The following is a 67,500-nucleotide window of genomic DNA, read 5'->3' as shown; positions in this document are numbered from 1 at the left end:
ACAAGAGATTTCCCAGCTAACAGAGAGCGATAATTGATATTTGAAAGGTCTGCTAATGCTGGCGAACTTAGTCTTGCTTTAAGTCTGTGCTATGTTAAGTTTTTCAAAAGAGAAGAAGGTGTAGTGACACGCAGTGGACGTAAGTAAAGAATGTGACTTAGGATAAATACCAAGATGAAGAACATAATGTTTTAAAAGGCAGCATGTTTTACATGTAATGAAAAAGGTGAATTACTTTATACTTTATGGCAACATTATTGATATATAGATATAGAGAGAGAGAGATATATATATATATATATATATATATATATATATATATATATATATATATATATATATATATAGTTTATATATAGTCTATGATATACTACACTACGGTGTTGTTAAAAATTCTAATAAGTTAAGTAAAATGAATGAAATTATTATCACACTAATTGACGTTCTAGCTACAGATAAGTCGGCATGCTTTTCTGTAACAAAGAGGTTAGTTAAAACAATGTATAGTCTTAAGTTCTGCATGCAGGTATAACTGATATGTATTAATGATGATAATAATAATAGGTTGGCACCCCCAACCCCAATCCTGACTTCTGCTACCCTCTGCCTATTTTAATTGCAATAAGTTATATGGATTTCAGTCTATACGGTAGTCTTTAAAATAAAGAACTTGAAATGTGCAATTCTTTGAATATATGATACAGTGCCTAAAGTGCAAATGGTGACTCATTCATTAGAACAGACAACACTACCTGTCTGAGGCGCAATGATGAACATATTATCATCAAACGAAATGACTGTCTCCAGCGCTGGCAGGGCTTATTGATGTACTTAAGTCGTTTATTTTGCTTCAGTGGGGCTGAGACTACTAGGTTCTTGACACTAGACAGGCTAATTGTTCCATTGAAACCTCTCAGCCTCGGACAAGCCGTGGAATAGGATTCTGACATGAGCGATCAGCACCTTCGGATAAACAACGACGCACCGGCGGATAAAGCGCACTGATCCCCAAGAGCGACCACCTGGTTTCCAGCGCAGACCGAAAGCGTAAGCACTCCACTTTACTGAGTGGACAATCCTCATTTTTGCAAGGGTTACATTCCAAAAGGTCTTCAGATACCTTTGCTTAATCATTGTTGTTTTGACATTTACTTCGCGTAAAGGCGCATTAGTATTAAAGTATTAGCCCGCTGGGATCTTGGAAATCTCTCTGTCATAATTCTCGTGCTTTGTTATGCAATCACCGTGTAACGTAGTCTCGCCACTGAACTGTTTATGAGTATGCGTTAATTAAGAACACAGAATCGGAAATAAACGGGGTATTTTGAGGATCTAACCACTCCGCTCATTTCTCATGTGTGCGCGCTGATCCCTTCTTCTCATCCTTTCATCCAGACTCGGCATTTGTACCACCCATTCCTTCAATCCAAAACGTCCCTCGCTCAGATTATTCTCTCCTGTAATCCAACGCACAACCAAAGTCTCATTTGAACCTGCGTTACGCAACCGGGCAGCACTGGTCAGACGTAGTTGTGCGCAAAATGCATGTGTTTTCTATGTAGCAAATCCCTCTCAAAGGCATAGATAATAGAGAGAATTATACACGTGTGTGTGCGTGCGTTTGTTTGTTTATCATAAGGCAATAATTGCTTTTAATCATACCTATAAACGTCTCACTCAGAATACCTTTATTAGTCAAAGAAAAATTTTCCTAGTTTTATAGATATTTTGTCCTTTTTATGCTGTCCTTTCTAGTACACTGCCAGCACCACAAACACAAAACAAAAATGATTTAGACTGTATCACACCCAAATGAGGCAGTGAGAGACATTATGTTTTATAATAAAACTATTTGATTGTTAGTTGCCCTCATGACCTCTAAAGATAGAGTCAGTGTTGAAGGAACTACACCAACCCTTGAAAATCTAAGTGTGTTTGCTGGTGATCTGAAAGGCAAGAGGTTGAAGAAGCAAATAGATTTGATTGATATCTCAAACATTGCTTATTTTAAGATCTAATGATACAGCATAGATGACAGAACTTCAAATAAAATCAAATAAAATGATAGATAAATATAAAAATATTTAATTCTAAAGATGTTGATTATGAAACAATATATGTCACACACACACACACATATATATATATATATAGTTATTAGTGATATATATATATATATATATATATATATATATATATATATATATATATTATATATATATACAATAATACACACACAAACACACGTAAACACAGGATTTTGAATAAATGAATATGAAATAAGTGTAATGGTGTAATGTCTTGTTCAGGGAACTGAGATTATGTTAAGTAACCAAACTCATTTAAACAGGAACTATGTAAATATTATAGAAAGGAAATCTCTTGCTTGTCATTAATACTTTAAAAACATACTATGTGTCATACAATGTACTGCAATGCTATTTGGATTTGAAACTATAAACCACTCTTGTATTAATGTTCACATAAAATGCATGTCGTTAGATCACACATTAATAAAGGTGGCTTAGCCTATTTTCAGATTTTAGTTTCCAAAGTATCGTGTGGAAATGTGCGCTAAAAGCAATGTAATATAATTCTTGCTGGAAAATGTCAGCACGGGATAGTTTTTCCAGTAAGCTTGCATGCAGTGGATTGAAATATTTTGGCAAATTGAACCGAGGCTGTAAGTTTCAAGTCACTTACCATTTATTTGAGACTGGGTAAGCTTTATCTGGACCAGGTCACATTTTTTACAAATGTAGACGTAAGTGTGCCAGAAGTATGTCTTATTTGACCTGGTGGGTTCGGTGGTTGGGAGTGAGCCAGGAGAAGAGGTAATTTAAAATAGATGGGTTGGAGGAAACTGGAGATAGGCTAAGAGAGGCTAATGCTTATGAAACTCACTTTGCCAAAATCAGCGCAAGCATTAGGTCACACAGCATTATGTGATAAGAGAGTCACCAGCAGGTTATGTGTGCTGACAATCATAACAATGTTGGTGGATATTGTTTATGGCAAGAAACATGGATACACTCAGATTTACAGTTATGATAAAATCGTAAAATGTACAGCACTATCTTCTTTTTGTCAGGTGGTACCACATCTTAAAGTCTCTAAATGGAGTATCTGGGTAGAGCTTCAAATCAGTTTGTCTAATGAGATAAAGTGGGAAACAGAGCTTATCATACATGTATAATCCATATCTGGTTTTAATGATAAAACAGATCTTCCCAGGATATTTGATCGCCTGTCGTGGTAGATTAAAATTATCTCTGAGCAAAATCCCTCATTATACTTGTTATCACTAATTCAATTACTCCTTCTCTCCCAAACCTTCAAATCCAAAGGTTAAATGAGAATTTACTGAATACGTGCTGTGTTTCTATGAAAGGAATTAGTTGTGAGCTAAAAACTGTTTGTTATCTGTTTGTACTCACCAGAATTTGTATTAGTAAGTGGGAAAAGGTGAAAGATTATAAATATCTTCAGTAGGAATTCATCTGCAACATCTTTGCCACCACTATGGATTATGGTTTAATCAATGAGATACATAAGGTATATATATTTTGCGTGCTGTACTGCCCCAGTGACAGCTTCTTTGTACCTTTATTTCTGAGCTGAGGTTCTATCTCTGCAGATCACTGATGCTGGGTGGTTTTACGTGAAAGAACATAAAGAGTGTCAAAAGATGGTTATAAGCGCTAATGCAAAAGCCAGGGACGATTCTTGATTATCTGAGGAGAGGCAGTCTCTCATGGTACATGTCAGCTGATGAAAAGTGATGCAACATCTGCCTAAAGATGGAGAGAATGTTAGAGACGCAGTGAAAGAGTGTGAATGAGAGGTGTGGAGGAAGAAATCTATGTGAAGATGTGAGAAGAAAGAGAAAGAAGGGGGTAAGAAAGCATGGCTTGGGGAGGCTTTTTTTAGGTCAGGATTTCTCCCTACAGGCTCTTAATGTGCCAGATACCACTCTCAGACACTGCTGAGAGAAAATCTTTCGAATTTAGGACTCACATCTCTTTGATAACCTTAGAAATAGCAACAGAGAAATTCACTGCAGAGACCAGTGAGGTGATTGCAGCAGCAGCCTAAAAAAAGAATTTGAACACTTCAAAATATATGCATGGTTATTGCAATTTTTCTCACCAGCCAGTTTGGCTACTTTTGATTCTTTGTTTAGCTGTCACCGGTCACACATCACGACTTGAGATTTGAATATATTTATTATAAAAGATGTCATGGAATTATTGAATTGATTTTAAATTTTTGCTCGCAGATATAATAGGAAATGAGTGTAGTGTCCTAAAGTAAATTCCAGTTGATCACAAAATTGTCCAAGTTATTTTACTGATAAAGCACTTGTTCTCTTCTGTCATGCTGCTCATCAAAGTGGAGCCAGTCACAAACAAATAATCGCTGGTCGACTCAAGTGAAAGTCAGCAAACTCAGCATATTAAAGCTTCTTCCTCATTGACGGTAAAAAGACCTCAAAGGAGTTAACCTTAATACAAATCAAGGTTCCACAATAAAAATAAAGATATCAGCGCACTTTCTGGATCTGCATATAGATACAGTCTTGGATAGCCAACATTTATTTGTGATAGTTTTGGAGCAAGAAATGTTGAAAAGTAAGCTAGAATTCATGAATTATGCAATTGTTTTGTTTATGCTAAATTCTTTTAGTTTTTTATATATTTTATACATTAGATATTTATTTTATTTAGACAGATAGCTTAAGTGAGAGGTGGGAGAGAGTAGAACAGGACCAGTGGAAAAGACTCACAAGCTTAGGTTTCCTAAAGCACACTATACACTGGAGAGCTACCATGTGGCTGACAGCCTGACATGTTTTTCTTGATGTTGAGCATATTGATGGTATACGATGTGATGAAGCATAATACATAATCATAACCTTTCCAAATTGGTTAGTTTATATGTTATGTATGCCATGTGTTGGATTATAACCTACATTTGATTGTAAGCAGTGAAGTTCAAGCTTATGGTTTACATGAATGAATACGAAGGAGTGGTATCTACAAACAAATGGTGTTAGACATTTTCTTAGAACTCTACTCTACTTTTTAGCCATTTTCGCATGATTTAACTGGTGCCAGTCTGATCTTTTACTGCCTTGGTGAATTTACAAACTCAACTAACTTCAGATGTAGATGATCACATTACCCATTTACTTGATCCATTACTTTTAGAATTCTTTGTTCAGTATACCTTTGATTCAACAAACAAAATATTCTTTTTTTTTAATACTGTCTAAATATTTTAGGCTACTTTATATGGCTCTTTGAATAGCATGTCTGATAGTCTCATTTCGTGTCAAGCAATGATCTTCATACACAGATTTAGTAAGATTTCCACTCTGCCAGATGCTTCTGTTCACACCACCAGATGTTTTTGCTTTTACATCCTTTTATTTATCTTAATGAAACATGATGTTCACAGACCTTACCACAGTGAACCCAGATGTTGAAAGACAGACAAAAGTATGTTTCTAAAGCTCTGATGGGACCTGGAGAGATTATGTAAGAAATATCAAACAAGAGGAAGTTTAACTATAGGAGGTATGGACGAGATGACATTTCAGGCGATGTTATGGGATCAGCACTTCGTAGCCACTGTCCCTTGAGGACATTTTCGCTTGACACTAGCAAGCGTGAGACACTGGAGCAATGATCACTACCATGATGTGGGAACACAGGATGTAAATTGCTCATGGTTAGATGTGCGTGTATGTGAAGCATACCCCCTACTGCCTGCTAATGTCACGCTGGCTGTTTCAGCTGACAACGCGCTCAACATGAACACGGTGGCTCTGCTCATAAAGCTGCGGAACCGTCCAACAGTGACGGCGGTTCAGTGCTTTTACTCACAGACGTGGAAACCTCTGAGAGCTCTGGAAGGGTTTTGGGCTGAAGAGACGACTTGACTTGGTCGTGGAAAAGCTTTCTGTGTTGATCTGAAGTGACAGAGCCTGTGTTAGCGGCTGACATCTCTTCCCCCGCTGGATTCTGAACAATGAGTCAAGAGTATTTTTAGATCTCTGTTTGTAGATTTAATGTTTACTTTCTTGGAAGTAAAATAAATAATGTTTCTTGAATATATTCATTTAGAATATGGAATTGTCACTCGTATTTGGATAAATACACTTAGCAGGATAAACATCTGTCTAAAGCCAAGGCTGCGATTGTCTGAGATAAATATGGAAAATCCTAAAAGATTCCTATTTTGCCAAGATAAAAATCGTAGTCTTCGGAATTATTAGTTTGACATGGTTACCAATTTCAATAACTGTTGCGATCAAATTCTGACGCTGTGATCTAAATGGTAGTGCTGCTTTACACTTATTCTTCTAATATGCTGGTATTGTAACAGTATATATATTTTTTCATCATAATTCAATGATTGAAATTTGCGTGCAATTATCACTTTATAATGTGTGGATTGATGTAAAACTATGGACACTATTTTTCGCACATGGCATTATCATGCTTTATAAGGTTTGGATTTATCCCAAAGAACTTAAAAAAACGCACAGTGTGAGCCTCCAGTTTGCAAAAGGATCTCAACCTTCTGCAATTCCAGCCATTAGTTGACTTCAAACACACCTGAGCAAGCTAATAAGAAATGCATTCAGTAATCAAGCAGATGAGGCGCGATCATGCTGGAGTGTAAACTCTTGAGTTCTAGTGGGATGAGATCCTCTGGCCTAAAAGGTGCCTTTCTTATGAATAAAAGCCTCCTGAAAATAAAACAACTTGACAAGCCAACAAAAGTACATCTTGTAAAGTAAAAATTATTATAACCTGAACTCTTTCATATTTACATGGCAGTTTCACACTTTGACATTGTTGAAATTGTGTTGATATTTTATAAAAATGTGAGGAATTTTATTATATTAATTGTCATCCAATAATTATATTTCAATGTATGAGGGGATCCAGAGGGCTTAGCACAACAGAAATAAAAATCACAGAGTGAAAATTTAGAAAATAAACAAAGTGGAAAAAAATATTGTTTCACCTTTCTGCTTTTGGCCAGGCCTCTCTGTCACAAGTTGTGTTGCAGGAAGGAGTTTACAAAGATGAGAGATGATAATAAATAAGTCTTTAATAATTACACAGCAGGTATACACACACAGCTGATCAAGACCCATAGATATACGGTAGATTTACACACAACAAAGAAAGCACTGAAGCAAAAATACTAACTATAGTAAGAGTAACTTATTAGGATAATGAATGAAACAAACTCTGAAACATATTGATGCACCATCATAAGAGACAGTGAAACTAGATCACACACATGGTATGGAAATGAACAAAATGAAATGAAAACAAACAGGAAAGTCCAGGATGCTATCAGGCTTTTCTAAATATTAAAGCTTAGTCATGTCCATTTCTGTATGTCTTATAGGCAGGAGACTCTCAGCCTCAAAATGCTAGTACCACAGGTTTTTTGCTTCCTTAATTTCTGCATGTTGTCATTGTCTCTATTAACCTGGTACAAAGAAAATGGTAAGTATTCTGCTAATAACTGTTTTCTCCAGCTTGATACTTTACATGACTACATTCAACATTGCTTTTTATCTTTTTTTTTATATTTGTTGTATTAGCCACATGGCACATGTTAAAAATCTCTTAGGAGTTTTATTGTCTTCTTCATAACGATATATTTTATAACAGCAAATTCTTTTCTTTATCAGCAATATTAGAACATGTAATTTGTCTTTCCTTTTTGTTTCTTCCTCTCTTTCACATCCCACTCATTCTTCCCAGAGGTTGTGTTGATACAATTGTTAATTATAAGACGTGAGGTTTAATCTATACTAATCTCGTAATTAGATCCTTCTCTGCGCATCAGCATACTTGGGATTTGCTCTCGTATTATTGCTGGTTTTAAGCGTTAAGGTGTCATCTGTTACCTTAGAGGCTTGTTATGAACAGATGCTTGTGCTGATGTGCCTGTATGTGTTTACATCTGGCAGAGTGCATTTTTAGCCGATAACCCACGCGGTGTGTGTAAGTGTATATGAAAGTTGTTGAGATGCGTAGTAGAGAGGTGAAATGAAATAGTGTATGATTCATTGATGGTGGCAAGCAGCTTATAGTTCCTACTTGGTCATTGATAGATGGAGGAAAGAATATGTAAGTAAGGGCACAATGTTACATCACAGTATTATATCATTATAAATAGCTTTTTTACTGTTTTTACAATATTTTGCTTTAATAAATTCAGCTTTGATTTATAAAAAGACATTTAACCAGATTTGTAAATGAAAATATTGATTTGAGATGGAATTAGTTTTGCTGAAATTATTATTATGGAGAAGAAAGAGATGCTATGAGTTATTACAGGAAGTTATGACATACAATGCATGCAATTTCTGTAAACAATGCTAAATACAAATAATTTTCTTTAGTCATATTCATTTAAAAGCGCTGTACATAATTGTTCATCCTCTCAAAATCAGTTTTAAAGATAGGAGTGTATTGGATTCAAACCATTTGATTGCTTTGTCTCAGAAGTTTCCTATGGACTCATGGATTTATGCAATATCTAAGAAGTTGTCAGGAATCTCTTCGGTCTGTCAAGGTTAGTACATTTATCATCAGGTCCAGGGTCTGGTCAACAAAACGTTTTCTTTAGAGAAATTTTTTGACAGCGCTTGGTCAGCAATTGGTCTATAGAGCTTATACTGCACATTTAGTACGTTCTTCTTCCTGCAAGTACAGTGTTATTTCTTATATGCAGTAATAACAAACTGAATTGCTAGTCGTCAGTCAATTCGCAAGAAGTATATAAAACAGTGAGATTAAGTAAAAATATAGGACATGCTCTGACTGAAATTATAGCTATGGGCTGGTAATAATGACATCAGGTTTGAAGTATGTTCGATATGGAACTTTAAGATTGAATCCTGCTGGCAGAACTTGAGGTCAATCAAATACTGAGTGTCCATTGGAAGGTGGATTTGATCATTGAATCCTGGGACAGGCAGGAAACAGGGTAACAGCTATTCTTTAGCTCTCCTGGAAAACTATTCCAAAAATGTCAGTGGGATTAGCATTAAAGTAGTGATTGAAACGAGAGTGCGATGATGCTGTTTAGCTTTGTGATTGATGTTGTAGGGATTGATTTACCAAGCTAGGTCACTGAGCCAGTCATTTCATTTTCGATACGCTGCCTCTTCTGTTCATGCGCGAAAACTGTGATGGATGGGGGAGCAGTGCTTTGGAAAGAGTAATTACTATGGGAAGGGTACTGGGAAGCTGTCACCTTTACCTTTTTCATAGCAGATTAATCAGAAAATGAGCAAAGTACTGTAAACTTCTGATATCTCAGAGCTGCCAGTTGCCATCCTGCAATTACTAATTGATGAGCCTGACGGTGTGGAAGTTAGGCTATCAGTAATCTTCTGGTGAGCTAAGATAGGTAAATACAGATCATATACTGATCAGCTGTGAGCACTTCTTGAATTGATAAGCTAATTCAGGGTGAGATACAAGATGACAGTCCAGAGTGATTGGATAGTGTCGCATAACTTGAGAACATTTTGATTCTGATCGCTTAATGGTGACTCTGTTGTGGTTTTCTTTTGTGTATACGAGGACTAGGGAAAGTGATTCAGCTATGTAATATGTGACATTATAGAATATAGATCAAATGATATGAACATAATACATACATGTCAAATTTGGAGCTGTATATACAAATAAATAGTTCAAATAATATTGTACATAATTATGTCGCATCTCTTAATTAATTTTCAATTAACTGCTTCATATATTTCTTGTATCACTCTGCAGTGTTTTTCTCATTAAAAATTGTGAAAAGTCAAATATTTATTATCCATTATTTTATTTGTACAGCAATGCATCATGCATTATTATTGCTTCATTGAAAATGATCTATAGAAGATGGCTGAGAAAACAAAGTTTGAGTAGGGCTAAATTAAAATAAGTACGAGGCTGCTTTATCTCCTCAGTCAGGTACATTCTCTTTCTACTCTCATTCCGTTATCATCTCCATCACTTTTATTTTTGTACACCCCATGTTTCTTTTATCTCTGATTCTCTCTCACATTTCTTTCCTTTTTCAACTATCATCTCACCACCCTCAGCTCCTGGGACTTTTGTCTGGTCAACCTGTCTCTTCAGGTACATTTGAGGATTAATTTTCTCTGCACACCCACTCACTTCTCTTCACTTTCTCTTAGTAATCCTGTGTGTTGAAATCTCTACAAGGATAAATTGTTTATCATGATCGTATTCTGCCTTTCAGGACTGCAATTTGTTGTTAGCTGACAATCAAGATCATGATAGATCAATTGTCTTCGTCGGCCATGAATGGTATAGACTGCCACAAGAATAATACATTTGTTGCAGTGAGGGCTGGGATGACTGTCTTCTAACGTATCGAATTTAACACTGGTAGTGTGTTCAGTACCACTGAATACTTAATGTATCGCACTCATGATTAATAGCAGCATATTCCGCTTTAAATATAAAAATGTCCGAATGATTATAATTCAAATTTCGCTTTCCTACTACGCATAGATAATGTGAACATGAAATGCACTGTACTGTGTAACGGGAGGCTGTTGATATAACTATTGGTTTTCAATTTAAGGGCGCGACACACATATTTCTTATGTACGCGCTCTCAAGTGAGCTGCCAGCCGCTTGTTTTGTTAGTAGTTGGCTGTCTAGTTCTTGAGCTTGTTGTTCCTGGGTCCAACAGACTTGTGGATTCTGTTGCTGCTGACCACCACGCACAAATGCTCGTGTGTTTACTCTATTTACTAAGATCAGTCTGGCGTAGAGGCTATGAGAACCCGAGCCAAGCCCGACTGCTTGGATATGTTTCTGCTGATCCAAATGACTGTGAATATCATTTACCTTACTGCAGACATTGTCAAGATTCACTGAGTTATTTTGAGACTGGCTAGCAAGTACGATGGTTATGTAATATGTGAAAATAAGGAGTAAACAGTGAGACACAAATTCTTGTAACAGCACAGATTGAAATGGTAAGATTTCAAATAACAACAACATAGTTTATAATTAGCCACAAAAGAAAACAGAGACAGAGTGCCAGTTATGGAGTCCAGTCGGAGTAGAAGTTTCAAACTGAGTTGACTTTACTGGTAGATGCTTAAATTACACTATCTAGCCATTTTACTACATATCTGATTTCATTTAATTGAATTACTTTTTAAAATGTTCTCAAACCTGATTTCAATCTCTCAACCTATTTCATATTTTCTGACCTAAGTAATGTTACAGTTATTACATTTCATCCAAGTTACTTTTATTTGTTTTACATGCAGCAGCTCATTATGATGATGCCTTTTATTTTGTTGAATGTAGATATTCATAAAATAAATATACAATTATTACAGGCTCATATATTATTGTTGTTGTTTGTGTTATATAATATATATAAATATGTAATTGCTGTTGTAGTCATTTTGAATTGAAACCAAAGTTTTTTCTCCTTCTTTTAATCCATGCCTTTGATCACATGCCTACTTAACATTCTCAAAAGTCTACGATGCATTATCTTTGTTTTGGTGGGCAGATTAGTAGCCTTCTTTGTCATTATTTCACTATACACACGAAGCCAGTGAGAGGTTCATAAATCCACAGAGGACTAGCTGAGCACTGGGTGCCAAATAAATAAATCACTTTTTACTTTTTTTTCCCTTGCACATTTTATTTAGCCTTTCTGTTTACCCTCTTGTTCTTTGCAGTCTGTCCATTTATAGTGACTTTTTTCTTGTCCTAGTTGCTCTTTTCCACATGCAGTCTTTCTTCTGAGTATTTGTGTAGGCTTGATCTAGTATGCACTGCAGTAGTCCTTTCATCTATGAGTGGATAATATACACAGGTTTGATCCGCTACACACACACTTTTTGTTTTGTAGAATTGTGGGGAATTGTGAATTGTGGGGACATCCCATAGGCGAATGGTACAAATACTGTTATATTGTACAAACTGTATGTGATTTTAAAAAAACTACTGTATAATATATAAGATTTTGAAGCTGGACATGAGGTGATGGCTCCCATAAGTCACTCCTTCTCCCTGCTATACTCACATACATTATAATAAATTTCAGGTCCTCATATGTCATAAAATGTACACATATACACACACACACACACATATGCATACAGACACATCCATTTACAGTACATAGTCATTTATAGTAAGAATGTAATCCATGATGTTTGGATATTTAGGACATTTATCTTCTCACTCTACTCTTATGTTACAGCTTTTCTCACAACAAACATTTACATCTATTCAACATGCACGCCATGGCACTCCACACAAGACACCACTGGCCACCATAATCAGCTGCCAAGCATGCACCTAGCTAATTGGTGAGAAATATAATAGCTCTGCTTCTTCAGCACATCTGACTGTGCGACTGATGGGCTGAGTCCTTTATCTTGGATCTAGAGGGAGTATATTATGAGCTACACAGTGGGTTACATTTGGTCTCCCATCGCTTATAAATCCCTATTATGGATGTACTTTCTGCCCCATTGGTTTTACCTTCAGAAGACAGCAGGATCAGAGCTGTATGAACTCGTGTCTCCTGTGCCTGTAAAACATTTCAGAGAACAATGAAATATGCATATTTAGTGCAGTTTTCAGGTTGAAGAAAATCAAACATTTGACTCCTTTGTTGTTTCAAATAGCTGATGTTTCCTGCCCTGAGAATGGATTTGAGCACTGCTTCACTCTAAAGAAACGCCAGAGCAAAAAAACTCTCAAAAATGATAGGCAGCTGTGTGAAAGATAATTTAATCTTAGAACTGCCTGGATGACATGATTGCATTAATGTCATTATGGGAATATATCACACTGAGGTGCCATGATTTGAAGAGGCATGAGTGAGAGTCTTGGCTCACATGACACCCGTAGGTTTGATAGGATATGTACAAATAAAATAAAAACACTTTTTTAACTTGTCATTCTTTCCACTATCCGACCAGGTTTAGTGAAGCTAAAATCTACTATAATCATGCAGCTTCATTTTCAAAGATACAATACTGCTTTGATATATTTTTATGATTTTTATGCAATGCTGCAGTTATAATTACAGTAAAAACAGTAATATTAAGAAATATTATTACAATATTCTATTTTAATATATATGTAAATGGAGATGTATACATTTTTAATTTATATAACATTAATATATTTTCTGAAGGTGAACTGGAAATCAATTAAGTTCTAATAAGCTTAAAAACAATGAGTTCAATGATCTTAAAACATTCCATCTATAACAAGACATCTATAAGAATGTTGGTAACCAAACAATCTTGTTTAATTATCTTTTTAATATGGACAACATTTCTTGGAATAAATGTTATATATGAAATCATATGTGGTGAGTAACATAAATCATATATGTAGAGTAAAATGATTTACAGTTTTCATTTTGGGTGAACTGTCCTTTTAAAACTTAGAATGAAACAGGTGCTGTGGCTGTCTGGCAGGTCCTGGATCTGAATGTGAGCCAGCTGGTAAGAGGCAGGTTCAATGAGAGGCTGTTCCTGGGTCAGACCAGACTGTGCTGGTGTAGAACAGATGTGACTCTCCACAGCCTCTGACTGTGATCAGGCTTTTTAAAGAGGAAAATGTAGGAAATACAGGTGGTGAAGAAAGGAGAACGATAGAAAGGATCACAAGGGGCAAACATGATGGGGAAAAATAATGAAAAATGATGAGGGAGAGAGAGCCACAGCCTCTCTTTTGCCACATATACCCTTTTCATGTATTTCTCAAGGTCAGCCGTGATGACTGCGCTTTAAAAAGAGCCACTTAACTATTTAACTAATGAAACTGATACTAAAAATGTACATCAGTAGATCTTCTTTTCATCTCATCCTCCCTTTTGTTTTCTCCACACTGCATCTCCTTTATAGTACACACATTTGATTACCTATTAACCCACAACTCACTGATTACCAATAATATGTTACATTTATTAAAGAATAGAAGTTCAATAGAGAGAGCTAGAGATGGAAGAGAAAGAGTATATTATAATTTAGGAAAGGTTAATGTCTACCCTCTCCCTTTTTCAAGGGAACAAGTAATTGTACAACTGACTCAAAAGTCATTTCATGTATAGTTGTGGGGCTATCTCTTCATTATTTCTACCTCAGTTAAGCAGGAAAAGGGTATGGAGTTGATTTATGTGCTATTTGCATTTGGAAGCTGCTGTTGTGATCCCATGTCATGCAGTCAAAGGAGCTTCCATGCAAGTAAAAACAGATAACTGTTCAAAATTTTGACTTCTCGACAAAACAAACAGTGGTGGATGATAGGGGAATCCTCTATGGTAAATAAAAACCCTTTCTCACAACATCCTGCTGAGAGAAGAACACTCCCAGGTGTAGGAGATTCACTGTCAAAGTCTACAATCAAGAAAACTTCACAAGAGCAAATACAGAGGGTCTCACCACAAGGTGCAAACAAGATCTGATTAGACTTTAGTTAAAAATAAATCCAAAAGCCAGAACTCTGGAAAGCATTCTTTGGATGGTTGAAATGATCATCAACCTGTACCAGAATGATGGGAAGAAAATTGGATGAGAAGGCTTGGAACAGCTAATGAGCCAAAGCATACAATATCATCTGTGAAACATGTTTCATGTTACTTGAGCATGGTTTCCAGTGGCAAGTGGCACTAAGTTAATGGTGTTTATTGGGTGACGACGAGACACAAGACGGAAGAAGCCAGATGAATTCTGAAGTGTATAGGGATGCTGTCTGCCCAGATTCAGTCAAAAACATGGTCAACTGATTGGTTGGTCAGCACTCAATAGCAGAAATGGATAATGATCCAAAACAGCGAAAGGAACTTTAGAGCTTTTGAGGGTTAAAACAAAACTAAAAGCAAAGTTATTGCATAAAAATTTGGATTTTATTTATCATTTATTTGAGTCCTGAATATGGGGACTATGTATTAAGATTATTGTAATTCTTAAGTATTTTATGTTATATTTTTGTTTAGTGAATTTTATTTGAATTCCTATTCTGGTGGCATACAGAGTCAAAATTATAAAATTGTGTCCAAATATACATGGACTAGCTGTAAGTGTTTATTTTGCTTAGAATTTTGACTTTTTCTTTTGAGTCTTTGACACACACAAGTGTAAAACAGCATAGAGTTACAAGGAGTCGTGTGTAAATTCAGCATTCATGGTGGCTGTTTATAGGGACAAATACATGAGGAGGTTGATGGCAAAAATAACAGAAATCTAAAAGAACAAAGTGGTTGTTGTTTTGAAAACCTTATATGAGGACATTGCCTTGTCCTTCTGGCCGCTAATGTTAATGGTTCCTGATTTGAGACAGCATCTTAACAGACTTTATTCCATAAAATCTTTTACTGTGCTGGTTTTTTGTCTCTTTAATTTTTAAACTCAATTTGGGTCTACTGCTTATTGACGAACATGTCATGTCATTTTGATCAATACAGATTTTCATCAGTTTGAAGCTCTTTTCTGAAATATTGTTAATCTTCCCACTCAAAAATCTGAAGGAATATTAGCTGTAGGTATGCTACAGTTCACTGTGTGCCACTGAAAATCTAAAGAGACTGGAGTGATCCTGGCTTGAAGAAATGGTTGCACTATTTGCTGTCAGGTGTTCTTTAGACATTATAGGTGATGTTTTTTGTCAAAAGGAGTTTGCAAAAAGTATTCAGTAAAAGGGTATGATTGATTGTGGCCAATGTGTATTAGAGAAAAACATTCATTTTATAATGAGAATTTAATAAAGATTTGAAAAACGTGATGATAAAAGTTTTATATTTACTTTTGGTAGCTATCCTTAAACTAAATGCCAGTTTTTGAAGCTGAGTCCTTAATGTCAGAGAAGGTGAGGACTCTAATTCTGTAAATCGTGGCACTGTTCCTAATCCCCTCAACCAGATCATGTCGTAGTGGCCCTGACCACAAACCTGTCGTGATTTCAGCTTGTTCACTCGGCTAAACTCTCTGAGGACTAAATACTCTAGGACCCTTGCAGGATTTATGTAATAACAGGGAAACTAATGGGCTTTTCACACTTTAAATTGCTAACCCAGTGCCATTGTAAAGCCTGGATTAACACATTTAATCCAGGGATGTCCGATTAAAAATACTATACATTTGTAAACCCTTTATTTTTTATATTTAAGAGAAAAACATTTGAAGCAGGGCTTAATGAAGTACTGCAATTGCACCCTTTTACTATTAGTCGGAAATGCATACAAAACTGTTCTATACATTTAATAATAATAAAAATGTATATATTTTAATAGATTGCAACATTCTTTTAAAAAGTAAAGAAAAACGTTTTTTAAGTTAAACCAAACATTATTTTGCCTGGTTATAGTGAAGGATCTTGAGTATGATTAAGTAAATGAAAGTACACTTCATCTAAACTAAAATCAAAAATATGCAGATTTATTATTTAGTTATTATTATAATATATTTTTCTACTTTGTGTACAGTCCTACTTTTTGGCTTTTTCATACATTTTTTTCCATTATACCATGAATTCCACTTCTATAACCGAATCCCGAATTGTTGTCCACATCATAGAGCATAATGAGGTAAAATGAACAGTGTTTGTTAGTTTATTTTTCGGACACGTCAGATGAAACATTTAACATCACCACTGGGTAAGTGTGGTGTGAAAACCCTTAAGTAGGATGTAGTTTTGTAAATCTAAAGAAATCACCATTATTTTCATATCTCATTACAGCATTTTGTGATTTCTAATAAAAATAGAATGCATTTATCAGCAAACCAAAAGATGTCACAAAGCAAAGTATATGTTTTATAAACTTGATGGTTAGTTTAAACACTGTAAAAATACACCAAAAAAGCCTGTTTCAAATTGGAAGGAAAGCTATATAGTATTATCTTTTGGACAACCCTGCAATATAACTCCACACTCCACCCTTCTGTCCTCATCATCGCTATTTAGCCTGTGCCTCCTGCTTTGCGTTAAACCTCAGTCCTTCATTGGGGTGGATTTTTAATGGGGAACTCTGAACCCAACCACACTTGGTTCTAAATACAGACGCAGCAGAACGTAGAACACCCATGGTAGGCTCTGAAGATCATACTTGCAGATCCAAGCATGAACTCCACTAGACTGAAAAACATCATGTGCTATATTTGGTCTCCTCAACCTCACACAGTAGCTTGCTTCTTCTTCGAGGAACAAAGGGCAAAGATATTATTGCATTTTCATAGTCTGCCGATGTCTGTCTGCATATTTTAGAAGATTGAAAAGATTTTTGGAGGGAATCAACAGTGTGTCTAACTCCCAGTGTGTCTAGTAGAGGCGCAAACAGGTGGGTGCATGGCCTCAAGCGCCCATGTGTGTGTGAGTCTGCGTTTGTGTGTGTCAAGGGGCAGACAGGACATGTTGGTGGGATGGTAATGAGGCACATACACTGAGAAGATGTCAACCTTTCCATAGTGAGGGCACAGTAAGATTCATCTACACACACAAACACAACTTTAGGAACATAAAAAATGCACTGACTTGCATACACAAAGACAAAAAGAGTAAGCAGTAACTGAGCTAACTGAATTAACTTTATGAATTGTTACATCTACCAGTTTGTAACGCTACTATAAAAATATGATGCTGCTACATTTTTATTGTACCGCTAAATCTCACTGTAGCCCTAGGATATTCTTCAACCAGTTATTAAATATTTTAAATTCACCAGTAGAGTGAATTTTGTTGTGTATGAGAGACCACAGGCATTTTATATATTTTATATGACTATTGCACACAGACTAAGTAAAATGTTGATTTTCTTTTCTTTATATAACGTTAAATGTAAATACAAGTAAAAAGTACAAACACTGTCCCTTCAAATGATTTCATTGATCAATTGAATCACACAGTCAACAGTCTGTGTAACAGGCGTAACCCTGTTTATCAAGTTACCAAGGCTATACTTAAGGTTAAGGTAAGGGTTAGTATTTGCAGTTAGCGGTTAGACTTCTTGGTCAACTGTTAGTTATTCTACATTCAGTACATCAGCTCAGGTAAAATTGACATCTTTGGATAGCGCAGCATATGTAAAGTCATTATTAACTTGACGAGAGACTAAAAACTAGGAGACATCTGCTGCTAATACTCCAAAAACATGGCAATTTAACAGAAAAGCTGTAATTATATATATAAATATATAAATAACATTGTTGTGGAAATGTTCTTGCTATTTTAGAAGAAAAATATTTCTGTGATATGAACAACAGTGAAAAGTGAAATGTGAAAAGTGAGTTATTATTATTAGAGAGTTTATTATCTGAAAGAGCCAAAAGTGCTTGTGGAAAACACCCCCTCAGTGGTGACCTAACCAACTAATCTTCTTTTAAGGTTCTATTTCCTTTCCATTCAAGCACATGTACACAGCCTATAAGATCTCTTTTTAATTTATCTCACGTGTCAGTGTGTGTTGAGTCAGCACTGTGTTCTCAGCATTAGAAAGCTCAGGAACACCAGAAATTTCCATTACAAACACACACAAACATATATTCCAAATCTGAGCATGACTTTCTGACTCCAGTCTATAAGCCTGTAAACATGGTCAGACATCACTAACTATCTACACACTTATCAACAGGCTCGATCAAGGTTATTAACACAGTGATGACATTACAGCACATTTCTCTATGTGTATGTGTGGTTTTGTTTATGCTATCTTGTAATATAGATTTAATGATTTTGCTGTTGACAAAATATAATCCATTTTATTTATTTATAATCCATGTAGATTGAACACTCTGTGCATGACAGTGTGCTTACTACCAATGGTAAGGGTGACTATTTGGTCAAAGAAAAATATAATATTGTTTGACCACTAACTTTGACCAGTATTGTTTGAAAAGTTGTAATATTGTGAGATGTTAACAGTGGACTTAGAAAGCCAAGTCTATAAATGAGTAAATAAGTAAACAGGATGTGTATGAAGGACGGAAGGTATAGCAATATATTGTAGTTGTGTGAAGATGGTGGAGAATTAACAAAACTGTGACAAAACTACAAAGAAAGCTGGAACAAACAAACACGGCACAAAATGCGGCTACAAAAAGAAGGATTTTCACACTGTAGGCCTTGTAGAAACAGTCAAAACGGCAACTTATATGTTCTACAGCACATTACTGGATTTCTTTTTAATTATCTATAGTTATGCAGTAAATTATTTAACATTTAAAATAATGGTTTCTGGAATTTTTTTAAAATATATAATTTCTCATCAAAACAGTACTACTGACTATTTTTGAGCTATAACCTACTACTTGTAGAGAGTTTTCTGTGCAGCATGGTTCTGCATATTTTAATATGCTTTTAAATTCAGCATACGATTTTCTTTTTCCAGCATCTTTATATGAACAAAATCTGTGACCGCTTTGTAAATCCAGCTTAAATGTACTCACCCGTATCTCTTTGTCTCTCTATTTTTTCTCAGGTGGTGTGAAGTTTGAGAATCCAGACCATGCCAAACTTTACTTCATGCCTTTGTCCTTCAGTTTATCTCGCTTTTCCCATTCTCCTTCATTTCCTTGATCCTCCCCATCCTCCTCCTGTCTTTCTCCATCCTTCTCGGCCGTACTCCCAAGATGTGGCCCAATCTAAATCCAACTGTTCTCAAAAGCACGTGTGTGCAGATGGGGTCCTTTACCAGTCTGGAATCCCCAGAATCCTCAGTTGGTGACAAAGTGGCTCGTGCCATTGTGTATCTAGTGGCACTAGTCTACATAAAAATTTTAGGAATGTCAATCATTGCTGACCGCTTCCATGACTGCCATCGGGTTATAACATCTCAAGAAAAGGAAATCACTACAAAGAGACCTAATGGAGAAACGGGTCACCACGGCTGACAGTTCGCACATATGGAATGAGACTGTCTCCAATCTGACCTCATGGCTCTAGGCTCTCAGCCCCTGAGATTTTGCTTTCGGTCATTGAGGTCTGCGGTCATAATTTTGAGGCCGGTTCTCTTGGTCCCAGCACCATCGTGGAAGTGCCGCTTTTCAACATGTTCGTGATTATTGGTCTCTGTGTTCACGCTTGAACCTGAAGGTGAAAGACGGAAGGTCAAACATCTTCGGTGTTTTTTCGTGACTGCTGCGTGGAGCATGTTTGCCTATATCTGGCTCTATCTTATCCTCTCCGTGTTTTCTCCTGGTGTGGTGGAAGTGTGGGAAGCAGTGCTGACATTCCTCTTCTTCCTCTCTGTGTGGGTCCAGGCCTGGGTTGCTGATCGACGATTGCTCTTTTTACAAGTATGCCCACAAGCTGCCACTTTAACTGATAAGGGCCGTGGAATTATTGTGTCTGAGGGTGGAGAGGAAGTTGGCAAGGATGCAGGATTCACAAAGATGGACATGCTGGAAATTGATGGAATCACAACACATCTGGATGGAATGTTGGGAGGGAAAGTGGGATCGTGGACGGATCAAGAGGAGGAGGCCAGAGAGAAATGGCTAGAACTCTGAAGGAACTGAAGCAAAGACATCCTGACAAGGACATGGAACAGCTCATAGAGATGGCCAACTATCAGGTATAAAAATAATCGCAGTGTCTATTTGCACTAAGTGCAAATGACCTTCCTTGTAAGCAGAGTCTATGCACGCTAACTCCACCCACCAACCTGTGACTGAACTTGTCAACACTAAAAAAGACACTTACTAATCATTAGATCTAGTGGTGTAGATGGACCCAAGTTTAAACCTGACTTTTGCAAAAATGTTTTCTCTTTTCAAATCACACCAGAAATGGATTTATTTTCAGCAAAAATAAAGGAAATAATCAAGAAGTTTAAAATAAAGTATCAGGAGAGTTGTGTGGGAGTGCTTTATTGTCCCAATAAGGTGACTCCACGTAATAGTTTAACACTATAATTTACACTTGATACGTTATTGAATACTGCTTCATAATGTACTAAAATAGTGATGTGCAGATAATTGCCACTATTTGCAATAAGTAGTATAAATAGCAGAAAATCTTGCTATTTTAATATAGCGAAATGAATAGAATCTATATATTTATACTTAATGTAAATAGCATGTTGTTAAAAATACTGCTATTTGCAGTTAGTGTAAGTAGCATTTAGCGGCATTTACATTTAGTGCAAATAGCTTTTGCCAATTTTTTCAAACACATTTACTTTCTAAATGTAATTATTCATGTGTAACATTTTCATAAAATGTATTTTCTAAAATTATAAATGGTTATAAATAATTATTTTATAATTCATTATTTTAAATATTATTGGTTTCTAAATATCTCTGGAATGTTGAGGATTCATAATGGCTGGATCAAAACAGACATGTGCCCTTTTTAATTGATGACGTACTAACTGAGAAACACCTGATCAAGGAAGTTTACACTAAAAGAATGAAAGAGAGATGTGACAGCATACCCTACATGTGGGTTACTTTGTAATGTGAAGAGCACATTGAAACAATTATACAAAATCTTAAAATTTTACGTGATATAGTAAAAAAGAGCTAACTAAAATGTCAATAAAATAGTTTGTCAGTAAACACAAAACAAAACACAACTATACCATAGTTCAAAAATGTGGGTAGATTTAGAAGCACATATAGACACATATAGAAACTGAACTGAACACAGCACACCCTCCGCAAAACAGCTGTCAGTATAAATGAGCCAATAAGAATGCTTAAAAAGTGAAAATCGGATTTTTATTCACACGCTTATCATGTTTTCTCATTAGAATTCATACAAATTCTTTATGAATTACATTACTAATGTCATGGAGTAACAATAATGTAGGTAAGAATTTTATTTTCGTTATAAATGTTTAGTGGTATCTTCCAAAGACCTTTTCTCTGTATATAGTGTTAATGTAGCAACTAGTAAAATACAATAACTTTATCATGTTTGGAAAGCTTTTAAACCAAACCATGTGTTTTATGTCTGTTACAACTAGCCCCCTGTTAGCTTGTGCATCTCTTCCTACTTTCCCAGTTTAGTTTGCTAAAATAATTATAAGTAATCTATCTTTAGATTTCCCAGAAATATGAATAACGTCTCTGTGCTGCTTTAAACTGCTGTGTTTGAGTATAGTACATGTACATACACTTTAAAAGTTCGATTTCAGCAAGACTGTAAGAATGGTCTTGTTTTAAACGCTGTGTAAAGGCTTAAGTTCAAAATAAAATCCAACCAGTATCTTTTTTGTTAGAATAAGACATTGTACCTAAATGATGTTTTAAATGATGTTTTAATATTATACAAAATAGTCTGCCAGTAAATGACAACTGTAGCTTATTTCCTCTATAATCATTGGCTTAATTGTGGAGTTTGCATGAACGGCCACCTGTTTATCCAAATTCACTTACAGAATTGTTTGAGAAACCTGTTTGCTAAGTCTAATAAATGCTTACTGTAATACTGTATTTTGAGGTTTGAGAAATCTGCAACCAGAATGCCAATTAAAGAAGAACATTCTCAACTTTATCTTTGTAGGTTCTAATACAGCAGCAGAAGAGCAGAGCTTTCATCGCATTCAGGCGACAAGGATGATGATTGGTGCTGGGAACATCTTAAAGAAACACGCAGCAGATCAGGCCCGCAAAGTGGTCAGCAGTGGGGAACCTCGGGAGCAGGAGGATGACCTCTTGTCACAAGAATAGACTTTGAACCTGCCTCTACCAGTGCTTTGAGAACTGTGGGTCCTTAAAACTTACCGCTCAAAGGCATGGAGGAGATGCTGGGTGCACTGTTAAGGTGAGTTTAAAGTAAAACGCTTATTAGTGCATTCATTTTATGAGGGGAACTAACTACTCCTAAACTTATCGCCTGATCTCGCTTCTATTAAATTATGGAAATTATGGAACAGATTTTTTGTCTGTTTATTTAATGGAAACAAGGAAGATCTTTGATCTTACTAAATGTTTATTCATGCACAACTCCAGGTGGATTACCGCACAGAAGATGGTACAGCCAATGCTGGTTCTGACTATGAATTTGCTGAAGGCACACTCGCTTTCAAACCTGGCGAGAACATTAAAGAGATCACCGCCGGCATTATTGATGATGACATCTTTGAGGAAGATGAATACTTTATGTACGCCTGAACAACCCCGTGATAGTTGGGTGGGCTGATGGACATCCTATTACTATGGAGACTGGAGCACCTGCTCCTAGCGCAGCCTCTTGGCGAGGCCCACACGGCGATCGTGACGATCTCACGATGACGACCATGCAGGAATTTTCACATTCGGAAAGTGAGTCTGTGCGAGTTAGTGAAAGTATCGGTATCATGCAGGCCAAGGTCCTGAGGACATCAGGAGCACGTGGTCTGGTGGCTGTGCCATACCATACAGTGGATGCGACAGCTCGTGGAGGGGAAGACTATGAGGAAGTGTCTGGAAAACTGGAGTTTCAGAACGACGAGACAATGTAAGTGGATTCTGTCAGCTAATGTGTGTGTGTGTGTGTTGTGTGAATATTTTTGTATCTGTGTGTTACTGTCTTTATTTAGCTCTTTCTGTGCCAAAGATTGTCTCGCTTGAGCAAGCCTTCACAGTGAAAATGCTTTTAGTTCTGCTGAAAAGTTATTAGATTGTGTGTTTCTCAGGCATGTCGGGCAGCTTATTTCACGGCTAAGAGAAGAGCTACCAGAATTTAATTTGAAAGAGCAAAATGTCACAGAAATGTTCTCATAAACATTTTAGAGGCTTAATTTAAAAGAAAAGTTCAATGTACTTATGTCTTGCCATATGGAGGAAGTTAATATGGTAAACATCCTACCATAATCGGATTGTACATTTCACTGAGACAAAGACAAGCAAGTCGAGACAGATGTTTTCATATGCAGATTGTATATATTTATCCTGTTCACACATACTGCACTTTGTCACATAAATTTTGAGAGGTTACAGTGTTGTACCCATGAACCTGCTGTTTGCTGTCACACACAGCAAGGTAAGTAAGCACAGTAAGTAAAAAGTAATGATTAAAAGTGAATTAAGTATGTTAAATTATATATATATACACATTAGATTTAGAGTTTGATATGCCTCGTGCCTCTGAGGCATATACTATATGAAATAATAGATGAAAGGGAAATTAAAGTGCTCAGGTAATGGCCAGTGGAAAGTTTACAGCTGACAAAATGGTTATGCAGTGTCCTTGTAAAGTGATCTCTTTCTGTGCGCTCATTTAACCTCAAGGTAAAGCTAAATGACTAAATGATTTAAAGCAGTGTGTGATGGTTGGCTTTATAGTTTAAATCTTGGCAAAGTGTGTAACACAGTTTCAGTTGGGTCTTTAACTTTTATGTCATTCAAGCCACAGGTAACTGCAATAGCTGTCTGCAAAGCTAATATAATTGTGTTGTCAGTTATGAGTATAAGCTTGTTTATTCTTGGTCTCTAAACCCAGAAACAGTGATAGTCCTCGGTCTCAGCTGCAAAAGTTAAAAGCAGAAGTCACATACAATTAATATTTTGAGGAGAACAAATGTAATTATTTATGAATCGACCTTTAAAATGAAATATGGGGTTGTGGCTATAGTTGTGGTTCGAATTCAAGGAGATCAGCTGTGGGGAGAGGACGAAGCAAAAAGGCTTATATCATTTTTGTTACAGTTGGTCTCTGTTGATTTACTATCCAATAAGGCTTCACAACAGGGGCACACAGCAAGTAGACCTACAAAAAATGAAACAGAAAACACAGCCAAACAAATGAAATACACACAGACAAAGCAGACTGACACTCACACATCAAGGGGGTCTATGATGGACAGAGGAGGGCTGGAGATAATCAGCAGTGAAACAGTCCTCTCTCGCTGGCTCCTGTCTCACACTGTCTCTCATTCTTTCAGTCCACAATCTTCCTTTGCTGATCTTCTTTTCAATTCACTCTCACTACTCTTGTTACTGCTGGAAAAATCTCATACCAGCTTAACTCTCATAAAGGTAATGATAATGGTCTTAAAAATAACCTCTTATTTTACCTAAAAATAACCTCTCAAATGTTAATGTTCGTCTGACCAATCAAAACCAGCAGAGGAAAACTGAGCAAAAACACAGTAGAAGAAATCAAAGAAATTAAAATAGGATGTAGTGCTGTAGTATGTGCATCATACAAAGAAAATTAATTGTACTAGGTGAAAAATATTAATTGCTTCATATAATGGTCACAATGTAAATAATGTAATATTCTTAAAGGAAATTGGTGAAGTGTGTCATCAAGTTTTGTTCCTCCATTGAAAGTTCATTCACCCAAAACTTGAGAATGAGTAAATGATGACATAATTTTTCATTTTTGGAAGAACTAACTCTTTAACAGTTTTTTTTGTTTTGTTTTTTAATAAGACCTGGGAAAGCTATGTCTACTAATTTTAACCTGATGGTTTTCAACAGTGAAACCAATTCCACCAGTTAGTAACTCTATTGATTAACGTCTACCAAATGGCCATAAATGACCAGCTAAAAACTATTTTTTCAGTTGGGTTTCACTCATCACCTAGTGTGTTCTCATTCTTTCCTCTTTTTTCTTGAACAAATGGACTTCTTTTTGAAAGCTAAACGCTAATGCCTTTAGTGCTGCTCATTCAGTCTAAACATCTTCAGTTCACTCCACCTTCATCCAGCCTTCAATTCTTCTATCAGCACTCACTTAATGAATCTTTTTGATGTATCACATTTCATGCATTGTATATTGCTCCACTCCAGCCTAATATGAAATATAAATGTGTGTAAGTGTCTGTTTGAAAGAGAGTTCAGGTAGGTTAACATTCGTATAGCCCCAGTGAAACTCTGCAGCACCCTTAGCTTGTCACAGAAACCAGTGGACGAGTGTAGAGGTGGTAACGCATAATAATTGAAATACAGAGAGGGGTCAGCACTGAGCACCGAGGACACAGATGAGATGAAGACAGACAAGGAGGTCTGGCAGATTAGTTTGTGTGTGTCTGAATGTGTCTTTGCCTGTTACCTTCATGCTACGACTTACTGAGGGCTGTGCCTTGATGTCATTCTATCGTTTCACACTGATTTATTGCTCATATTTCATGAAGAATTTATAAGGTGCAGAGAAGGACTCTCACATATTTGCTCTCACATATGAATCGTCTCGCCATCCTGTCTCTTTATATTCCTATCATTTTATGCTCGATCTTGTCTTTTTAATATGATTTTTTTGGCTGCAATTGCACACATTCCATATTTCATGTACAAAATGAATTACGTCCTTTCAATTCACAGTTTCAGATTTTTAGTTTTCTTTTTGACTTTTTCTAACTAATTCAACCCCTCTGTTTTCCTTGTCATACCAAATGTTCTTTTTGGCCTCTCTTTGTGACATGGGGTTCTGCATTAGGCCTTTCCCTAGGTGACCCAGAATCTACTGTGAGTACTAGATATGTGTTCCAAATGGACCACAGCGTGAAATTTCAGTCAGTGCTCATCTTTGAGTATGTGTGCGCAAGGAAAAGTAGATCACTCACCCATGAGCGGCGTTTTTGGATAGGCAGATTCCTCCTGTATCAGGCTCAAAAACCTGCTCACCAATTTATACTTTCTTCCAAAACTGTAAATTACAGGAACTCAGAACACAAAAGATGTAACATTTTAAAACTTATTTGAAATGCATAGTTCAATTAGGAATGGAAATTATTAAATATTTACTCATGTTGAACACAAAAGGGGATGTTTAGCAGAATGTTCACACCGCTGTTTTACACGCAATGATGTGTTGTATGAAATGGTGCAATGGTTTGTCAGGCTCTAAGTACAATTCAAGTCAAATCCATTTTACTATATTCTTTAGTAGTTTGAAGTCACATAGTAGCTTTGTGTAAGAAAAAACCCTTTTATTTGACGTTCATCTCAGATAACATTTGTGTGATTTAATTGTGTTCTTTGAAACAATTAGTCTTAAGACTGAATCTGAATCAGATTTAACATACAACTTAAATTTTGGTTGGCTGATACCAAGCTCATAGCATGACATCAGAAGACTTGCATTTTTAGCTGAACTATCTTTTTAATGATGTTATGAATATATACAATAATGTGAAATTATACAGGAACTGTATAATTGTTAACATGGATTTCTGTCTCTTGATATGTGTGGATGATAATTTTGTGGTATCTCTAAATTTTACTTTGCGCCAGAGCCTTATCATCAGCGTGCCTCCGCTGTGACTAAATTTACTAAGTGTGTACCCTGCCCTAACATCATTTTACCACCAGCTATCTACATGTGAAACCACATTACTGAAAGATACAGAGGTCTGCTGTATTTCCTCTGGTTGTGCTCTGTAGATAGTTAGGATTTAGTTGCAGGAACTGTAATTGACTTAACTTGAAAGAAAATTGTGTTTGTAATTTAGGACTGCATAGCATAATTATGTATGAGCAGGAGTGTGTATACGATTGATATGGTCAGAGAAACAGCAAAATAGTTTGACTTGTGAAAAACCTGTCATAAGCTTCTTGAATTTTGCAGAGTAATTCCTCTTCACTTCAAGGTGCAATGTGAGATAAGCCGTGTACTGCAGATAGAGCCTCATTGTCTCTTACGGTTATGGTCATGCATCTTTAAAAGGGACGAAAAGAATGAAGAAAACTGACAGAATTTTTTCGAGGGGTAGCTTTTTAAAATTAATTTTTTCTATCTTGGATTCATGATTAGCACATTTTATCAAAAGCAAACAAGCAAACAAAACATCACATGATTTCTGTGACAGGTTGATTTGCTTAGTTTACTCAAATTTTTATGCAGTCTCTATATCGACAGCTCGATTGTTTCTTGTCATGCAAGAGTGCTTTAAATCACTGCTGAAGCAATTAGTCAGCATTATCAACAACATTTTCAATAAAAGATTGTCGACAAATATTTTTGTTGTGCAGTAGTTTGATCTTATATTTGACCTGATATTCATATTAATCATATACATATGATTAATAAAACGCAATCTAATAGGTTGAAAATTATTTTCAATGTTTATTTCTAATTGAGCTGTATCCTTCTAGCCATAAACCAAATGCAGCTTGCCAAACTCATGCATTTATATATGTAAATATATGTGCTGCACAATTTCCTCTCAATGATGAAATAAACATGAAAAAAAAACTGAAAGTGGTGAGAAAGCAGCAGTTAAAAATGCATCTAATTACAGCAGCATTTATGTTTGTAAGAGTTCAGTACTATAAAAACTAAATCACATCACATTTACAGTTGTGGCCAAATTATTAGAATACTTGTATTTTAACATGCTAAAAACTGTTTCAAGCCTGTTTTATCTTTTGCTGCAGTATGTTAGTGCTCCACACAGAAATCTGATCTCATCATCTAGTCTGACTGGAATGAACAGAACAAACTGACAATTTACTGATTACTATTCTATTTTTATTGTTTTTTACCTTAAATTACATCTATGAGTGTTAAAATGCTTAGATTGGCTTTATACTTTGGTAATTCGGGTTGTGTATGGCATGGCAATGGGATACAACTCAGGTATTGTCAAAGTGATCTGCTTATTACATTTAGCTTTAAGCATCTTCATGTCAGATATTGTACTATATATCTTCTCATTTGTTCTGGGCCATTTCGCGGGAATCCCCCAAGCATTCCAGGGCCCTGGGTGACTGGATACATCACCTATAGTCAGACCAGCCTGCATGCATCTTCATACAGTACACTCTTCGCACACAAGACACACATAAACACACATGCTATGGAGCCCTTTAATTACAGGGCAGATGTCCAGGCAGAGCGAGACTGCAGGCCTGTTGTCCCAGGCATGATTAGAGCCTTCGCAAGCTGCCCCATTGCTCTCTCTCAGACCCCCTGGAGCCTCTGTAGAGGGCCAAGGACTTCTCCCCAGCTCAGCATCTCTTATTATGCATGACACCAGCACACATGCCAGTAAAGTCCTCTCTGCATTAAGTTTATGAGTAAAGCTGGCATACAATACACTAAAACTTTGATTGGGCTGTATTAAAATGCATCTAAATTAAAGTGCATACTGATTTGATCCATTGTGTACTTTTGAGAGATGGAGACAAGACGGGCACAGCCTGTTGCCATAGTGATGTTTCCTGTGCCAATTTGTTAAAGTAAATGCAAAACTAATTTGTTTTATCTTGAGATGGTAACACAGAAAATACATTTAGATATATAGGCCAATAATGGTGAGTGTATTTGGAATATGAAAAGAAATGCTGCCAGTTGAAAGAGCATTTTTTTGACGTTTTACCTTTTATCCCTGTTTAGTCTGAATTTAAGTTAACACAAGTTAAAGACATGTTTAAAAAAATGAAAATCTAAAAACAAAGTCTTAGTTTTATTTAAGGACATTTAAAATTTATCATAAGTATCATAAGTGGCTTTCATAATGTTAAAAACAAACAAACAAACAAAAACTATATATTATATATACTTTTAATTTAACAAACAAATGTTGCATAGTTTCACAAAAATATTAAGAAGCAATCTGTTTTCCACATTGAAACATTTCTTGAGGACCAAATCAACATGTCTGAAAGGCTTCTTTCAAAGGAAACGAGGAATGGTTTGGAAAGGCAAAGAGCAAGCACACTGCCTAGAAGGCTTTGACAGGTTGAATCTAATTAAAATGTATTACAAACCTGTGTAATACACCCTCGAGCTTTGTCAGTAATCTATAGCATTTTTCCATCCCTTTGTTTCTTTCTGCTTTCTTTTTTGTATTGTCTGTATTCTCAATCACACTGAAAATCAATCAGCATTCTTGTACTTGAGATAAAACACTGAAGCAAAGGCTTGATTGCTGTGGCAATATTTAATTGCATGCTCAAACAAAGCTTTTAACACTCTGTGTATGTCATACCCACCTAAGATTCAGCCAACGAGGCAGATTATACTGGCCTCCCAGAATGCTGAACATTAATGTTCCTTCACCACCACTGCTCTCATCTAACATCTCATTTATTTTGGGGTATGTAATGACCTTTTTTGTATTTTTGAAGTCTTATCTCTACCTTGAGAATCTCCTCCTGAGCATTTATTATTTCTAATCTGGACTCTTGTTAGCTGGATTCATGTTGCGAGCATGGTTGGGATTAGTCTTATTACTTAGTTTGCTTTGCTTTTCATTTTGATATGGGTTTGTGATTACGCTCTGTTTAAATTTGCACTGTTTGAGGTTAGAAGAAGCCCTACCTCACTTAGTTTTTGCCCCTTTCTGTTTGTCATCTAAATCCTCCACCCAAAATTGGAAGTGGCTTAATTAGCACTGCTAAGACAACAAGTCGTTGAGGCGTTCCTGACGATTAACTTGAAGTGACAGTGTGTGCTTGTGTGTGCTGTTCTATGTTTAAGGGAGATGTCAGACCGAACGAGACACAGAAGAGGTGCAACAATGAGAGAGAACACAGAGTGAGATAACACAATGCAAAAGAAAAGAAAATACTGTTTGCTGGATTGAAGAGTTATTTATCAGTATGCTAAGTACCAGTCAAAGGGTTTAAAAGGAGAGATGCTGAGATGTTTTTTGGGTCATTTATAGGAAAATTGTAATGCAAAGGTTTAGTCTGAAAGACAATAGACTTAAAAAACTCCAATAAAGGATGGATGGCTCAAATCAATGATGTTTACTTTAACATCATGCCAAGGTTGACAAGGTTGACATCTTGACACATGTAGGCAAGGCAAGGCAAGGCAAGGCAAGGCAATTTTATTTATATAGCACATTTCATACACAATGGTAATTCAAAGTGCTTTACAAAAGAGGAAATAAAATAATTACAAGGTTTAAATAACAATAAAAGAAATTAAAATAAAATAAAAACACTGATTTAAGATAAATTGAATTTAAAGCAAAAAGAGATTAAAACAGTTTAAATAAAAGAAGCAAAGTAGCACAGTTCGGACGCAGCAAAGTGCTCATTCTGTAAATGCACAACTAAACAGATGAGTTTTGAGTCTGGATTTAAAAGTGACTAATGTTTCAGCACATCTGATCTCTTCAGGAAGCTGGTTCCAGATGCGAGCAGCATAATAACTAAAAGCAGATTCTCCTTGTTTGGTGTGAACCTTTGGTATTTCTAACTGACTTGATTCTAGTGATCTGAGTGGTCTGTTAGGTGTATAAATAGTGATCATATCTCGCAATGTATTTAGGTCCTAGTCCATTGAGTGATTTATAAACGAGTAAAAGTGCTTTAAAATCAATTCTAAATGTCACTGGAAGCCAGTGTAAGGACCTGAGGACTGGTGTGATGTGCTCTGATTTTCTGGTTCGAGTCAGGATCCTGGCAGCAGCGTTCTGGATGAGCTGCAGCTGTCTGATGGTCTTTTGAGAAGGCCAGTGAGGAGACCATTACAATAGTCCACCCTGCTGGTGATGAAGGCATGGACTAGTTTCTCCAGGTCTTGCCTGGGCACAAAGCATCTGATTCTTGCAATATTTTTTTTAGGTGATAGTACGCTGATTTAGTCACTGCTTTGACATGACAGCTGAAACTAAGGTCGGTCTCTAGAATCACACCAAGATTCTTGACTTGCCTTTTGGTTGTTTGACCTCTTGAGTCAAGATATGCATTCACCTTGTGAACTTCATCTTTATTTCCAAATGCAATGACCTCAGTTTTCTCCTTGTTTAACTGAAGAAAATTTTTGCACATCCAACTGTTGATTTCATCAATGCATTGGCAGAGTGAGTCAATGGGGCTGTAGTCACTTGGTGATAAGGCTAGGTAAATCTGCGTGTCGTCAGCATAGCTGTGATAGGCAATTTGATTCTTTCTCATTATTTGACTTAGTGGGAGCATATACAGGCTAAACAAGAGCGGCGCAAGAATTGAGCCTTGTGGGACTCGCATGTCATGGACGCCCACTTAGACTTATGCTCTCCTATACTCACATAATAACCCCTCCCCTCTAAATATGACCTGAACCAGTTTAGAGCCATTCCAGAAAGCCTCCGACCCAGTTTTCCAGTCTGTCTAGAAGAATGTTATGATCGACAGTGTCAAACGCAGCACTAAGATCTAGTAGTACCAGCACTGATATTTTACCAGAATCAGAGTTTAGGTGAATATCATTTATTATCTTAACTAACGCTGTCTCTGTGCTGTGGTGCGGTCTGAAACCAGATTGAAAATTATCCAGATAACCATTTGAGTTCAAGTAGCTGTTCAGCTGATTCAGAACTACCTTTTCAATGATCTTGCCTATGACCGGAAGATTTGATATCGGTCTATAGTTACTCAATATACTGTTATCAAGATTTCTCTTTTCAGGAGGGGCTTAACAACCGCCAGTTTTCAGGGCGTTTGAAAGTCCCAGAAAGAAGTGATGTGTTCACCACTTCTAAGATGTCAGCTTTTAAACAGTCAAACACGCTTTTAAGAAAGTGTGGTATGATGACCAATCACTGTGTCAATAACCAAAGAAGGGGCCATGAGGTGACTTTAAAGAATCAAATACATTTTTATTACAGACAAGTCAAACATGTTAAAACATATCACATACCCTTTTGGATGTAAATGCCCACAAAATAAAGAAAAAGAAATAAAAGAAAACTGGCCCTAGGTGGCCACAGGTTGCCTAAGAAAGTGAAAGAAGGGCCTAGAAGCCAAAGTGTTCTCACAGCAGCCAAGCTCACAGCAATCACACTGCAAACCTACAGAAGACACAGAAATACAGTGACCAAACCACCACACAATCCCAGCCACCTTACCACTGTCATCCACACTGTGAGGGCAACCCGATAACCACCGCCGTCTAAACAAAACACAATTAACAGTGGGCAATACAAGGTACACAAACATAAAATCAACAACCAAACACATTCACTAGTACCTCAATCTCTACCACTCCGGATCTCCACACTTACAAACAAAAGGTAATAAAGAAACGAAACAAAACAATATTTTAACCATAAAGTAAACGGTAACCATGCATCCCTAAAAGGGGGAAACAGTCCATTACAAACAGAAAAATCAACAGAATTAGAGAATTCATTAAATAAGATGCACTCACTTTCCAATTTAAAAATAAATAAAAACCCTTTTTCATTAAAACGTTAAATACCTTTCACATCCACTATTTCGACAAGATGGTCAGGCCACAGTCAGGCAATAATCCAGTCACACCACTAAAATAAAAAGGCAGATAATTTAATTAAAACAAAACACCTATAAACAAAATCAATATGACCAGACTTCTACCTACTATTAGTCGGTACAGCATATTCTCAGTTCTCAGCAACGCTCCCGCGGTATTTGGCGGCAATGATTATCTGCGCTCATATCCCCAAAGTAACATCTACCACAACATCAATTCATTATGCAATCGATAAAACTAACAAAGTAGTAAGAATGCATCACTCAAATCTCCTTACCTACATGCCACTCTACATTCCACGCCACCTTTCCCCAAAATCAAAAACCCGGAAGTGAAAAGAACAAACACAACCTTACTACTTCCTTTTAAGAGCCCTGGGGCTGCTGGGACTTGTAGTGCCCAACCCATATCCCATTACAATCTACTCCTTCAATTTAAATCGTCCGTCGATTACATTAGCCCCTACAACCATGGGCGAAACACTACGGTGGGGTTATTATTGGACAGCCCCATCATAAGAGGAGTAACCGGACCATTTAACTGAGTTTCACTAATGCATACAGGCCTAGGGAGATGATATGGGTTTGAATGGCATCCAGCTGTTACCCTTCTTGTACGCCTTACTACCGCTTCATGTTGTGAAGGAAGATGGGCTTCAACATCACCTACTGAAGTCAAGGACGAATTGATATCTTCCTGCAAAGATTGAGGTCTGGACAGAAGTTGAGCTTTATCTTGAGTAGATACACTCCCAGGCATCAATGAAATCATTACCATGTCTTCATCTGCTTCTCTAGCAGTGTCCTGATGATCAACTAGATTAGGAGGCCAGGGTCATCTGGAGAGACATAGGCTGGACGCAATTCAGAACGATGAATGTTTCTGATCCCATCAACTCCATCTGCCGGTGCGACAGCATACACAGCTCCATGTCCATCTAGACATCGAATCACTTTATAAGGGGTTGAATCCCATGCATCTTGGATCTTATTTCTGCCCTTGAAGTTATGTGCTCTCCGATACACCACCTGCCCTCACTTAACTTTTCATGTCGCACCTGAAGATCATTTAGTCGAGCTCGGCATTCTGTAGCATACTGAAGACGCCCTCGAGCCTTGGTAAATATTCTTTCCAAATTATTTTTGTGGTCCACAACCCACTCTGCATCACTCTGGACATGACTATCCAGTCCCAGCAGAAAGTCAACAGGCAAATGGGGCTCTTGTCCGAACATAAGGACATAAGGGGGCGTACCCAGTAGACTGGTGTTCTGTGGTATTATATGCAAAAACCACCTGAGCAAGATGATCTGGCCAATGACGTTTTTCCTCTGGAGGTAATGTGCGCAGCAAATCATGCATTGTTCTATTAAAACGTTCACATTGACCATTCCCTTGAGGTCGATAAGGGTGGTGCGAGTTTTTGAAATAGCATACAATCTGCATAATTCTTGAATCAGCTTACTTTCAAAGCACCGCCCTGATCTGAATGAATTTGTCGTGGTACTCCAAATAAGTAAAACCAACGTTCCACTAAAACACGTGCCACTGTTGCTGCTGTTTGGTCTTTAGTTGGGATAGCTTGTGTGAACTTAGAAAATACATCAGTTAACACCAATACATTTTCAAGTCCATTTGACGCAGGTTCCAACAATGTAAAATCCACGCCAAAATGTCTAGCGGTCTTTCTGCTGTCAGGTGTCCCATAAAGCTACGTACTTTTGGTCGCACCACTTTAGCTAGGGTGCAGCGCTGGCATTTCTTACACCATTCCTCAATGAACTTAAACATACACGGCCAATAACACCGAGTTCTCACTAAACTTGCTGTCCGCTCAATTCCTTGATGGCCATGGTCATCATGCAGGCTTGTGAGAACCCTTTCCCTGAGGACAGCTGGTAAAACAACCTGACGAATCTCTCTGTGTTCATCCTGGGGACAGAATCTCCGATACAGCACCCCCTCCATCTTCACCAGCTTCCCCCACTGCCGCACCAATTCAAGCACCGCTGATGACTCTACCGCTCTCTCCTGAGCATCTGGGGGTCTTCGACGATCCCAATACACCAGGAATCGCCCAATAACCGGGTCAGCCTCTTGCAGGGCACCAAGATTTTCTCTAGGTTGTTCAGGGAAAACTGAAATTGTTTCACTGACCATTACATGCTGACTGTCATGAACACATTGATGCACCTCCTTCGGCATTGCAGTAGTCATAGCCAGTTCTGCCACAGACGCAATACTTTTTCTAGAAAGGGCATCCGCGTTAACATTGGAGCGTCCAGGTTTGTATTTTATTTCCAAATCAAAGTCTGCCAACTGATTAGCCCAACGCTGCTCCAATGCTCCCAGCTTCGCAGTTTGCAAATGGCTAAGGGGATTATTATCTGTATATACCAAACATTTCTGACTCCAACAGGTACTCTCTGAACTTTTCTGCAACAGCCCATTTCAGGGCCAAAAACTCCAGCTTCATTGAGCTATAGTTCTGCATGTTTCGTTCAGACGGTCGTAATCCTCTACTTGCAAATGCCACTGGTCGACATTTGCCTCCATGCTCTTGAGACAAAATAGCACCCAGACCTTGGTGGCTTGCATCAATGTCCAAAATAAAAGATTTACTAAAATCAGCATAAGCCAGGACTGGAGCCTTGGTCAAAGCAGATTTAAGGGCCTGGAAAGCATTTTCACACAAGTCAGTCCATTTCGTCCCTAAATTAATCTTGGTCGTTTATTCTTCTGTCCCCGGATCATGTCCGCTACTAATGTATTCAGGGGCAGCAATCTGTGAAAATTCTTAACAAACCGGCGATAGTAACTTGCAAAACCAAGAAAAGATCGAAGTTCTTGAAGATTTTGGCGGCTGGTTCCACTTAGCTACTGCTGCTATTTTCTCTGGATCTGTACTGACCCCTGTAGCAGAGACCACATGCCCCAAATAACGCACTTCTGCGCCGAAAGAAGCAGCATTTGCTCAGTTTTATCTTTAAGTTCTGTTGTCTCAGACGATCCAGCACCAGCGCCAATCGTTGCAGGTGTTGCTTAACTGTTGTAGAAAAAACAATCACATCATCCAAATAAAGTAATAAAGTTTGGAAACTCTGATCTCCAAAAATTCGCTCCATCAATCTTTGAAAAGTACTTGGAGCATTGCACAATCCAAATGGCATCCTATTAAACTCAAAGAGCCCAAATGGAGTGCAAAAGCGGTCTTAAATCGATCCCTTTCAGCAACTGGTACCTGGTTATATCCACTTGCCAAATCCAAAGTTGAAAACCACTTAGCTCCAGTTAAGGCATCCAATGATTCCTCGATCCTTGGTAGGGATAGGCATCTTTACGAGTTCTTGCATTAAGCTGGCGGTAATCTATACACATTCTTAAGGATCCATCTTTCTTCTTCACCAAAACAATTGGTGAGGCATATGGCTACCACTCTCCCTAATAACGTGACTGTCCAACAACTGTCTAATATGTGCCTTCACTTCCTCGAACTGACTGGGCGGAATTCTACGATAACGCTGGCGCACTGGTATATCATCTATTAGGGGAATTTGATGATCAATTAAATTTGAACAACCCAAATCACCATCATGCTTAGCTAAAACGTCTGAATATTTAATCAACAATCTTCTAACTTCCTCCCCTCAGCATCTGAAAGCCCAGGAATTCTAGCCCCTGCAAATCAGTACTGGACTCTGATGTAATAGTTTGACAATGGACAATCACTGCTTTAGGATCCTGTGATAAATCTTTCTTGAAAAAGATGTCTTGATTAGATTTCATAATTTCCGCACAATTAAGCTACCCAATCTAATTCTTGGCGGCAAATATAAAGGTTCCATACCAACATTAACTACTGGTACATGAACCACACCTTGCGTACACTGCAACAAGGCAGGTGAAATTAATACTCCAGCAGGCAGGCCCCCACCCTCTGGACCCTGAGGTTCTAAAAAAACTACTTTACCACTTTGTATATTCTTTGAACACAAAGCAGGTACTAACCTCATCGTTCCAGCCGGAATCTGGACAGGTTGGCAGGACTGGACTCTCACATAACCAACAAATCCAGGGACGGGGGACTCCTCAGCTTGGTGACACTGAGACAAGGCATCTCTCCAGCCTAACTCTGCCTGCCTGACCTGAGGGACTGAAAATAGTGCTGGGCCATGTTTTTCAAACAAGTCATTATAACATTGTCCAATTACATTCATACCCAAGAGGCCTGGAGTAAGTGCCTTCTTCTGATGGAACAGTGTATCAACCGGATCTTTCACAACCAAAACGCCTTGCCTTGGAAGAGTTTGCCCCAACACAATCACATCTATTTCAAAATAACCCACATATGGTATTGCAAGACCATTAGCTGCTTTTAATTGAAGCCAACTACATTTTTTAAGAGCATCCACCCTCAATTGTCGAAAATGTTTCTCAAAAAATGACTCTGTTACAGTAGTTACCATTGACCCAGTGTCCAGTAAACATGAGATCTCAACCCCCCCCATTACCGCAGTCACAATAGGGCATTTGCCCACAAGACGCTGCAAAATAGTAGGGCACACAGGAGTTTGTGCGGCTTCACTAGCTTCCTCTGCGATCTGACTCAAGATTGCAGAAGGGGCTACACTATCAGGTTCCCAACAGAAGTCTCATTGACATTTGCCTGAGGTGACCTAGCATTTGACTCAACAGGCCAGGATGACCGACAGTATCTGGCAATATGCCCAACTCTATTACAGCGAAGGCATCGACGTGAAGAATTCTGCCTAGTTGAAGGAACAACAGGTGGATCATTCCTCTGAGACATAAAACTATCAAAACGCTGGGTAAGGTCATTTATTTGTACTTGCTGTTGTTTTAACATCTCCTTAACCTCCTTTAAGTCTGTAGAATCCTGGAACCTAACCTTAGGCTCCATATCAATAACCCTACCATGAGTAGCGCGTTACACCATGACTGAGAATATAAGGCAGTTGTTTCCTTATTTCCCTCTTCCACCCACCTAAGAGCTTCACGTCGAACCTCCAGCAATGTAGAAGATGGTTTCTCCCTCACAAATCTTTTTAACTCACGCTTCAGCATTACATCTTGAACATATTCAACAAACTGATCGCGAAGCACTTTGTCAGAATTCGGAACGCTGCCTGGGTTCCTAAGAATTGCATCCATCAATGACATAAGAGCATGAGAAAATTCGGTAAGTGATTCGCTTTCTTTTGTTTTCGCTCATAAAACCTCTGTTGTAATTGCACAAATGTCCGTCTCCCCCATACAAATCTTTTAACACTTCAAAAACAGCTTCTGGATTTTCCCTGATAGCTGAAGATTGGAGTTTTATCTCCATTCTGGCCTCCCCTCCCAGATGATCAAGCAGAAACACCCCCTTTTCCTTATCAGACCAACCCCTACCCTCGATACACACCTTAGCCTCCTCAATCCAGTCCTCAATATTCAAGTTGGAGTCCATATTTCCATAAAACCGCGGGCACTTCCTCTCCCGAGGCACAAAAAGTACCCTATTAAAAGACACTGGAGATGAGGCATTAATTACAGAAGGGTGAGGTTGGTTAGAAGCACTGCTGCCGCGCGGGGGGAGCTCTCTCCTCAGCTCCTCATTTTGTGCTTGCAAGTCCCGTACTTGCTCCCGCAAGTCTATTAGTTCTTGCTCCATATCTGTTGACGAATTATTTAGGAAGGCAATTCAGACATGAATAAAATCCATAGTCCATGAACCAGAGTCTGCGATGATCGTCTTCATGCACGGTTACCGTTTACTAACAAACAACAAAAAGAAATACACAAAAAAAAAACCCAATAAAGCAACACCTCACAACCACCTCAAAAAAAAAAACAGATCCTGCCGACTACGCCAATTGTGGTATGATGACCAATCACTGTGTCAATAACCAAAAGAAGGGGCCATGAGGTGACTTTAAAGAATCAAATACATTTTTATTACAGACAAGTCAAACATGTTAAAACATATCACATACCCTTTTGGATGTAAATGCCCACAAAATAAAGAAAAAGAAATAAAAGAAAACTGGCCCTAGGTGGCCACAGGTTGCCTAAGAAAGTGAAAGAAGGGCCTAGAAGCCAAAGTGTTCTCACAGCAGCCAAGCTCACAGCAATCACACTGCAAACCTACAGAAGACACAGAAATACAGTGACCAAACCACCACACAATCCCAGCCACCTTACCACTGTCATCCACACTGTGAGGGCAACCCGATAACCACCGCCCGTCTAAACAAAACACAATTAACAGTGGGCAATACAAGGTACACAAACATAAAATCAACAACCAAACACATTCACTAGTACCTCAATCTCTACCACTCCGGATCTCCACACTTACAAACAAAAGGTAATAAAGAAACGAAACAAAACAATATTTTAACCATAAAGTAAACGGTAACCATGCATCCCTAAAAGGGGGAAACAGTCCATTACAAACAGAAAAATCAACAGAATTAGAGAATTCATTAAATAAGATGCACTCACTTTCCAATTTAAAAATAAATAAAAACCCTTTTTCATTAAAACGTTAAATACCTTTCACATCCACTATTTCGACAAGATGGTCAGGCCACAGTCAGGCAATAATCCAGTCACACCACTAAAATAAAAAGGCAGATAATTTAATTAAAACAAAACACCTATAAACAAAATCAATATGACCAGACTTCTACCTACTATTAGTCGGTACAGCATATTCTCAGTTCTCAGCAACGCTCCCATGTATTTGGCGGCAATGATTATCTGCGCTCATATCCCCAAAGTAACATCTACCACAACATCAATTCATTATGCAATCGATAAAACTAACAAAGTAGTAAGAATGCATCACTCAAATCTCCTTACCTACATGCCACTCTACATTCCACGCCACCTTTCCCAAAATCAAAAACCCGGAAGTGAAAAGAACAAACACAACCTTACTACTTCCTTTTAAGAGCCCTGGGGCTGCTGGGACTTATGTAGTGCCCAACCCATATCCCATTACAAAAAGGATGTGGGAAGTGTGTCAAGACAGCAGGTTGAGGATTCTAGGTGCTGTACTACTTCCTCCAAAGTTTTGCTATCAATTGCGTCAAAAACACACATAGTGACTCCTTTTTGAGATTTTGGTTGAATCTGACATATCTCTACATCATCTGATGTTTAAATTGCCTTTCTGATATTTTCGATCTTCTCAGAAAAGAATGAGGCAAACTCATTGCATTTGCTGTCAGAAAGCATTTCACTGGGAATCTGACTTGGGGGGTTTGTCAGTCTCTCAACTGTAGCCATATTAGGGCATAGTCTGCTGGTCAGCTAAGCAGATCGAACTGAGTACAAGTATCTGGCTAGTTTTTAATACTCAACTGTATCAAAAGTAATGTAACAACAGCAGTGTTCTTATACTGCTGCTTCTAATGTAATAATGGCTACTTCTAATGGATCTTTCATGTCTTGTAACCAAACTCAACATGTTAAGTATGAATATACAGTGTCACAAACAAGATTCAAGGTATAGATTTTTGGTGAAACAGAAAGAAAAATAGACATATGCAGGAAAACAGCTGCTAATGCCCAATGTTGGCTCCATGAGCTGGTGTGTTTCTAGGAGATGTGCTGACGGACTGGCAGCAGCTGGCACATCATCTCACAGACCTCAGCCAACCACACATTCACCTTCAACTTCTAAAAAGTGCCAGCGGTCCTCTGTGGCACATGGATGGGTAATGAGCTTTAACGTTCAAAGTAAGCTAAATAGGTAATGATGACATGAAAGAAGAGGAGAAAGACTGATGTGAGGATGTTAAAACATACATGAGAGGAAAGAACAAGAACCAGGAGATGATAGTTGGCAAATGAGGGGGTGGAAAACTAATTAAAAAAAAAGATAGAAAATTTAATGACAAAAAGAAGGAGGGGCTGATTTACCAGTTAATCTCTTTTCTTTTTTTTTCTCTTACCATGGGTTTGAAATAAGCATGATTTTTCAATTTCACATTTAGAATAATGAAAGAGTCAGATTGTCTGTTTCTGTGTTTATGTTTGTGAAAAGAGAAACAGCTGAAGATGTGATTATATGGTTATCAAACCTGTTAGAGCTTTCTACAGGTTTGAATTGGCAGGAGGATCTAAGAAAACAAGTGAAAAGAGAGAACAAGAGAGAATTTTGGCTGATACATAGGAAAAGACAGAACACATTTCAATGCACCAGGCAATGTAACAATAAACATAGCTTTAGTTATGTTGTTTGACCAAGGTCAGAATAAATGAGAAAATCTTGTGGAAAAATATCATTCTGTAAAAATCCTGTTAAATTTAATACAATTTGTCAGCAGTGGTTACTATAAATTCGCCATAAAAATATCAGGAAAAAGACATACAATGCCCATAGATCCATAAAAAAACAATTACTTCAGAGAGAGTAGAATGCTCTATATATTTTAATTATGTTGTAACTTATTATTTTTGAACCTACTGTCTTCAATATTTAATGTATGTTTGAATAAATCTGTCATGAAATTAAATATCTTGGTTAAGTCTCCTTCATTCCTTGATGGAGGGTACAGAGATGGTATGATGAAAGAGACACTTGTTTCGCTCTTTGGAGCCCAGACACCCCTGACATTGAGAAAAGGCCAAATAAAATTGGTGAGCAAAATATGTATAGCTGGCTATGCCCTAGACACCCCAGTATAAATAGTCCAGCATAGCATTTGCTGTCGTTCTGAAGAGTCAAAAAAATGTCCCAACCCACTCAGAGGAGTTGTGGCAAAAGGGACACAACATCTCAGTTCATGTCATCAGGATATGAGGCTTACAATATGTGACCAAAACAATCTCTTTTAGTCATTTTAACATTGCATCAAAGGTGACATTAGGGTCCCTATATACTAAATGCCACAGCTGCTGATTTGCATTACAAGTATATTGGGGCCCAGAGGTTAACAAACCCAGTATGTCACAACCAAATGCACCTCTTCTCCTCATAACCTTCCAACATCCAAGACTCACACTCCAACATCTAGGAGAGAAGGCAGAGATCACCTCAGTCAAAGTAAGAAAGAGTAACAATTGAAAAGTCCTGGTTATTAATATTGGGAAAAGCATCCGCTTTTTTGAATGGAAATGATGCTATGGAGACCCCATCTTACCCAAAGTGAAGTTAACATGGAAATCAACCTATGTACTTACTGAAAGGAAGTACTAGACAGGAAGATTTCAATGGTGGGCCCTGTTTAAGGGTAGAACTACTAAGCCATGACAATGAGACTCTAATCCATTATCAGAGTTCACTTGAGGGATATTTCCCATGATTCATAAGTCCAGGGTTCATAAGAAATAACTGAGCTGGATATTAGCAATTGAGATGCTTTTTAGAGAGCGGAACAGCGCAGAATGCAAGCTCTACACCCTGCTAGACTATAACTAGTTTTAAAAACTCTTGAAGAGACTGGTTCTATTTGCAAATTGCAGAATCTGTCAAATGTATTAGCTGTAACTCAGCCTGCACTTCTACATGTCTTCTAGTGCACAGCCATTCGCTAAAGTTGATGAAGCAACAATGCCTATGGTTGAGTTTGCCCTCACACCCAGTGGGCATGATAAGTCTCTGGCCTGATTGGACATATTGCAAATTGAAGATGCAGACTTTCTCTTGAATAGATTATGGCATGAAAGTCCTTCAGATCTATTGCCACTAACTAGTCTTGGTGCCTCACAACATGTGCTTGAGGCTCTAACGTTCTGAACAAGAGCTTGTGAAGGGCTCAGTTCAGCACACTCATGTCCAAGATAGGACTGAGTCCCCCACACTTCTTGGGTACAATGATGTGAGGGCTGTAATACCCTTTCTTCATCTCAGCCAGGGGAAACCCTTTGCTAAAAATGGTCACCACTTCCACTTAAAGAACAGAAGCATTCTTGCCTCACACAGAGAGAAATGTGTTTAGAATGCCACTCTGGTGGAAGCCTAATGAACAAGACAGTATAGCCCAGTCAAACATTCATGAGAAGCTACAGGAAGAACTGAGGAGCTTTAACCAAACATCTAAATACCTTGCCAACATCCTTAGTGGAACTATGTTTGCCATACCTGGGGCAGGATTTCTGTGACGTTGAGGTACATAAGGCCAGGTGGCAAATGATGGTCTCCTTTGAGCACATATGTGTTGTTTCATCATTGACACACTTCGCAAACGGATGAGCCTGTTTGCTGATTTCTTCTTCTTCTTTCTCGTAGCAGTGATGTCACCCTGCCGCCATCCGGTGAGCCTAAAAGCTTATTTCTAATTTCTTTCATTTGAAAGCCCTAGGCTGTTCATGCTTCGCTTGCTGGTCCTCTCATTCTCATGTAGGAAGAATAAACAGCAAATTTGTAATTGAGTGAGCAGGCTGGAATGATTTTATGCTGAGACACATCCAGCAGATCTTACTATATGACAGTATATGTTACATGCGAGGATCAGCTTTGAGTGGCACAATCCTTCTAAGCGATCAGAATGGAATGCTGTCACCAACAGCTTTGCATTTGTGTGTGTCGTTATGAGACTGTTGTAGGATTTCAGAGTGAATCAGACACTTTAAGATTTGATCGGACGATGAGAAGCCAAATTCCAGGCCCCAGGACAAAAAGTCGTATAAGCACTACTACCAGATAACGTCTGTGCCAAGCAGATCTAGCTGACTCTGTCACAGGACCAATATTACCACAAATGAACACTTATCAATAATCCCAACTCAGAAACGAGATTGTCAAAGACGGGTAAATAACCAAGAAGATGGTCAAAGATATGCACAATCACATGTAAATCCATGATAGAACTAGTTAAAAACTATGAACCAGTCCAAAATCTTGTCACACGGGCCGAGGCCTGGCAGGCCATTCCCAGAGTGTCAGTTATGGGGATAATAAAACAAGGTTATTCCCTTCAGTTTGCACAAAGACCCCTGCATTTCAGCGGAGTGGTCACAACTTCAGTGCACAACAGAAATTCTCACATCCTGTGCACTGAAGAGAAGAATCTGCTGATGATAGGAGTCACAGTTTGTTCCCCCAGCCCAGAGTGAATAAGGGTTCCCTCGTGGCTGTCCAGAATGTTTACATTGAAACAAATCCTCTCACAAATCTGCTCAGAGGACTGTTTCCTTTCCTTGGACATGAAAGACGCCTACTTTCACAACTAGATAGCCCCCATGACAGGCCATAGACGTGACTCACCAGAGAGCGTGAATCTCAATGGAGCATGGCATGGCCCTCAGATGGTTCACAGCCTCCTTCAAGATCAGTCTCTCACCCCTCAAAGCATTTCAGAAGCTGCTGGGCCTAATAGCCGCAGCCTCCGTGGTACTTCAACTGGGCCTGCTCTGCATGCACCCCCTGTAGTACTGGCTAAATGCACAAGTTCCTCCTCTGGCTATTAATCAGGGTAAACTAGGCTTGCATATCAGCCTTGGCCCCTTTGAAATGCACCCAATTGACTGAACAGGGGTTTCTCTGGGACTGGTCAGCAGTAGGAAGGTGATCTTTATGGATGCTTCAAAATATGGTGGATGCTAGAAACAGCCTTTACATCAACTGCATTGAAATGCTGGCAGTATTTTGGGCCTGCTAAACCTTCCTGCCAGACCTGAGGGAACAACACATCTTAGACCGCTCAGATAGCATGATAGTGGTGTCGCACACAAAATCATCAAGGAGTTCTGTCATCAAGATGCCTCTATTTTATAATCTGGATTTACCAGTATTACATGCCAGGGTCTTCTGCTTAAAGTGTTCATTAGAAACAGTGTTGTGATGTGTACTTGGCCACAACATGCTTAACCTTTCAGCCCCTCAGGTGCTTGGCTTGCATTTGGGTTGGGTGTAACCTGAATCCTTTGGTGCTATTTCAGTGGCCTAATACATGCTTTTAAATCTATTTTAAGACAGGTACTTTTACTCTAAACACACTACACACTACAAAGGTAATGGTACTTTTAAATGAGTATATTTTTTCAGTAATCTTTTCATCACTAATATGTGCAGTGATTGTCTATATCATTGTGTCTTAAACAGATGTAGTACTTGTTCCCGTATATCAGTACTTTTGTCAACATGCGCCATTCTGGCTTAATAACTGACCTGCTTGAATGAGCACACGAGGAACCAAAGAACCTGTATCTAAACAGGTTCTGATGTGCAATTTTAGTCCCGGGCTGTCACATATGTTACGGCCAGATACACCATTTGTTGAGTGTGACCCAGGGAAGTAGGAAATACTTTCCGCAGCAGCATTGCAGATCTATTCCACCAAGACCAAACACATTGACATTTTCATGTACTTTACCATACCAATCAAAGACTTGTCATGATAGAAATCATGTTATCATCCAGTGTCACAGCATGAAGGCTTTCCACCTTCCACAGACTATGTGAATAATATTCATGTAGTGTAATTGTAGTAAAATTATCAGATTGCCCTTTATTACCAGAGTGCCCTTTATTGTCCCGCAAAATCACATATGCTTTTTTTTTTGAGCAATAGCCAAGTGGTTACCATTACTAAAGACTGGACATTCAGATGTTTTCCTCCATATTGTTTCAAAACATTAGTGGGACAGCCCATATGGAGGGTTAGTGAAATTTAAAAATATTGAAAACTTGAATTAGCGCGCTCAAACACAGGGTGCTCCAGAGAAACTGATCCTCTTAAAAGTGTATAGTATGTTGCTTAGAGCATTAGTAAGTTGCAGCATTTTAGTAATTATTACAGTTTTTTTCTAAGTGTTATCTAAGTTAATTATAAGACTATTTATAATTCTTTGTTTGGAAATGGATGAGACTGTGTGGGTGTTTCATTGTAGTGGTTGGTCTAATTTACTTCACACCCTGTATTATATCACCTGTTGATCGTCATCAGTTGATCTCTCTTCACTTGTGCTGTTGGTGTCTTCATCCTCCACTTTGTTGTAAAGTCATTTAGGCAAATATCAAATTATCTTGACAAAAGAATCTGCAGGAGTGAAGAAAACCAGGTTGTGAGGGCAATTGTAGAAAGTAGTAGACCTGTGTCTGTGCAGCACTACTGTAATTCTCTCTCTTCGATCTGCTGCCAGAAATAATATGTCCCTGTTCATGACCTCTGTCAGCTGCATGTCTAATTCCAGGAGACCTAGCCACCCTTGCCTATATAATATCATATATCCTTTGTTAGACACTTTTATTCTTTAGAAACTTGTTAGACAAAATTAATTAAAAGGCTGAGAATATTTGGACTGGTTTGAGCTGGGGCCTTAAACCAGTTCAAAAAATGACCTTCTCATCCTTTATAAAAACTCAGATTTGAGAGCTTCATTATTTACTTTAAAGACATGCCTACTTTCTATGACTGAAAAAACCTACAGCCTCTAAAACGTACCTTTTTCTTTGTTGTCATCATACTATATACTACATTACATTAGTTTCTACTGATTCACCCTTCATGGTATTTGGAAAAATAGGCCTTAGAAAAAGAAATAAAATAAGAACTAAAATCACTTGTTTTAATGCTGCAAGTGAATTTGTTAATCACATTATAATGTAGTATGTACAGTATGAATTTAATTCAGTTATTAAGAATACAGATTCTTAAAGTAACATTAAGCAATGTTGTTGTATTATCTATATGTTAACTAAGGTGTGTAAAAGTAGAAGAAATAAACATGAACAGGTAATTATAGTCTGATTCAGATCATTTAAATGCTTGTACAACCCTATACCCTGTATAAACACATGAAATGCCATCAACAGACCTTAAATATTGGAAATACAGTAAGACTTTACAAAAACTGTCTCATTTGTTAACATTAGAAAACGCATAAACAAGACTAATTAACTAATTCTGAACAATATATTATTACAGAATTTATTAATCTTTGCTAATGTTAGTTAATGAAAATATTCATGTTAGTTCACAGTGATTACAGGCATATTAATGTTAACTTTAAGTTTGAATAATATATTGCTAAGTTTTGAACATAATATGAACTAATATTAATTAATGTTAACTCAGAAAATCTTATAGCAAAATGTTACCAGAAATACGTTTCCAAGCTTCTGTATAAATCATTTTATGTAATTGTTCAGATTCTGTTGCTTGTGGCAGGCCTTCTGACAAGCAAGGTTGAGATTCATGCCTCTATCTGTCTCATCAGCCTAAATCCTAATTCCTCAACATTAGCTCAATGTTCAGAGACACTGCCCGTGCTGCCCATAAGCCTCTCATCATTGTTCTTTAATCAGAAAGCTGTTGTTCAGGAAGCACCAGATAGAAACATGTGCATGACAACAGAAAGCTATTTAAATTATGACTGAAAACTGAAGCCTAAATCTACACACCTGACTCCACCCAAGATGTGTCACCCCTGATCATGAGGAGGAGAGCGCATGTGTGGACTGCCCCAAGCAGCTCTGCCCTCATTTCAGTCTGCTGTGTGTGTATGTGTTCAGAGCAGGGAGCAGGTGGTGAAATTTGGAGAACATGACCAACTCATAAATGATGAATATCTCAGTCCCATTGCCCTGCCTGGATGCATCACATCTATGATATATAAAGCTGCACAACCTCATGTATCTCTCTCGAACACGCACTTTGTGTTTTGCTGAACAAACAGATGCTTAAGATGTTTGGGGGCGCTTCTCATACAATGACCTAAACCCGTCTGTGCTGTGTATGTATGCAAACAATTCCACATCAGATCATAGAATAAATATAGTTGTAATGGGAATGTCACGCAAAGAGTCATCATTATTTACAAATAATGATTAAATTTGTTACAAGTTGGAATTTAATTGATGACATGAAATTAAACAACTTAAATGACTGGTCTGCTATTGATTTATGCAACTTGTATTAGATTGGCAGCCCTAGGTTGAATTAGTTATGAGAGGATGTGATCAAATCACTCATCATCTCAATGCATACTCACCCCCTATGGTGGAAATGAAGATTGCATTAGCATGTAATATTCATTACACAAGTGTTTCTGATTTGATGTTTAATTTTGATTTGATGCTTCATGGATTACACGGATGGAATTACATTGCATTTTATTATATATTTAGTGTCATGAACTCGACATTTGACCTTGTCTGAAGGTTAAGTACATTGGAATATTTATCTTTTTAATCTAAAGTGATGCTGCTTTAACTCATACTGCATTTGTGGCTCAAGGAGAGATTAGCAGATCAGAGGTCACATGATACTCTCAAATGTGTATACTGTCTCACCATGAACATGAGATTAGAACTTCAAAGGGTGTATTTTATGCCATCTGTGTCTTACAGTATGGCCTTTGTCCAAAGAAGAGTTACTAATAGTTAATATTAATCAATTTACATCATGTAATCACAACATAAGTTCACGCCAAAATGTAATTATACTTCTGTCCACTTAATGGCACTTGTTTTTGTGAGAACCTATCTTTGATCAGTTATGACCATGTATGTCTCCTTATAAAAATATAAAACTATATGTGCACATAAGTGTGGCATTCATAACTGGCCTTTTCGGTTTTCTTGGATCCATGTGAACGGGGTTCTGTATGCAAAACTTTTGTTTTTGTTTTTATATTTGTTTTTATATTTGGGTAAATCATCTCTTAAATAATAGTAAATTACAATGTAATGAAATAAAAACACTTACATAACTGTCTTAATACCAATGGTTACTATATTCAATGACACAAGCACAAGCAATGACATTTTACATGGTTTTCTAAGCTACTCCATAATACTGTTGCATTAACATAGCATTATGAAAATAAGACATGACTTTTGTCGTTTTTCTGCAGACATTCCCTATATTCTCCTCTACTCTTTTATTAGTAGGTCAGCAGTAAATTACTGGCAAACTACAGATCCATATTTGGCATCTCGCTTGCCTGTTCTTTTTAGTTGCCACATTTCATTTGTTTTTCTTTTTACTCTTCTGTCAAGCAAAATACTTCTCAGAGTGACTGCCGTTTAAATCCTTTTTATTCCACATCTGTTGGATCGAACTCTCTTTGTCGCTCTTTTCTTATAGTGAAGGTAAAGTGTGTATTTTTTTTCTCCTAACACAGTCTATTGTGCAGAGACAACTATAAATAAGCTATTCATAGGTGGATTTCTAAATGAATACATGAAAACATGATTGCTCTGTGGCACTTTTTTTAAATACAATGATTCATTTAAGCAAGCAGTAGGCTACCTATTTCATCTGTGCCATTATTTCTTTTGCCAAAAACCTGTAAGTCAGGTGATGGGGTGAAAGAACCGTAGATGTGTTAGGGCAACCTCTTCTAAACCTGTGATTATTTTTCACTGTTCATTTAGCACCACAAGTGGCACCACTGACACACTCTGGATTTAACTTGATTGTGATCATGCTTGCTAAATGCTAATAATAATGAAATGCTTCCTTTTCCTGATCATGAAAATTATAGGCTGGTGTGTAGAATTTATCCTTTTTAATCAGCCTCTGTTCGTGTGTGAGTTGCATTAATTAAATCACAGTTCAACACACTGAAACATGATGGTCCTTGTCTCTTATTAATTATCACCAACCACAACCCGCTAATCATCACGATAAGCTAACAACAGGAAGTTAAGTGTGGAATTTTGATTAGACACTGATTATTGCTGTGTGTGTGTGTAGGTGTTGATCAGGTGTTTTTTATCTGATGGTGTACACACAGTGCCTTCAGTTTAATATTTCCAATATTAGTACTACGAAGCAAACTGGCTGTGATTTGGTATCATTTATTATGAATCTCCTCTCTGTGTTTAATTTAATGCTTCGAGGCTTTCTTTAGAAATGAAAACACTCAAGAAAATGAAAGTGGAGTGTTTTAGGACCTGCACTTTAGAGAAGGAGCTCATTAATGCTTCACAATGCAGTTGAAGTGAAGAAAACACTCAACGTACCTTTTTATAGTCACCACCTGACATAATGAAACACTCGGTGGCAAATTCACATTTGTGTATACTATTTCAGTGCCAAAACTTGCGTTGCACTGTACAATTTTAGACCCAATTTTATAGTCTGCTGTAAGTCATCAGTCATTAGCTGCTTTTGGCAAAATTAGGCTGAACCGTTCTTGTTGCTTAACCATTTCATGGGAACCAATAAAGAACAGCAATTGATGATGACGTGTATCTTTTGCTTTCATGTGGCACTGAAAAATCCAAATGACTGATCAACCAACCAATGCTGTTAAAAGAATTATATTAGAGTCATATACTGCATGGTCCGACATAAAACATTCAAACATTTGTCGAAAGATATCAGACGTTGTTTTCAAGGTAAAAGATGTACATTTCTATCCTTCCATTCTCTGAGAATGTAACCTATGATCCTAACGTTGATACACAACCATGCTCTGCTGTATGAGCTACAGGAAAACAATTCAAAATGTCACTGATAATTTTAAGTGGTGTTTGCGGTTACGCAAAGATTTCACCAGACACATATAATATAATTTAATTAATAACAAAATAAAAGTCAAGGCACCTTAGTGTACACTACACTAGTGTACACTACACTACTAAAAATGCATCAATTTGAAACTAGGCATGCACTTTCTGTATGCTATAGATCTATTTTAAGTAGCCTTGTTGAAATGAAGCTGTAAAGTACACCGGTTCGTGGTAATCTTCTGCACTCAGAAATTACCTGAAAGTTGCCAAATTATTTTTGGCATGGATGCAGCGTTACCCAATTTGCATAAATCATTTAGTGAACTGGATGTTAAAACAATACAGACAGCATGGGTAAATAAACAACAGTATCAGCAGACACGGTTCAATCTTAGTAAATCCACCACTTTATCTCTCACTTTTTGTCCTTTCTTTCATTGCCGCTTCTGCTTCTTTTTTCTGCCTCCTTCTCGCATAGTCTTTTACAATAATAAAGAGTAATGTGTGTGAGGGAGAAGCAGCAGGCAAATGCAATAAAACACATAGCTGACAAGATCTTAATTGAGCTGCTGGATTCAGCTCAAGAACACACACACAAGAAAAATCTAATAAGAGCACAGTGAAGTGAGGGAAGGGGGAATAGAGAGGGAACAGGATGAAGGGCATCGAAAAATGTACTAGTTGGGGAAGAGATGAGGAGCAGGAAATCAAGAGTGAGTTGAGTTAAGAGGAGAGCAGGAGTCTGAAAAGCAAGAGGCCAGAGAAAGGTAAAGAAAGATAAAAGAACTGTTTTTGAGAAGTTTCTCAGTTTATGAATAATCTAAGCTAAAGGTTAATCAATCAAGCTGACACTGAATTAATGGATTGAGCAAAACGTGAGGATAGGAAAAGTATTGAAATTGCTCCATTGGGAAGGAAAATAAAATATAAGAGACACTTCTGATCTGTAATCCTTTCAAATTCAGAACGTTTGCTTCTGAGTTTGTGCAGTTGTGCTTATGTACTTAAATGTACAAAATGTACGTCCTTTGTAAAGCAGTAAATCCAGCTGTCAACAGAAGAGTTTTTCATCCTCTTTAAAAAATGAATTCACTCTCTTTGTCTCTGTCTTGCTCTCTCTGCTCCTCGCAGACAAGAAGATGAGAGCTATTGATTAAGCCTGCTTTAATTTAATGTATCTGTCAGTTTTAATTGAACAAAGATGAATGAATGTGTAATGAAGTCAGTGTGTGGTAAAAGTGGGAACACTGAGGTACTGTAGCCATAGTAAGACATTCAGTTGTGCTTGACAAGTGAGGCTCTGTAACCTCTTCATGTATCCATATACTGTATACATACACATAAACAGTCTATGAGTACTGTTGAGACTTTAAAAAGTATAAATATGTAATATCCTAAATAAATAATACATCGCTCTTCAACTCTGTAATTTTCTTTTCAGTCTGTCCCAGATTTGAAATCCCCTACAAAATATAACTGTGGTCCTGAGTGGACTTCTGCAAACCTCCGCACATTCTATCATTTAATTGTATTGTTTTTTCATAAACTTTTTAAACTTTTTTTTCAAGATCTTATGTTTACAGCTCATTGAAGTTGCAAATGTACTTTAATGTAATGTTCACCAGGTTAAATGTTGCATAAATGTTTGCAAACATTTAATAACAAAATAATTGTTGCCATTTTAAAATATGTTCATCCAGAAAACCTCTATTTTGAATTCTAGAAATATTTTATAGCATATCTTAGTATTTTTTACTGTATTTTTAACTATAGCGTGTACCACACAAATACATGTATTATCATGGTACTGTATTTTTGTAAATGTTTGGCTGAGCAGTTTCAGTGTGCTTGTTAAACTGTTGTGCAGTTCTTATTATAGCTCAAGGTTGTTGTTTGAGGGGAACAATGCTGTAATATCTCTCTATGGGAGTAAGATGTTCTCACTTTGTTTATTAATTATGAAGCAATTATTCTGAATCCTGTACTTAAAAGTTTCCGCCCTCAGTGGCATTTACATTGGTACAGCAGAACATCATTAATAATGCATGAAAAGATGATGTATTTTGGGTGTGTGCTTGTTTACTGTATGTCAGTGTTGAATTGGTGTGAATTACAGATGAGTACACGCAAATGTTTTTTTGTTGTTTAGAGTCATAGTTTCATAGCATGCATGTGCATGTGTTAGATTAATTAAAATCAAAAATTATGTAAGTGTGTTTAAATTATATCCCACCATGTCTCTTTTTTTGCTCTCTTTACAGGAAAACAATCGAGGTGAAGATTATAGATGATGAAGAGTATGAAAAGAACAAGACCTTCGGTATTGAGTTAGGAGAGCCAGTCCTGCTAGAGATTGGACAGAAACATGGTAAATTTACATTTACATTTAGTCATTTAGCAGATGCTTTCATTCAAAGTGACTTACAAGTGAGGACGATAGAAGCAAAGGTAAAAAAAAAAAAAAAAAAAAAGAAAGAAAATGAAAAACAATAATATGTAAGTACTGTGAGTCTCTGAGTTCATCTAACACAGTAAGCAATGCAACTTTTTTTAATAATAAATAAAAAGAAGTAGATAGAATAGAACAAAAAGGTAGGGAATGCTTTAGAGGCTCTTTTTAAAAGACTAAAAGTAGTTAGAATAGAAATTGAATAAATAAAATAGAAATCAAATAAAAAAGAAAATTGTACATAAAAAATGTAATTATAATAGAGAGCTCTAAAGTAAGAGGGTTAAAATAAAGATGGATTTGTTTTTAGGTTTAAAATGTGCAAAACGTGAGCACATATTATCGCCTTAGAATAATAAGGTTCTATCTGCATTCAGAGCAGATTGTCAAAGTTTTTGCAATCCATAGACTGTTGACCCTTTGTGTTTTCTAAAAAAAGACCAAAAATGTACACAGCTTACAAAAAAAACATCACATAATGGGAATAAGATGTCAGAATTAGAACATGTGAATTACTCCTTTATGACAAAAATGTCAGGTAGAACCATATAATTCCAAGGCAGCAATGTTTTTTAAATATCTGGATGAACTGAACCGAAATACCTTTACAATTTCAATTCACTTTTTAATAAAATGGAAAACATGATGTATAATTCCAACTTGAATTAAATTCAGTAGAAATTCCCATATGTTAGCTTGATAAATTAAATGCAAGGACTGCAGATAAATATTACCATGTGTTTCTAAATGTGTTACACTATGCACTCATGTCCAATAATGTACATTTTAAAATAATCCCCTTTTAAAATAAAGAATAAAGAAATATAGGGCATATACCCATAAACAAAGAATAACCAAACTGTTAAAATGTAAAACTTTCTGAAACGGTAGCTGAAAATGTCCTTTTTTCCTTAGTGACATACATCCAAGTGAAAAATTAGGGCGGGCTTGATTTCGGCCTGCGGTAATTGATTGGGTCGTTGGAAGGTAGGCATTGTCAGAGCGCTTGCTAACAAAATGGAGGCGGATTAGAATACACCTCGCGCCATCGCTCGTGGAATCGGAAGAGCCGAGGTTGAATCCATATGCAGCTGTTTATTTAAATTACAAGCAGCAATCAAAAACGCCAAGACAGGCGGGTGGTCAGTAACAAATAAGCAGTCCGATCTTTCACCAAGTACAGGGTAATCCAGAAGACAGGCAATGGGTCGAATCCAGAACATCAGTCCACACCAGGCAAACAGTACAAAAAGGGCAGGTCCAAGAAACATGAAACGTGAAACAGACAAACTCATACACAGAACAGGCAATCAGAAAATCACAACTAGAACACTCAGTAAGGCAGAATAACTGGCAATACTTCACATCGAACACATGGAGGGCCTCTGGTTATAAAGCCCACAAACAGGAAACAGTCAGAGAAGAAGCAGTGGGAGTGAGCACAGCTAGTACTGAGTGAGGGCTCCCTCTGCTGGCTAGGCATCACAGAGGGCAAGGGGAGGTTTATGTTTTTCATTAAAGATTATGAGGGCACATGAATAAAAAAAAATGCACAGATGAGTTATTTATAATAAACACTACAGTATCCCATTAAAAATAAGTTTTGATTTAATGCCAAATTTAAGTATTGATACATTTCGTGTGTGGACAACATTCGTGTGTGTGTGTGTGGATCTTCAACTTACTATCTATAAATCTCAGGATTTCACACCTTTGCTAGTCGGATGTATAGAAATAAAAGACTGCTTGCTAATTAGCCAGTAGAGCACACCAGGCGGAAGCAGCTGAATGTCTCCTATTTTATATTTACACCGCAGCCTTGTTTTTGTGCCACTTTTTCCGCTCGTTCTCAGACAATAATAAAAATTAAAGCTTGCAAATGAGCAGAGCAGTCAAGCCGCAAATAAAACGATTGTGGAGGTCATTTAATGAGGAGAGCATGAACAAAGTGATAAAAGATAAAAGGTTACAGATAAAAGAAGGGGAAAAAAGCTAAATTAAAAACAGGAGTGAAAGAAATTGAGTGTTCAGGATGAACAGCGGTTATATAATTCTCTTTTCAGCTTTAAGCCATTTTTAATGGAGTGAAAATGATTTCTTTCTCTGCCTCTTAGCATACATCATTTCAAATCTTCTGGCTTAGTAAATAATGTGTACTGTAGGAAATATGTTTACAGTTGAGGATTAAACACTAATACCTGCAGGCTTTGAAGTTTGTTACCTCAGAAAATAATTGGCTGCCTTTATCACCTTGTGTTAGCAGCAGTGTGAATATCACTATTGCCTGTATGATTTATACAGTTCCTCTGGCAATGTCCTTCCATCTTAAACGCCTTAATATACAATTGAATTAGCACAATCAGCACATGAGATTTATGAAATTTTCTGCTTGTCAGTTTCAGAAATTGCAAAGTGTATTATCCCATCCAGCCATCAATCACTGTTACACCAGTTTAATTTTTGTTCATTAGGTTTAATATCCACATTGTACTAGCTGGACAAATATATGAAATACCGTATGTTTCCAGCAAGTTTTATTTTGTGATGTTTATGTATGTTTAGGAGACTCTAATGAGAATAAGCCAGAGATTGGGGCAGAAGAAGAGGAGGTAGCTAAGATGGGATGTCCTAGTTTGGGAGAACATACCAGATTGGAGGTGGTGATTGAAGAGTCTTATGAATTTAAGGTAAAACTGCTTTTTAACTATTAAGAGATGCGGTAATGCATCAAGTTGCTAATCTTTTTAGCAATGCATGCTGATTATTAATGTGTAATTTTAAGCAGCATAATCATAGTCCTGTTAATGCATTATTGTTTTTGTGAATGTGATATTAGTTTTATGTAACAGTTCAATAAATATAATATATGAATATAAATATTGTCACAAACAAAATTAAATATAGCTGCTAGCAGCAAATTATTTGGGCCAAGCTCATTTGTGGCATGTTTGGACATTGAATTTATTTGGATACTTTTGCACAGATCAAATGCTACGCACTGAATTCATTAAAAAATCTTCAACCGTTTTAATTTACACAGCATGCCACTCATACACTGTGGTTTACTTAATTTTACAGAGACTTGAGTTGATGAAGGTAAAACTACAGCAACTGGCTCCAAGTGACACAACATTACATACAGTTATATAAAGTTGCACCATAGAGGAAGAGAACCCACAGTCCCTGGGTTAGACTCATCTTACTGCATCACTAAGAAGTCACAGCACAGCACAGTGCCACTGAGAAGATATGGGTTTATGCAGATTTAAAATCTGACAATCAACTCAAATTTGAGATTTTCTTAATATAAATGCACCAAATGTAGTATTTAATAAGTTCAGATAAGATCATGCTTTAAAAAATCACAACATCTGGAACAGAAGCAACATCAGCAAAATGTCTTGACACAATACTTATGCTGGTCTGGAAATGTGCAACACTGGATTTGAACACATGACCTGAAAGGTTTGGGGCCACTGGCTTAGTAGAGTGCACCAATTAGTTCACATAAGGTGTGAGAATGAGTGCCTCCAAAAAGGATTAAGATAAAATTTTTGTGCAGATATGTTAAAACATATTGTTGCAATTTGTGACAAATCAATATCCACTGATTTGGCATGAACCAAGGAATCCACAGACTCCATAGCATCCAAGGAACATACAAATTTTTTTGACTGACTATTTGAAAATTAAAAGAAAAATACAAATTTTCATATCTCATGATCCATAGGTGGCGCTATTCCCAAATTTGCCATGTACCCTCACACCATGGAGTTGAGAATGCAGAGTTTCATTTCAATTGATAGAAGCTTGGCCCGAGATACAGCCTCTGAAACAATTTTGGTTCAACCTTTTTAAGATTGCAACATAAAAGATTAGAGATACATTGAATGTTCAGCAATCAAATTTATTTGGCCAAAAATAGCAAAAAAAAGCTCTTTTGGTGTTCTGTGAAATAACCAGAAAGACTGAATATATTATGCTGGAAAATGAAGTGATGTGATCAAATATAGGTGCTCGCTAATGCAGCAAACATGTCAACATTCATTACAAGCACCAATATCTCAAATGGGAAGAGGAAGAGTGGCTGTTGCTGATTACTCTGTAATGACTGAATTTGCAAAATGGCGAATGATTAGTAAATAAACTGCAGACTGTTATGTTTTTTAAATGCACACAAGTTGCATGTAGCTTATTTAAAACAAACTTTAGATTGGCTTGACAAAATCCTGAACAGAAAGTTTAAAAGGTTTCAGTTTAATGTTATTTTTTTATTGATTGGTAGATAGATAGATTTAAAAAACAGAATTAAAAAGAATAAAAAAGTCCAAAGATCTTCTGAGCCAATTTTTGGAAGAACTGTATCAATTTTTTTTCTGGATCAAGTTTTCTATTTGTAATATTAATGGTTCAAGAGTTATTACCATTTTCATTTTAAATTTTGAACTGCTTGTGGCACTATAGGGTTTGTCCTAGAGACCAAAGTTGGTCAGATCACAATTAATGGCCATCACTAAAAGTGTGCCTGTTTTCATCATTTTCCTATGTTGCCTTCATAGGGCTGCCATAGACTCTCACTGGGGAAAAATAATAATATAGAAAACATACATATACAATAGAGACTACAGCCCCTTTGTGACTTAAATCAAAGCATCAAACTGCAACACAGACTGAAAGCCACTCTGGAGCAGTTCTTACACCTGTCTGTCTGTGTCTGTGTGTGTGTGTCTGTAGAGCACAGTGGATAAGCTCATTAAGAAGACTAACCTGGCTCTGGTAGTTGGCAGCAGTAGCTGGAGAGAGCAGTTCGTGAGTGCTGTAACTGTGAGTGCAGGTATGCTATTTCCTGTTTGTTCACCCCTTTACATTTTGTATGGGCATTATCATTTATTATTGAGACACTTGGACAATTATAAATATGTATTAATTTTTTATTAAGCTACTTATACATCTACTGTGTATGATTAGTAATACACTAATATAACGGGAACAGTATGATTGATGAACTTTCTTCAAATGGGATATTTTTTTGAAATATCACATTTACCTATCAATATGTTAAGCAGCAACCCTTTTCAACATTAATGACTAATAATAAGAAATGTTTTTTGGCCACCAAATCAGTACAGGTGCATCTCAATAAATTAAAATGTCTTGAAAGTTTATTTCAGTAAGTCAACTCAAATTGTGAAACTTGTGTATTTAATAAATTCAATTAACACAGACTGAAGTAGTTTAAGTTATCTTAATTGTGATGATTTTGGGTAACATTTTACAAAATCCCACCAATCTCAAAAAATCAGAATACTTCATAAGACCAATAAAATAACATATATATCGAATTGATTGCCTTCTGGTAAGTATTTTGATGTACTATACATGTATTCTATACATGATGGGGCTTCTTTTGCTTTGATTACTGCCTCATTTCGGTGTGGAATGGAGGTGATCACTGCTGAGGTGGTATCGAAACCCAGGTTTCTTTGACACTGAGCTTCAGCTCATCTGCATTTTTTGGTCTCTTGTTTCTCATTTTCCTCTTGACAATACCCAATAGTCAAGCACACCAACACCATGGTCATTTAACCATCTTTTGGTGCTTTTGGCGGTGTACAGGTGCCAAATCCTGCTAGAAAATGAAATCAACAAAACACAATGGACCAACACCAGCAAATGACAATGCACCCCAATCATCATAGACTTCAAGCAACTTGGGCTATGAGCTTCTCCAACTTTCCTCAAGACTCTAGAACATCTCGGTTACGTATGTAGACCTCATTCCATGATGGAGGGAGCGGAGACGTTATCCTTCAGGAACCTGTCGACGAGATCGTGCTTCCCCAAAGACCAGCCGTCTACTGCATCATGACGGGCTGAAATGGCAGCCACGTACACTTTAAGGGTGGAGGGTGACAGCTTACACTCCAACCCTTCTTACAGAAAGGAAAGCACTACTCCAATCATGCATTTTTGGGGGTTCTTCTGCGAGAAGAACACCAGTTCGCGAACAGATTCCACTTCAAGGCACCACTGTCTTGCTTCTGGACAAATTCAGGCAAGTCAGCATGGACTGTGTGCATTCTTCTGTAAGATACTCACTAAGTCTAACTCCACACCGAGAAAAGAGATCCTCTGACCAGGTGAGAGTTTGCTCTTTTCCCAGTTGACCCGAAGCCCCAATTTGCTGAGGTGCTGTAGTACCAGGTCCCTGTGCTCACACAATTTCTCTACATTTCATTTAGCTACATTTCTACAATAAGCCAGTCATCGAGATAATTGAGGAGTATGATGCCCACTTCCCGTAAGGAGGCAAGAACGCCCTCCACGATTTTGGTGAAGACCTGTGGAGACAGGGAGAGCCCGAAGGGGTACTGCCATGCTCAACCTTCGAAAGTGAACTGTAGAAACAGTTTGTGGTGAGAAAGGATGGAGACATGAAAATACGCATCCTTCAGGTCGATTGCTGCAAACCAATCTTGATGTTTGACAATGCGTTTCTGCGTAAGCATTTTGAGTGGAAGCTTGTGCAAGGCCGGATACAGAACTTGCAGATTTAGGATAGGTCGAAGGCTACCTTTTTTGGGTACAATGAAATAGGAGCTGTAAAACCCTGACTTCATCTCGACTGGAGGGACCGGCTCAATTGCATCCTTTGCCAGGAGGACAGCAATCTCCTCTCGCAAGACAGGAGCGTTCTGGGCTGCCACAGAAGTTTCACATCAAAACTCTCCACGAGTGGCACCATCGGAGCTGGAGCTGGAACTCCACAGACTGTCTGAATGCCTTACCATGCATGGAGAAGATAGTGTCCCCTGGCCACTGGCAAAGGGGGTGCTGTGGGGAGAGAGTGAAGAAACAGATCTCTGCACTCTGTCACACCATGTGCAAGAAGGGCTGGAGGATGGATATTTCTCTTTTTCTGAGAAATTTGGTACAACTTGGTTCCAATTGGGTCTGTGACGGAACAGCAGGAAAATGAAACAGAAGGTTTTCCCCCCAGCCCTCCTTAGGCCGAGAGGGGAAAAACAACAGCCCTCCTTCTCCTGAAGAGCAACTCCTTGCCTCTCCGGGCCATCTGTCTCAGGGTCTCTCTTGGAGGCTACCTGAGACGGAATGGGCGCCTCGTTCTGGCGTGGTGCTCTCACGCGACGGCCCTCGGCAGGGGGCTCAGCATGCGGCAGAGCTGGTGTTGTCACCGAACAGGACGAGACAAAACCCATTGTGGAGCGGTGGCAGCTGGAGGATCACGTCAGGGGAGGATGTGCTGAATCGCCTCGGCCTGCTGCTGTTGGAACTGGTGGAGCGCCACTCACTGTATCCCTCTGATCCCCCAATGTGGATTAGTTAACCGCTTGCCAAATTTCACTGGCGTTTTCTCTTATCAGAGCTAATAGGGCTCCAGGCAAGACCCCAGTCTGTCATCACAACATAACTCGTAGTGACTGACAGACAGGGAACCTTGGCTTCCAAAGGAAATACAAAACTTGCCCACATCTGAAAAGAGGACTTTGGACCACTGGGCAGCAGTCCAGTTCTTCTTCTCCTTAGCCCAGGTAAGAAGCCTCTGATGATGACTTTGATTTAGGAGTAGCTTAACAAGAGGAATGCTACAACTGTAGCCAAATTTCTTGATGCTTCTTGATGCCTTGACCCCAGCCTCAGTGCATTCCTTGTGAAGTTCACTCAAATTCTTAAATCAATTTTGCTTGACAGTCCTCATAAGGCTATGGTTCTCTTGGTTGGTTGTGCATTTTACTCCTACAATTTTTCCTTCCGCTCAACGTTCTGTTAACGCAGCTTGGATACAGCACTCTGTGAACAGCCAGCTTCTTTGGCAATGAATGTTTGTGTCCTACCCTCCTTGTGAAGAGTGTCAATGATTGTCTTCTGCACAACCGTCAGATCAGCAGTCTTCCCTATGATTGTGTAGCCTAGTGATCCACACTGAGAGACTATTTTGAAGGCTCAGAAAACCATTGCAGGTGTTGATTAGCAGATTGGTGTGTCACCATATTTTAATTTGTTGAAATTTGTTGGGTTTTTGTTAAATGTAAGCCAAAACCAAAGGTTTAAACTACTTTATTCTGTGAGCATTGGATTTATTTTATACACAAGGTTCAATTCAAAATAAATTACTAAAATAATTTTTATCCACAACATTTTATTTATTGAGATGTACCTGTGTATGAGAATGATTTTTAAAAGATTAATGCCTGCTGAATTTACTTTACCATCACAGGGAAAAATTACATTTTAAATTACAAATAGAAAAATATACATATTTGAAATATGTTAGTTTATACTGTATTTTTAGTCAGATAAGATACTTCCTTCAAATAAAATAAATTAAATAAAATATAAAATATAATAGTAGAGTATGTTGTGCTGCATTTCAATCTGTATGGAAATATGGTAACACTTTATTTTAATGTGTATACCTATTAGTTGCTTATTAGCATAGAATATTAGCCATTTTAATAAAATAAATTAGCTAATTAAGCACAAATTAATGCCTTATTCTACCTCCCTAATCCTAACCAATACCTTAACTTATCAACTATCTTACTAACTATTAATAAGCAGTAAATTAAGAATATACTGAAGGAAAAGTTAATAGTTAACAAAATGCTACCTATTCTGAAGTGGTATTAAAAATATATTTACCTTATTTACCTTAACATTTTCTGATTGAAAAGGTGTCTTTACGCAGTCAAGTTAATACTGTTTTGTGCCTGCTTAAATTCAGTGTAAAGTTGCATTATTGCATAAAAGTCACATTAATACATGCCTCCTCAGATCCACCTCAGCCACTGAGGAGGTTTTATTTGTTGTAATTGCTATGAAAATGCATTTATGATACCTCTGAGCAGCATTAAATAGTCTGTGTAAAGACATCTAAATGCCACTTTAGGAGTGCTTCTGTGCTGCCTTTGTGGTGTAAATTTGGCTAAATTCTCAACCAGCTTTGAAATCTCTCAGTCCATCTAATATATATTGCTCATCTTAGGTGTGATGATGAGGAGGAAAGTGGTGAAGAGCGTCTTCCATCCTGCTTTGATTACATCATGCACTTCCTCACAGTCTTCTGGAAAGTTCTCTTTGCCTTCACGTCCCACCCACAGAGTACTGGAATGGTTGGGCATGCTTCGTTGTGTCCATCTTTCTGATTGGTGTCCTGACAGCGGTCACAGGCGATCTTGCTTCTCACTTTGGGTGCACTGTTGGCCTAAAGGATTCAGTCACTGCCGTAGTCTTTGTTGCCCTGGGAACATCTGTCCCAGGTTAGTCAAGTCAACTCAGCTTTATTTATATAGCGCTTTATACAGCATAGATTGCTTCAAATCAGCTTTATGGTGATAAACAAGAAATTAGGCTGTAAAGCAGTTTTAAAAACTGATGGAAACAGTCATTATTCAGTTGAAATAAGTTTGGTGTTTATTCGGTTTGGTTCAGGGTCCAATAAATGCATGTTACCAAGTTGCCAAGTTACCAATTTTCAAATTAGTCGGGAGGCATTCCTCAATTGTTTATTTTGCCACTTACTACATTCAAAATAGCTAATATATAAATATAGGAAATTGCCATTTTAAGTGAATGTATTAATTCAGAAATGAAATGCATTTGAACATAGTGCTTCCACATGCAAACCTACATTGTTTGGTTGAGTATTTTTGACTTGTTGAATGTTCTGATCATTGAGCTTATCCTATATTTCTATAACTTAGAAAGCACCTCTACTAAGAATGGTAATAGTATGCACAACGTTTTTTAAATAATAACATCAAAATTCAGTGTTTTTATTGTTAACTTTAATTAAAGTTAAATAGAAATATTAAAAACTAAGTAAACCAAAAATGTTAAATAATTTAAACTACTAAAATAGTACATAAATAATACTGGCATACACTACATACTGTACATGACATTCCTGTATTACCTGTCAGACACTTTTCATCACCACAGACCAGGTGAATGAATTTGACCGTGTTTTAGTGCAGCTGGTTATTAGAGCAGAAGGGCACTGATGCGTAGCTCATCCCATCTTCAGGTCATGTTCTGCTCCTACAATAACCTAAACCCTGTCTGATGTCTCTCTCTTCCTCCTTTTTCTTCTTCCTTTTTCTTTTAGTTCCTCTTTTTGCTCTTGCCTTTTTGCTTACTCCTTTCCCTTTTGTTGACCTCCCTTTCTGATACTTCCTTTTTATTTTTAGTCAAAACCTGTTCTTCTGTTCACTTTCATGAAATAACAAGATTTTGCAGTTCAAATCATAATTATATTAGTCTTAACATTATTTAATTCTCTCTCTCTCCTTTGCACAGACACATTTGCCAGTAAGGTCGCTGCCATCCAAGACCAGTATGCAGGGCACGCCTCTATTGGTAGTGACGGGCAGCAACGCTTGTCAATGTTTTCCTGGGCATCGTGTGGCATGGACCATAGCTGCTGTATACTGGCGTACCAAGGGCAAAGATTTCACGTTGATCCAGGTTCTCTGGCCTTCTCTGTCACATTATTCACTGCTTTGGCTGTGGTGTGTGTCAGTGTGCTGTTGTATCGTTGGCGCCCCTCAGTGGCTGGAGGAGAGCTTGGAGGTCCTCGGACTTGTAAGATATTGACGCCCCTATTGTTCGTCTCCCTCTGGCTGATCTACATCCTATTGGCCTCACTCGAAGCATACTGCCACATCGCTGGGATTTTGAGGCAATGAGGCCTCAGACATCTCTGTTTGGAGAGAGAATATAAATAACAGCCAGTGAAGGAGAATTATTTTGTATTTATTAGATATTTATGTTGAAAACTTTTAATAGGTCTGAAAAGTCAGTTTTTGTAATCTTTCGTTTTCTTCCTTAAAGGGATAGTTCACCCAAAATTATAATTATGTCATCATTCATAGTTTTTATGTTAAACAGTATTTTTGTTTTTTTTGAAGGGGACTATATAATTTCTCTTTTTGTATGAACTATCCCTTTAAATTAGGTAAAGCAGTATTTTACACATCATTCATTGTTCCCTTGCCTTACACTTGTATTCGTCTCTCAGTGCTGTCTTAAATCAATCCAAGAGTAACCAATGACTCATGTCTTTTTTAGTATTCCTGTTTGAGCCAATCACGAACCTTCAGTTACTGAATGAAGGGGTTTACTTTTTTTACTCTTTTTTTTTATGTTAAGTCTCAGTATTACTCTTTGTGTAAGTGTAATGATGATATTTTAAAAAAATGAACACAATGACCAAACATGAACTTTCAATTGTTAAGAGAAGACTGAAGAAATGTGCTGACTTAATATTGCTTGTGTTAGAAGAAAAGCATGTTTCAGGACTAAATATGAATTGGACAGATGGTCTGAAAAGCATGTAGAGTTCATAATTAATTATATATATCATGAATGAACGATGACATTGTTGGAAAGTCAAACAGCTTAAAAGGATTAAAATTAGAAAATGGACTGAAATAATCCTAAAGTGGACAGATAAGCAGTGATGGTGCTGCATTTCATTAAAAATAATTCTATTTTTTAAAATATGTATGTAATGTGTGTGAAGTAATTGTGTAAGAGAGAGAAACTGCTCAACCAAGAATAAACAGCTTAGCTGATGTTCTCTTGAAATAACAAACCATGTAATTGATGTAATTAGCTGTCTGTATTTATCTGTTATTTGCCTTGTCCCTTGATGGTCACACTCCTTGACATCAACTGTTCAATAGGAGATACTAGCCTGTTAACAAGATGTGACATTTGACATGGTGACAAATGCTCTTACTGACTATGTTTCCCAACTGTATCACCTGAACAGCATTGACTCCCTCTCGTGGTTGGTTCTAAACCCATATGACCCGTGAAACATAAAGCAAATTGTTTAACAGATATATTGATGCCGAGTCCTTTACATAAGACAAAAAAGCAGAAAGTGACCACCCAAAGAAAAACTACACTTCATATACTTGATTCATTCTTATTCAAAGGGAATTATACTTAATAGTTTATTTTAAGTAAGTTCTATTAATTTATGCATATACACTACAGTCAGTGGGCATGTACATTACCTGTAGTATAATACTTGGGTGACTGTAGCTTTTCTTTTCTTCTTAAGACTAAAAGTAGCCACATTTTTAGTTTATAAAAGTTTGCTTTAAAGAAGTACTGTAAGTGTGCCAATAGTAAAGCGCTGAGTACTAGTTCATACATAGTGTTTATATTACAAATCTGAAAGTCAAGTCAACTAATTTTACTAATGTATGTCTAGCCCATTTCTTTGAATTTTAAATATGTACTTTGAGGTATAATGTCAATCATTTATTAAGCATTTATACTGAAATTAAATATAGGTTTTCTTTAAGAGTGAACTTAACACCATTTTTTAAATATAATAGAAAATATAAACTTTGTATATTGAGTTCTTAAGCATAATTTTTGTATTACATATATATCTTGAAGAGATAGACAGTAGATTAAAATGACTTCCTTATTTTTTATTTTAAAAACTATCACGCTTTAATAAACCCTTTTTGTAACAGAGACTTTAACACCACAAATGAAAATCTACAAGCTAATCATCAGATTCAGTACATATAGAGTCACGTTGACTACTTTTATTTTTTTGTTTGTTTATTTTTGTCATTTTGGATAAAAAATATGGGTTTAGGAATAACATGAGGGTGCACAAGATCAAGGCGAACTTTGCACTTTTATTTATCAGTGTTGGTTATTTTATGATGTTTGTTGCAGTGAATTTTCAGTTGTCTCTGTTTCAGTGTTCACTGTCTGTCTATCAGTGTCTGACTGCTATGTAATTATTCTGTGAGACATTCAGGAAGACAGTGGGAGAGTGGAAAAACATCGTCTCTGGGCAACGTTTGATGAAAAGAGAATAGAAAAGAGTGAATGAGACAGATTTAACTTATTAGCGTAGATATTTAACCCTCAGAAGTAGCTGCTCTCAGTCTGAGTACAGTATTCAAGAGTGAGAGAATGTAGCTACCCAGAGTATTTTTAGTATTATCTTGTTGCTAGGCTGACCGCAACAGAGAGTCATTGTCTTGTCTGGGCCCTGTAGCGAAGAGAGAAGTGTGTGTGCTTGTGTGTGTGTGTGTGTGGAGTGTTGCTGCATGTGCCTTACCCTCACCTTAAATCTATTTAAGGCTCAAATCACAGTATAAACCGTCTTTTTGCCAACAACCTCTTATAGTAACCTAAGATTAACTGGAAGTTTTGGGTGTGTTGCCAAAGGTAATTATATTGATATTAGTTATGATCATATAACTGATATGATTGAATTGATGATCATTACTGATCACAAGGATCATCTATCATCCGGCGCTTAGTGAATATCCCACATCAGACTGACATACAACGCAAAAGCGTGCACATAATCTAAGAAAGCTTTATGGGGTCACTGATTTCTCTCTCTCTCTCTCTCTCTGTCTCTCTGCCGGGCTGCTCTTGAAGCACAATAGGTTGAAGTGCAATCAAAATGTCACACTGAAAAACAACTATCCTAATTAGGTTACAAGCAGCCTGTGAAAAATAGAGAAAAGGGCTGAGAATATAACCACTTTCCCCATATACACAATTTACACGTTTCCTTTGATGAAATTGCATGTAAAAGGTTGTTGTGTTTATAGCTGTTTAATACGACAAAAGAGACTACAACTGCATATTTGTGTTGTATCTTGCTGGCCTCTTAATCAGATTTTTGTGATCCAGTGCATGTCTAAGCATCTAGTATCTGTGGAGCACAGAATGCTGATACGAGCTATATACTGATATTTAATGCATTGCATTAACAATCACTTTTTACGCTACAGGCATGCCATAACATCAAATAAAATATCAAACCCAATAATGTGCAAAAGATAGATGTAGAGTTTTTTTCTAAATAATTTTACCTTAATGACCCACATTACCCATCACATTAACCATGAACATGTTTTTATAAACATGCATCTTTTATGAAATAAAACAAAGTCATCTCGTTGTTGTTTTGTTTGATACACAGAAACATATGCTTTTTATTATCTTCACAGTATGCATAAAGTAATCAACATTTTCGTTCGTTTTTTCATTTTTGCAGCATGTTTCATTTTAAAATGTTGACCTTTTGATATCTTTCATCCTTTGATATCTCCTTTTGATATCCTTTCATCCAGTCAATAAGTGATGGATAGAACTCCCCTACATTTTCCATTTTATAAAGTCTGTTTGACTTAGGTGTTCCTCTAATACAGGAAGTCTTCCGGTACTATAACACTTTTTTACATTGTTATCAAATACAATTACATTCCATCATAATTTTTACAAAGTGATCTGAGTATCTAAATCTGTTTCTTTGCCTACAAATATCTGGAACATGCATACGTTAGGATAAGACGAAAAGGACCTTTATACTGCCGTATTGCTGCGGAAGTCATGATAGAACTGAAAATTGTTTTGTGTGCTGGTACAGCTTTACGAATAATGGTTTCGCCAATTTTAATATGATAG

At 37.3% G+C, this 67,500-nt stretch overlaps 1 pseudogene; it reads left to right on the top strand.

Moving 5' to 3' along the window:
• The first annotated feature begins 19,014 nt into the window (after positions 1–19,014).
• LOC122347970 lies at positions 19,015–63,725 on the top strand (annotated as a pseudogene).
• Positions 63,726–67,500: the final 3,775 nt, after the last annotated feature.

This window comes from Puntigrus tetrazona, chromosome 7 (assembly GCF_018831695.1).
Source record: "Puntigrus tetrazona isolate hp1 chromosome 7, ASM1883169v1, whole genome shotgun sequence".
Taxonomy (NCBI): domain Eukaryota; kingdom Metazoa; phylum Chordata; class Actinopteri; order Cypriniformes; family Cyprinidae; genus Puntigrus; species Puntigrus tetrazona.
Note: the sequence above shows the minus strand (reverse complement) of the source record. Positions and strands in the feature narration are given on the sequence as shown.